Source organism: Gopherus flavomarginatus, chromosome 21 (assembly GCF_025201925.1).
Source record: "Gopherus flavomarginatus isolate rGopFla2 chromosome 21, rGopFla2.mat.asm, whole genome shotgun sequence".
Classification (NCBI taxonomy): domain Eukaryota; kingdom Metazoa; phylum Chordata; order Testudines; family Testudinidae; genus Gopherus; species Gopherus flavomarginatus.
Genome location: NC_066637.1, coordinates 12,252,890 through 12,323,655, shown reverse-complemented (window position 1 = coordinate 12,323,655; position 70,766 = coordinate 12,252,890). Strand labels below are relative to the sequence as shown.

Here is a 70,766-nt window from a genome sequence, read left to right as displayed (position 1 = left end):
AAGTCCTCTCCAAAACCAGTAGCGAAACTCTCAGCTGTGAGCACTCCTCATCCTAATGCAAGGTTTGGAATTTGAACCCTCCGATAATCCCACAGCCCACGTCAGAGGCCCAGCAGATCCACCCCATGCAGACTTTACTGAGTCTACTTTTTATCTCCCGCCTCTTGATTGCTTTTCCGCTGACGAGATGACAGCTCAGCTGCTAGCATTTCAGCAGCTGGCCTCACTGGCCCTTTCCCACTGCCTGTTGTGTGCAGCGCTATGCAATATGCTTTTGTGCCTAGCTGGAAGAACAATAAGTTGTCTGTAACTCAAGACAAAAATAAAGACAAGCATTCTGGACCAGCACTCAAATACTTGTTGCAAACCTTCCAAGTGACCCTACATTGCCCTGCCAACTAAACACATCAGCCTCCCAGATCCACGTCCTTCACCCTTTCCTATCCAAAGGCTTCAGTGCATGCACCATAGCAGGAAAACAAACCTGACCTCCTCCAGAGAGGGAAGAAACAGAGAATTACAAGGCAAGGTGCCCTGAAAGCACTCCTGAGCCTTGTTGTTCTCCATTCAAAAGCTGTTTGGGCCACTGAGATGTGTCATCTAGGTTGTGACAAATTGCCAGGGAAAGAAAGAAAGTGAATCATCCTCTTTGACTGACCTTTGTGTCAATCATCAAAGGGAGAAGGCACTTCCTGACTTACTCAGAGGCCCATAATGAGCCACTCAGGACTGCCTGGGAAGCAATGATTGACTGAACTCATAGCTACTTCATGCAGTTGTCTGTCACCCTACCCACCAACTCCACCTACTCCCCACCACCACTACCCCCCTTCTGCCTGTGCAAAGGGAGTGGCTGTATTTATGGCAGAGAAGTGCCTGCATCTGCACATACACACACCACATATAAAGGTTGCTGCACATAGGTCTGTGTACAAGGGGGTGTTTATGAAAAAAATGGGCAAGTGAAAAAGGGATCGTGCGTAGAAAGGAAAAAGAATCATCACATGTGTTGGAGTTTGTGTAACAACACGATAATCAGGAGGGCTCAGCGCTCATCGGTAGAATGCGAGGCAGAGACACCACGCTGCAGTGTCAGCGTAAGATTTCATCGCTCTGCATTTCTTTGCGAAAGGGGCCGGGTGAGGGATTTGAAAATGAAGAGCCGGGAGAGGTTGGGCCCAATTCTGTTTACAGGCACATTGTTGTCAATCTAGATTAAATGCCACCAGAGTGAAACTCTGGCTTAACAGTGGGGGAATCCAGAGTGGAATTTGCCCTTAAATATATAACATAAGAATGTTTATTTGTCTGTCCTTTTCTGATGTGTCGGATTCTTTTTTATGTGAATGTTTCTTGCCTGATCTGGCCCCTACTTTATCCTTTTTCATCCACTCCTCCTGACTAGAACCTAGAGAATCTCTATCAATAGACTCTCTGCTAAGGGAAGTCTCCATCCGATCCACATGCTCCTCTGAAGCAGTCAGCTTTCCCCCACCTCTTAGTTTAAAAACTGCTCTGCAACCTTTTTAATGCTAAGTGCCAGCAGTCTGGTTCCACTCTAGTTTATGTGGAGCCCATCCCTCCTGTACAGGCTTCCCTTATCCCAAAAGTTCCCCCAGTTCCTAATAAATCTAAACCCATCCTCTCTACACCATTGTCTCATCCACGCATTGAGACTCTGAAGCTCTGTCTGCCTATCTGGCCCTGTGCATGGAACTGGGAGCTTTCTGAGAATGCCACCATAGATGTCCTGGATTTCAGTCTCTTCCCTAGCAGCCTAAATTTGGCCTCCAGGACATCTCTCCTACCCTTCCCTATGTCATTGGTACCTACATGTACCACGAGCACCGGCTCCTCCCCAGTACTGCACATAAGTCTATCTAGATGCCTTGAGAGATCCACAACCTTCGCACCAGGCAGGCAAGTCACCATATGGTTCTCCCGGTCATCACATACCCAGCTATGTTAGTAATGGGAGATTTGATCATTAGAAACTCCTGCCTTTTCCTAGTGACTGGAGTTCCCTCTCCTGGAGAGGTAACCTCAGTGTGAGAGGATACCCCAACACCATCTAGGAGGAGGGCCCCAACTCTGGGAAGTTTTCCCTCTGCTCCCATTGACTGTTCTCCTTCTCTGAGCCTTTCATCCTCCTTAACAGTGTAGGGGCTATCTGACCAGAGGTGGGACAATTCTACAGTGTCCTGGAAAGCCTCATAACATACCTCTCTGCCTCCCTTAGCTCCTCCAGTTCTGCCACCCTGGCCTCCAAAGCCTGAACGTGGTCTCTGAGAGTCAGGAGCTCCTTGCACCGAATGCACACATACACCACCCGACCACAGGGCGGGTAATCATACATGCTGCATTCAGCGCAATAAACTGGATAGCCCCCACTCTGCCTGCACTCTCCCTTACAGCTAACCAGGTTAATAAAAGGGTTTTGTTTAAATCAAAAAGTTTTGAATATAGTTTAGTTTACAGGTTTAAAAGGAAGGCAAGTGAACCTTGCCCCCTTCCCACTCCCCTTCCAAACTCCCTTGTGAAACTCCCTCTTAGCAGCTCTGTTTGCAAACCTCCCTGTAGCACTGTTTCTCCACCGCAGAGCTACTTTCATCTCATCCACAGTGAGCATACCCCTGGAGTCATGCACTGTCCAGCTGGAGGTTCCCACATTGGCCAAGCTCTCTCCCACTGTGTCAGTGGGGTTCTGACCATCGACTACAGTGAGGGCAGCATAGGGCCACCATCGAGGGCTTTTGGAAATCCGCCCCGAGGCCTGATTCAAAGCTCATCAGCAGGAACCGTCCCTTTCACACCCATTGGCTTCAGCTGGGGCCCTCTGCACACAGCCCATCTCACACCTCCCTCCATAACAGCTTCTACAAACCAGGATCTGCTTTGATTTACACCAGTGCAACTCATGCTCCCCAAGGGCACCACTCCAGATTTATACCCACATCAGCAAGATCAGAGGCAGGCCCTGTAAACAAGGGTTTGCAGTGAGAGATCAGGAGCCACCAGGGACCCTTAAACATGTCACCGCCATCTTCCTAATAATCCATTCCCAATCTGCTCCAGCACACAGCATGCTGGGCTAATCCCCTCTTGGGAGAGCAGAGCAGTTTCCTGCAAACAGCCCCGCTGCTGGTTACGAGGAGGATCTGATCAAGGCTGGATGAAAACTAATTAAAGGGTTGACTCCTATCCATCATGCCGGGTCCTAGACAAAAAAAGCATTTCAAGCTGGTTCTGGGGAAGCAATTGAGAGAGGACAGACATCTCCTCTCGCTCTCATCCCCTGTATGGTGGACACGTTGGGCTGGATCATGGTCTAAAAGTTATTCGAGGCCACAGGAGCAGCAGCCCTGAGCATTTGTTGGTTTTTAGCCCCTTGCTGGTACTGGGGTCAGAACAAACTCTAGGAATTTACTGTGTGCTGTAAAACTAGACAGAGAGCTGCCAGCGGGGGGCCTGTGTGCGGTGTGTTTAAAGATCCAAGTATAAATCTCAAGGCGATATTGCTTAGGCTCATGTGACAGGAATCCTCTAGCCCAGACACAGGTAAGAGTCAGCTGGGATTGCTGCCACCATCCACTCATCACAGATTCTAAAGAACTGGCAGGCCCTGGCAAAGGACAAGCTCACCAGCTTCTCTGCAAGCCAGTGGGTTCAACCCCCGTTACCCATGTGCTTCAGACTGTGGGCTGAATTAATATAACTGCCGTTCAATAAGGGAACCACATTAAAGCTACAGAGAAGAACAGAGTGCACCTGCCTCCATGCTGTTGTGAATTACACTTGAGGTCCTCATGTTGTGCAGCTAGTATGCTTCAAATCAGTGGCTCTCAACTTTCCAGAGAACTGGACCCCCTTCAGGAGGCTGATTTATCTTGTGTACCACCAACTTCCACCCCACTTAAAAAGTGCTTGCTTACACAGTCAGACATCAAAATACAAACGTGTCCCAGCCCACCATTACTGAAAAATTGCTGACTTTCTCAACTTTACCATATAAATTATAAAATAAATCCACTGGAATATAAATAATTGTACTTACATTTCCACGTATGGCATATAGAGCCATGTAAACAAGTCATCGTCTGTATGAAATTGTAGCTAGTGCTTTTTATGTAGCCTGTTTTAAAACTAGGCAAACATCTAGAAGAGTTGATGTAGCCCCTGGAAAACCTCTGTGCACCCTCAGGGGTATACGTACTCCTGGTTGAGAACCACGGCTCTAAATCCTGCAGCACTCCCGGCGCAGCAGGCTAGAGGGTCAGTGGCAGCATGAGACACATTTTAAGGAGACAGAGGTTTTTACTGAATTAAATATGAGACTAAGCAACTCAACCAGCACCACCTATGCCTGCTGGTATTTAATGTTGTTCAGTTCCATTTATCCTACACTGCCCTCTATATTTTTAATCTTCCACCTTTGGCAGAATTCACAGGTTTGTTTTAAGCAAGTTATCAGGGAGGAAGCCGAAGGGTTTAAAGCTCGAGGAGGGGGCAGTTGCGGCTGAGGGCACCCAGGAAGGCGAGGAAGGACGGACAATCATTGGAAGCTAAAATAAATCAACAGTGAAATGGCTAACAATACAGACAGCGAAATCTGCACCACTGGATTTCACTCCTCTTGCAGCCCCCTGCAGATTCAGGCAGGCCTCCATCACACTTCATATGCAGAAGCTTTTCTGAATGACCATGGGGGATAGGAAGCTTAGGCTCTGGAGTGCAGTCCTTCAGCAAGAGGTAGATTTTGCACTTTTAGAATCATGAGTAAAAGGGGCCTGGATTAGGTTTTCCTACACAGAAAGCAACCATGCTATTGGCCTACTTTAAATTGAAGGAATACAGCAGAACCTCAGAGTTATGAACACCGGAGTTACAAAGTGATCACATCCCTCATTCGGAACTGAAAGTGGGCAAGCAGGCAGCAGCAGAGGCAAGGGGGGGAAGCAAATACAATACCATGTTAAACAAGCTACTGACAAAAACAAAGGGAAGCAGCATTTTCCCTCTGCAAAGTAAAGTTTCAAAGCTGTAGTAAATCAATGTTCCACTGCAAACTTTTGAAAGAACCATGACGTTTTGTTCAGAGTTAGGAACTGTTCAGAGTTACTAACAACCTCCCTTCCCCAGGGGCTGGTCACGCTGAGGTTCTGCTTTGTTCTTGGTACAGTAGAAGCTCCATAAGAGAGAGAGGGCAACACGTATGTCGCTCTGCAACAGCTAGGAGAGTAAAATAGCTGCTGTCTGTTAACAGAGGCAAAGGCCTCAGAAACATAAAGGCGCAGGAGAGAGCAGACAGAGGCACCACAGTTTCATAGCTAGAGAAGAAGGATAGGACTGAGCCAGCACTCGCTGCCCTTGCCCTCAGGCAGGGGAATGGAGAGGGGGTCAGAGAGGCCGGGAGCTGCTGCCAAATCATGCTCAGCAGGTGCCAGTACTCACTGATCTTCACTATTAACATGGGGGCAAAACCCTGAAGCCCCCCCTCTCAGCCCTTGCTGGGGCAGAGCACCCACCCCGGCTACCACCCTTCTTCCTCACTCAAATCTGAGTTCCCCATCCAGTCAGACACATCCGCCTCCATTCCAACCTGCCCCTCACCCCTCCACAAAGGAGACTCAGCACCAGGTCACCTCAGGCACCAGCCCAGCTAACCCAAGTGCCTTTCGCCCATCACGTGCCCTAGGGTTAGACCCACAGCCAGGGAGTCACTGCACCTGAGCAGGTTTCACCAAAGTGAGGGGCACTCCAGGAGCTACTCACAGACTCATAGCAGCAGCGTGTGCTTCCCTCCTTGGGCCTCGCAGGGCCTGCATCCCTGCAGCTCGTCCTCTGGCTCAGCATGTGGAGTTAGGGGAGCAGGCCAGCCCTGGGTTTGATACCTCCCACCACCTGCAGCAAGACAGGCCCACCTTGTTAAAGGCACCATGCCCTTATTCAGCAGGGCAGAGTCGCAGTCTTTCCCCTCTTATCATAAATCCTCCCATTCAGTTCATTTGGGCTTTCCTCCATGGCCCCAGGGGGAGAGAGCAGGCAGGTAGGTTTCCCCTACAGAAACCAATGACTTTGGGGCACCGGGTTCCTGTGTATGGAATTGAGACACTTCTTCTCCGGAGTTGGGCGTTTGGCGCCATGGGCTCCTCCTGACGACACAGCCATGTCTGTGGGGCTCCAGCTCTGTTACAAGCACTTTCCTGCTGCAGGACAGTGTGTTGGAAGCGAAAGGCTATAGCGTAAGGTGGGGCTGGGTTCACCCAGGTCTTTGGCACTTTGCATCATTAGAGCAAGTTAGGCCTCCTAGCCGGACAACGACTGACTCACACACACCAGCGCTAAGGCTCGTTATCCCTGTGACACCATCGTCGGCCCCACGGGACAGCTGGTCACTTGGTGAAGGAGTGACCTTCCCTCCAAGACTCCCACCCCAATCCAGTCCTCCTCCGGGTCAGAGTATGCCCGTAGGAGCCGGCTGTCCTGGGCTGCTGGCATTTCCTGCCCTGAAGGGTTGGCTTCTCATAGTCAGGCAGGCAGCAGGAGCAGACAGCTGAGTGAACTACCTGACCCGCCTCTGTGCTAAACTCCCCTGCCCAGCGAATGCCCACCCCCAGAACTACATCCGTGCGGCATGGTGAACTCAGCTGACTGGCACCTGAGGCCACCTAGCCCAGGTGTGTGAGCAGCCCCACTGCAAAGCTCTACCCCAATCTCTAGGTCCTCTCAGGTGCTATGCTCCCCTGTGCCTGCCTGGGAGCATTTCCCAGAGTGCTTTGTGCCGAGACAAACTAGGATTCTTCCGCTGTCAATGGTTAGAGCTGTTCTTTTTCCATCTGGGGACACGCTGTGGGGATGCCCTGGAAGACTATTAGCACTGGAGCGAGTTAGCCTGCGTCCTCACTGCAAAATGGGGTGGGGGGGGGGAAGCATGGTACAGACACAGTTAAAGCAGAGTCTAGGCTTTAACTCGCCACCCCCAAAGCCAGGTAAACTACTCTGGGCTTAAAGCACCTCCAAACCCAGGTATAAGGTTTGTGTGTGTCAACAGTGCAGGGCGTTTTCTCATACTCATAAACCTCCGTAAGAGCTGAGGGTAACTCTACAGTGCATCTGTGCCGTAGTCTCATCCTGCCAGGGAAAGGGGCATTGCTGAGTTCACTGGATACAGAGCCTGGGGGTTTCAGTACCGCTCTGAAAGTCAGGAGATCTGGGCTGCGGGTCAAGCTCTGGCATGTCAGACAAGTCTTTTGAGCTCTTTGTATGCCTCAGTTTCCCCATTTGAAAGGGGAGAAGATTTACTTCCCAGAGGGGGCTGTGAGGCCATACTGGGGTTCAAACAGTGCTCGGAGATTGTTAGACAAAACTAGTGGCTGTTGTTGTACTCTGTTAGATTGTAATGAGCTGTGTCAAACCTTGTAATGGGCTGTTAAAACCTCATCCAAACTGGTAGGGGAATGGGTCCTTCACTTAAGATAGTTGTAAGAGACAGTTAAGGGGCCACACCTAAAATGAAGCCTAGCAGGGTATGTCTACACAGCAATTAGACATCCGCAGCTGGCCTGTGCCAACCAATTCGGACTCACAGGGCTCAGGCTACGGGGTTGCTTCATTGCTGTGTAGAATTCCAAACTCCGGCTTGACCCCGGGGCTCGAGGACCCTGCGAGGTGGGAGGGTCCCAACGCTCAGGCTCCAGCCCAAGCCCACAAGTCCATACAGCAATGAAACAGCCCCGCAGCCCCAGCCCTGCAAGCCCAAGTCGGCTGGCAAGGGCCAGATGCGGGTTTTTCTTTGCAGTGCAGACATACCCACCGAGTCTGCCCAGAAACTAGCACCATTGGGACCACATCATGGATGGATGACCATGTATGAGAGAACTCACAGAAACTGAGAAATGAGAAGATGAGAGGCAAAGGCAGGAGCCTGGGAGCACGCTGTGACCCTGAAGAAAACAAGGGCGAGCGCTTTGGAGTCTGGCGTTGGCTGGAGAGGCTTGAGGGCTGTAAGCGAAGACCCTGCTCCTTTTGATCTTGGTTTCTTCTCCATTCAGAGACATGGGACTTTTGCACACTCCTTGTAACTAAACAAGATCGCATCAAAGAAAATAGCAGATGCCATCAATTTCTCCTTCCTACCAGAATGCCCCCGGGATGCCAAACTTTGACTAGCTGCTCAGGTCAAAAAGGAGTGACAATATTTTACTTCCTTTTGAGGAGATGGACAATTTTGGGATGGACGTGAATGTTAATGAGAGAAGAGGCCAAGGCTGGACCATGTGCTTATGACCAGCACTTCTTCAGCAGGTAACTAGGTAATAAAACACTGGGACAGCAGCAGACATGCTCACCGCTATCATCCTATGAGAAGACTCCCCTCATCAGCCACCCTTAAGGACCTAGGAGGCCTGTCTTTTCTTACTAAGAGCCTCAACTATGGTTAAATGCTCTCCACTCAGCCAGCCAGCACAATCCATAGGGAATTATAGCCAGATATGGAGTGTGGCAACCAATATCAGGCCCTGATTCATAGACTTTAAGGCCAGAAGGGACTATGGTGATCAGCTAATCTGACCTCCTGCACATCACAGGGTACAGAATCTCACCCTCCCACTCCTGTAATGGGCTCAGAACCTCTGGCTGAGATGCTGAAGGCCTCAGATCTAGATCTTGTGTTGATGCTCATGGAGGCACTCACCCCAGTGCAATGGGAGCACCGCCTGGGGGTGAAACACTAGTAAATCAGAAGGCACTCTGGCATGCACGTCGCACTGATGTAAATGGTGACACAACAAGCAGGGCACTGGAGAATCTGGTCCAGAGACTTTTGAAGTTTTCTGAGAGCTTTTAAAAGGTCCCAAGCTACCTCCAAACGGTGGTGCAAGCCCTGAGACAGACCAACAGAGGCACGAGTGTGAATGTCAAAATCTTTTATTTACAACAGTCTCCAAAAGTCAAGGAACACCGAAAGTAGTGTGGGCAGGAGAGGACCTACAAAAGTAATGTGGGTGCCTGACATCGGAGATTGTGCTACGTCACTCGGAGAGCCAGCGCTCTCACATCTGCATACGAGGTGAAAGGTGCCGCGGCCCAGCCCTTTGCCCTTGCTACCCTCAGCTCTCAGCCCACCCCCTCCCACTAGCTCTCTCCCCACTCTTCCATTTCCCAAAGCCATCCCTTCTCTCCAATCTCTGACCACCCACCTCCAAGTTGTGTGAACTCCCTGCCTGGCCCTCACCCTTCCACCTTCCTGCCCCATCACTGCTCCACCAGCCCAGCTCACTCAGCCTCCCTCTCCCCTCTTTGCCCTCCCAGCAGCCTTTCTACAGCGGAGGGGGAGAATAGGACCCTATGCAGGACAGCTCCCTGCTTACACTGGAGAGAGGAGACCAGAGCTTGAAGGACACTTGCCCCCAGGCAGCAGAGGCAGTGTTGAACCTAACCCAGGGCAGATGGGGAGTTAGCTGAGGTATCCCCACCCCACCCAACTGCATTACCAAGGGCCCTAGCTCTGGGGTGTTCAGGCTCCATGCTCCTGCTGATTAAAAACGTGTGAGCTGAGCTGTAGACGCTACCCACTGGGAGGAGGGATTTTAAAAGGAATAACCAGGAGGCTTTGAGTTTGTCCTGCTTGGCTGTAAATCACTGGCCAAGGCTAAGCTGCAGGAGAGGGCAGGAGGATTTAGGTCAGTTGTCGTGATAAATAACAGGCCTTGTATAGCTTTCCAGGAGAGCAAGATTCTCCAGCAAGAAAATGAAGGGTCAGAAAAGTATCTCTGAAGACCAGGAAACCAACCATGCCAATCTGGCTCCAATAGAGCCACGGTTCGGGGGCCCCAGGAGTGACCGTCTTGTCCTCCCCCTCCCTTGGCTGTTGGCCTGTTCCCCTCTCCCCCTACGGAGCAAATGCTGCCGATTTTCCATTCCTTTCTCCTAGTTAACTCTCAAGCTGGCTTTACGGCATCTGCTGTGCCCTATGCCCCACAGGACAGGACCAGCACCACGGGGCTATGCTCACTGACCACCCAGGAGAACCCTCTCAAAGAGAGAGTTTGAGCTCCATGCCCCATTCAGCTCTTACAGGCTGAACCTGAAACCAAAGGAGGCCAACTTTAACATGGGTACTTCTCACCCGGATCGGGGCTGAGCCCATCAGCTCATTACAGAGACCAGCATGTTACTCAAGGGAGGCAGTGCAGGCAATGCACCAGGCTAGGAGCGAGCTCACGATCCGATTCCCAGCTTTGCCACTAGTGTAGAACCTGCCCTCGATTCCCCTCTCCCCCTCCCCCATTCAACATAGATCGTAAGCTCTTTGAGGCAGGGACTGCCTCCTACTGTGTGTCCGTACAGCACCTAGCATGGTGGGGTCCTGACCTGACTCGGGGCCTCTTGGTAGCACAAACAACGGTTACATTCATATTGTCACAGTACAGCCATGCCGCTGTAATACAAACAACAACAAATAGCAACACCCTTTGATCCTCACCTACGGCCAAGTGGTGGGAGGCTCCTGCTTACAGCTGGGGAGGAACCGGGTTTTCCATGTTACAGGAGGCTCCATGCCTTTGGAAGTGTTTTCCAGGCCAAAAAGTAATGAACACACCCAATTTTGAAATTTTCCTGCAAAACAAAATTCTGAAAAAAAAATTCATTTTGGGTCGAAGGACATGTTTCATTTCGGGAATGTCTAAACGTTTTGTTCCAATTATGACTTAAGGTTTTTTTTGTATTACATCATATACAAAATTAAAAAATTGCTTTGAAACGGAAAAATCAAAATGGTCCAGACTGCAATGATTGAAACAGAATATGTGTGCCGTGGCAGAAGGCTCCTTTTGATATTTTTTTAATACAATTTTGTCAAAAACCCCCACAACCACATTTCTAGGAAACATTTCATCTTGGACAGATCAGTATTTTCCAGTGAAAATCGTTCCACCAGGAATCCCAACCCGTTCTCTCACTGATCCCCTGAACCAGCTAATCCCCAGCTCCTCAGCCACTGGACCAGAAGTCACAAGTCCATGCAACACAGGCAATGCTGCATGACAAATAGTTCAGTCTCAGGCTTCTGAGGGCTTAGTATAGGAATCAAGTAGTTTAAAAGCCATGACAGAGTTAATGAGCCTGCAGCATCAGCTTACCCCAGAAAGCCAGGCTTTGCCTGCGCACTGCTGCTGTGTGTGTCCAGCATCAGTTTGCATTTTCCTATGTGGTGCGGTTGTTCAGTAGTGGTTTGGGTTCAAACATTGTGTGTTGGTATAGGTGTTGTGTGTGAACGCTTGCATCGGACTAACCTGTTGGAATCCTTCCGAGCAGGGATTTGGGTCTTTCTGTGTGTTAGTACAGCGCCTAGCACACGCAGCCCGGATCCTGATTAGGTCAGACAATATCAATAGGAACTACACTTGATCTTAGCCCCCCAGCCTTTTGACACCACGGTGCTGTTCAATACAGGTTCCCTCCTTCGCCCTGCTATTCCGAGGGCTCTCAGGGTTTGCCCCCACCACCCTTGCTTGCATTGTGCCGTGACCCACGCCAAGAGCTTGCCTATCGCGTTTAGAGCCGGGCAGGAATTTTTTAGACAAAATGGCGTTGCATCAGAAAATGCCCATTTGGCAAAACCAAGTTTTTGCAGGAACAGGCCAGTTTCACCAGGAAAGATTTCCCAGGTCCAGGAGGGAATTTCTGGTGAGAGATGGAGTGAGTGAGACCCTCCCCGCAGAATAGCCAATCAGCTGGTGGTCAGGGAATTATCCTAGGAGACCCAGGTTCAAGTCCCCGAGCTTTCTCAACTGCTCCTCTTGGAGCTGTTCCACTTTCTAAGAGATTCAGTATTCCTGGGACCCCCGAGAGAGACTGACCCTGGAGCCCACTGGCTTTGGCACTCACCTGGGATGTGGGAAATCTCAAAGTTTTGCAGGATGGGAAAACCATTTCCCGCCCAGCTCTAATCGATTTCAACGGGACTCCTCATTCGTGTGGCGGTCGGGCAGCATGAGAGAAATGAACCCAGACTAGGCTACACTTTCCCAGCCAGGAGATTACAAGGATAGGACCCCAGCGGAGCCTCTTCGCAGATGCAGGCTGCAGAGGAGCCATTTAGGGGAGACAGGTGAGGGTTGGGAGGGGCTGATTTAGACACAGCATCTGCTGAAGGGCTGGGACCATGCCAGCTGGTTCTTGGTTCCCAGTGCTATGAGCAGCTGTTTCAGGGCTCCGAGTCCCACTATGGCAGCATCAGACCCACCTTTGCATTTGCTCCAGCAAATGGGTCATTTTCTAATCTGGAGACTGTTGTTGTTACAGGCGATAAGGCCAATGCAGACCCTGGCTCCCTGGGGCCAAGTGTGCACATTTGCCAGTGAGGGGCCCTCTCCTCAGATGCTTGGAGAGGTGGAGGGTCTGAAGCACCTATAGGGTGGTTTGGTCCTGCTCCATTATACACATTCCGGGTGGTATTTGCTAAAGGAGGCATCAGCCCAGTGACCTGTGCATCCTAGAGGCAGCCAGCAGGCAGGGTCATCAGCAGGGGAGAGCAGCCGACAGCTATTTACAGGCAGCCCTTGGGGGAGACCCGGCCAGGGCGCTGCTAGGAGACATCAGCCTTTGAAACTCAAGTCCCGCCATGTTCTCCTTTCGGGTGCGCTGATGGCCAGGGCGCTGCTGGATAAAAGAGAGAGGTGGCTGGGATGTTGCAGCTGGGCCCCTAAAGGAAAAGCTGCTAAAAGCAGGTTGATATGTGAAGCTAAATGGTCATATCACCCAAGTTTCGGGGGGTGGGGGAGGATTAGAGGATAGGAGCTGTGTGCTCTAGCGGATGGAGCACTGGCCTGGGAGTCAGGAGACCTGTATTATATTCCTGGCTCTGCCACTGGTCTGCTGGGTGACCTTGGGCAAGTCACTTTCATCTCTTTGTGTCTCAGCCCCGTCCCCCCGCCAATGCTGGGTCTTGCCCCATAGATGGATCTCTCTGTGGTAGGTTTTGCCTCTCACTGTGCATTTATGCAGCACCTGGCACAATGGGGCCTCAGTCTCCTCACTTTCTATCTTATTCTGCTCTTTGCTCTCATTTCCCCCTCCTTGTCTAACACCTTCCAAAGCCATAAGCAGATCATCACATCCTGCGCCTGACACTAGCCAAACCCCATTCCCCTACTAGAGCTGGGATGGGGAGAGAGAAACAATGGGAACCTCTCTGCAGCCAGGCCCCAGCACTCAGGAGGAGAGCCCCAAGGAGCTGTCCATAAATTAATTACACACATCGTTTTGGTCATTTTCAAGACCTGCCTGCCCTTTGTGACACTGAAACAAACCCACAAAGTTAAGTGCCTACCCACCCACCCCTAATGCATTGCATAATTTATGGACAGCCCCTAATCCTGCCAGGTCCTGAGTGGCCTCCAACTCCCAAACAACAGTGGGAGTTGGTCCAATCTGGTGAGGTGCTGGGTTGCCCTGGGGGGTTTGCCATGTGTCCTCAAGAGATATAAAAAGTTTCCAGCTGCTCTGTTTTGCCTCCCTGGAGTGGCTGAGCTGGCGATCCCAGCATGCAGTTCCCGGCCCCCCCACCTGGAGGGGGAAGGACTTACACCAGAAATCTTTGTATATGCAGCAAAAAAAATAAAGAATCCCCTGGGCTCGCATTCGCTCTAATGCGCACTTTGCAGGGCTAGACAAATCTCTGTCCTAACCCAGACACTCCAATCCTTCCCAGCACACACAGCGGTAGTGACTCTCCAGGGGCTCTCTGTTTTTCTCTCTCTCTCTCTCACAATTACACACACACACACACAGGCCCCTTTCCTCTTCTCGGTCTGTTGACTTGGAAACAAACAAACAGCGGCTTTAATCAGCCTCAGGAGGCTGAAGCATTTCCTCAGTTCTAGTCCTGCTGTCAGACCCGCCATCGCTTTGGTGATGCTGTTCGGTTCCATCTACACTCACTCTCTGCCGGTGTCACAGGCACACACCCTGTACCCCAGCCTCCAGTGCTCAGTGAAACCAAGGGCCCCGCTGGGGGGCTGGCTAATTCATCTCGACGTTGGGACATCAGAGCAAGCTGGTGCTTGGAAATCAGGGGACGTAGGGCTCTGCAGGCCCATGGAGAAGTGCAGGTCAGAGACACAAAACCTGCCCCCGCTGCAGTCTGAGCTAACAGGGAATGACTAATGGGCCCAGGATTCATCGAATGCCAAAGCAGCTGTGGCAGGAAGGGACAAAAGGAAAACCCTGGGCCTGATTCTGCTCTCACACCAGCGTGACTTCTCTGTCGGCAGTAGAGTTGCTCCTAACTTCCCCTGGCCTCAGGACCACTGACAGGCTGCGTTCAGAGCTGGGCTTCCTCTGAGCATGCAGGTCCCTCCTAAGCGGCACAAGAGACAATCTGGTAGCTGAATTTACAGGGAGTGAAAGGGATGAAGGGCCCAGTCCTGCAAGGAGAGGAGCGCTGAGCCCTCCTCCAGCTCTCATTCAAGCCAACAGAAGCCAAACACCCTGGTAAGGTCTGGTCCTAAATCCGGTTTCCCAGCGAAAATCCTGCACCTCAAAAGGCACCAATAAACGCACAAAGTGAATTTACCATGGACTCCGCCAGGGACCTGAGCTGGGGACACAAACCCGAGCAGAAGGAGCTGCTGAGCTCAGTGATGTGGTCACCAGCCCAGGCAGCGAAAGGGGGATGGAGAGATCGAATCCCACTAGGCGCTTACATGTTTTAAAAGGGGCCGTTCAATCCAGATAGCAAACCCGAATCCACTGGGGATTCAGGATCTGCAAACAAATGATGACCCCAGCCCCACTCCTGCTGCCGCGTCTCCTGGTAAATAATGTTTAATGCTGATCCCACTGGGCCTGTCCCACGCCCCTTCTGCCGGGGAACAGATGTGCCACAGATCAATGCCCACACTTCGTTATTTCCATTTTAAGAGTATGATGGAATCAGTGATGCCTAAAATGTACTCGATAATGGCGCCACTTTGCAATTTCATTCTACTTTAATATAAACCATCTGCTCCAAGCCAGCAGCAGCACCAAAGCACATAAGATGAGCCCCCCACCCGTTTATCAATGGGACAAGGGCTATGTGCATCTTTGCTGCCAGTGGCAGAGGTCTGTGCGGTGGGGTTGAATGCCCAGTGTTCTCTTCCCAGGGGCGGTGGCAGGGGAAGGTGTTACACATACCGAGACACAGGGGATGAGCGGTAGGAACCGTGGGGGCTGGCTGCTGTTACTGCCTTAGCCCGGCTGCTGGGATGGGAGAGAGACAGAGCAGTGGCTGCATTGCTGACTGTAAATATGCCCACACACTCACTGCACAGAGTTGTGGAGGGTCTCTGCCCCAGGAGGGAGACGGGAGCACCGGCTCATCCGTTAGAGCTGGGTTCAGAACAGTGGAGGCGAGCTCCGCAGTGCCCCCAGTGAAGAGGGGAAGATGCTACCTGCCACCGACCCCATGCCAGTGCCCCCTGGAGCAGCTCACTTGACAAAATGAACCTGGGGCACAGAGGTGCCTGCTTGTACCTTAGGGCTTCACCTTAGTGCCAGGGCAGGAGAACATGCCCATAAAGTATCAGGCAAACGCATTCCCAGCACACAACACGCTCAGGAAAAGGGACCCCTAAACCCCGCTGAGCTCTCGGCTCTGGGACTGCACCCGAAAAGGACACATCAGCAGTTGCATCAGCCAAACCAGACAGGCATAACCCCAAAGCAACAAGCAAGTTCAGCCAAGAACTCCCACGACAGCCCACCCTCTAGATCCCCACAAGCTGGGGCACAGACCAGTGGCAGCAGGAGTTTCCTTGGGAATCACTGACCCTTGGACAGCCTCAACAGACTTTCTCCAGCGCCCCAAAAACCCCCTCGACCCTCTGCGGACGTAAATCAGCAGACAGATTACCCCAGCCAAGGATCAGGCCCAGGAGATGAAACTCCCAAGGCCTGCCTCTCCCTTAAGTCCTATTTTGAAGGCCTAAGCGGAATGTCTGTGGTGGCGCGTACATCACAGGGATGTCCTACAGGGGGTGGGTGCCAGGGTCTCCGAACCCTCCATTCATTAACGAACAAGGAGGAGGAGGCCATGAGTTACTGAGGCCCTGGTACACTGTCAGTCTGTCCATCTATCACCACCAAAATAAATACGAGTTTAGAGCAAAACCCAGTAGAAAATAAAGTGCCTCTGGAGTTGAAAAAACATCCGGAAAAAGGGATTTTTTTTTCATTTTTACAAAAAAATATCCTTTTAAAAAAATAGGGAGAAAGAGAGACGGAGGCAGCCCGGCGTGGGGACTACAGGGATGTCCCATTGGGGAGGGGGATCTTCACGCCACTCTGGAGCAGGGCCAGGCAGACGCACAGCCCCAGGATGCCGACCAGGAGAACCCCCACCAGAGCCTTGAGGAAGGAAGTCCTGCTGCGGGTGAAGGTGCTGGGCCCCAGGACGCCCAGCAGGGCAGTGCTCACAGTCAGGGTGTACAGGATGGAGACGCCCGTGTTGAGGGCCACAATCTTCCCGAATTTGGCAAAGGGGGCGATGATGCAGAAGAAGAGCGGGACAGTGGCGATCACCGTGGTGACAGCGCTGGAGACGATGGCCACGCCCACGTGCCGGACAGCTTCGATCGTCCTCCACTGGCGGCAGGAGGTGGCATCCTGGCGAGGCAGATGGCGGCATTAATGGGCAGCAGGTGCTTGCACTCAAAAGGCACAGGAGGGCTGGGGCCTCGTCTGCATGGGGTTTTTAGCTAGGGTGACCAGATGTCCTGATTTTATAGGCACAGTCCCGATTTTTGGGTCTTTTTCTTATATAGGCTCCTATTATCCCCCACCCCCATCCCGATTTTTCACATTTGCTGTCTGGTCACCCTATTTTTAGCCCCCGGCGCAGCTGCAAGCAGTGCAGTGCAAGCCCCTCGTGCAGAGCTGCTCTCAAGGTAAGTGGCACCAGTGCATCCCCCATACAGATCGCACAGGACAGGTGCAAGTCCGCTGCTGACAGCCTGCACCCGGGTTACAATCCCAGCAGAGCCAAGACCTGTAAAGCAGCGTTACCCCAGGGTCAATGTGGAGGGACTCCCCTGAAGCCAGCGGAGTTACGCCAGTTTGAGGGATGTAAGTCTGACCCTTGCATTGTAGATTCCCCCCCGTCTAGCCCCAGTCATTCCCCTGGAGTGGGAAAAGTGAGCATGGGGCCAAAGATGTAGCAGAGCCACTTCCTGGCCCTTCAGTTGTCCTGCCCCGAAGGAGCCTGGCCAAGCGCAGCAAGGCACAGCATTCAAGGTGTGTCTACACGGCAATACAGGACCCACAGCAGCAAGCCTCAGAGCCCTGGCCAACTGCCTCGGGCTCGCAGGGCTAAAACCAGCAGCGTAGAGACCCTCCTCGTTGCCGAGTTCCCAAGCCCGGGCTCCGGCCCGAGCCCGGACAGCCAGGCTGCTATTTCCAGCCCCGCAGCCTGAGCCAGTCATCCTGACCATTGAGCCTTGGTGCTGCAGTGTCTTGGCTGCACAATAGACGTACCCATAGTGGGAGGGGAAGAGACAGAGGCCCCTGGACTCCAGCGACCACCCCAGCGCGGGGACTGTCTTCATAAGGGCAAAGTACTAGGGAGGGGCCAGTTCTAGGGACAAGGCCCCGTCTCAGAACCACCACTCTGCCAGCCGCGGTGCAGCAGAGTCCTGTGTCAAAGCCTGGGGGTGCAGCCTGGGCCCCAGGGAACTCCTCTGGGGCTGATGGGGGGGAAGGAATCTCCCCAAGGAGGATGTAGCCTTCTTGCTGCTTCCCCTCCCCACTCCGCTCCATGCGAGAAAGGCCCTGCCCTGGCCAGCGTCCAACGTGCCCCCACATCAGCGCGAGGAAGAGGCCGGGGTGGAACTCACTTCGGCCTGCTGAAGGGGCAAGTTCTCCCCTGCCAGCAGGTAGCCCTCCACCAGGTGCACACAGTAATCGACGGAGGAGCCGACAAGGATGGAGAGAGAAATCGCCTCCACGGCTCCCATTTCCCAGCCGGACCAATACATGATGGTCACCACCAGGCAGACGACCCCTGCACAGAGAAAGGGGAACAGCAAGTGAAGTTAGGCTTCGGGCTAGATCAAGCCTGCACTCCCTGGACAGGGAGCATCAATCCGAGCAGTTCCACTGAAGTCAATGAAGCAGCTACGGCCCTGTGCACCGCCGCCGACCACAGGGCATCCCAGCCAGCGGATCCCTTCCTCCCCGCATCGGACAGAGAAAGACCCCGAACTAGAACTGGGTATGCTGCTCTCCTCTCATAGCAGATGTTTTCTGGGAGTATGGACGTTCTTACCATCGGGATGGAAAGTCAACATCTCGAAAACACTCTTGAATCAGAAAGCCCCAGACCTTTCTCATTTCTGCCGATTGACAGATTTTATTTTGATTTTGCCCTTTTTTTTTTTCAGTCTAATTAGCTTAAATTTCAAAACAAAAAGTCCTTTCAAACCAGAAAACTGGGAATGTCTAATTTTTTATGATTTTTTTCAAGTGGGGAGAGCCTCCGACATGGACCTGGTTCCACAAACAGTTTCTGTTTCTAAGAATCTGTATTTGTTTGGTGAAAAACGATTTGCTTAAAAATTGCCCCGCAGCTCTGCTGAGAACCTAGGAGTGGAGCTTCCAAATTATGCTCTCAGATTGTGAGTCGCTCAGATACTAGAGTGATTGGGGACTGTACAAGAGAGACAGACCGACTGATTATGTATGGGGATATACAGACTGACCGACCACTGTCAGTGGTTCTCAACCTTTCCAGAGAACTGGACCCCATGCAGGACGCTGATTTGTCTCGCGTACCCCCAAGTTTTACCTCACTTAAAAACCACTTGCTTACAAAATCAGACATCAAAATTCAAAAGTGTTCCAGCACACTATTACTGAACAATTGCTCACGTTCTCACTGTTACCATATGATTATAAAATAAATCAATTGGAATATAAATATTCAGTGTATGGTATAAACAAGACGTTGTCTGTATGGAATTTTAGTTTCTACTGACTTCGCTAGTGCTTTTTATGTAGCCTGTTGTAAAACTAGGTAAATCTCTAGATTAGTTGATGTACCCCCTGGAAGACCTCTGCATACCCCCAGGGCTACGTGTACCCCTGGTTGAGAACCACTGATCAACAGTAACCTTTGGTGATGAAGCACAGCCCAAAAGGGAGAGGGTGCAGCACCCATGTTACAAAACCCCTTTGATTTGCTTGTCTGCGTTCTGCATGTGTTTGGTTTCTAGAAGAAAGTGATGTTTATTTGTGAGTCATGAGTGGGAGACTAAATCATTTTCAAATGATGATTTGCTTTTTAAAAAGGGAAGTTTAGCAACATGCTCAGTCCATAATATGGTCAAATCACCAGCCAGGCAGAGGCAAGCTATTTACAAATGTGTTTAAAACACTAACAAACCCACTAAAATATTCCATGTTTATAATCTCCTACTGAGGATCTTAGGAAAGGAGAGTGATTGTTATTCAGAGCACACGGGCCTTAATCACATTATTATACACCAGAGGCAGGGCTGGAGTTTGGGTAGCTAAAACCCTTATTTAACCCAACAGAGGAGATTGTGTAGAGAAAATGCTCCAGAAACTAGACAGGAAAACAAAAAAATCTACTTTCAAGATAAGGACCCTTTGCAAACGCGGATCCTGAGTCCCTTCCCACCCACTCCCTGGGCAATCAGGAGCAAGGCGAGTGCAGTTACACTGGCAAAAGCGAGATCAGAATCAGGCCCATTGGAGTCACTCTGTTGTAAATCAGCAGTGACTCCAGTGCAGTCAATAGGAGCACAGCAGTGTAAACGAGAGGAGAATCAAGTCCTGTAGGATTCCTGCTGGCAATTGGAAGCAGAAGACCTCTGGGGTGTCTTACCTAAAATGCTGAGCAGCACGGGCAGCAGGAGGAGAAGGTGGGTGGTGAACACGGCGACTGCAGCCACGCAGATAACCAGCGAGAGGAGGAGACCATACAGGGCGCTCTGCACACCTGCAAGAGAGCAAGCGGCCTGGTTCCAGCCCCAGACTGCAGCAGCGGCTACGCTCCCAGCTGAGCTGAGCCGAGCTGAGCAGGGCCTTTCTATGGGGCAGCTCGCCCAGCTGGGAACTAACTCCCGCTGGGGCAAACGTGACGGGGAGGATGAAGGGGCTGGGGCAATGGAGTGGGAGTCAGGGGAGCCAAGTTCTACCCCTGCTCTGCCACTGCCTGGCTGGGTGACCGTGGGCAAATCGCTTCTCCTCTCCAGGCCTCGTTTTCCCCTCCCAGCCTGGTTCTGTCTGGTCTCTTTAGCCTGTGGGCTCCTCGGGGCAGTGAGCATCTGGACAGGTGTTCGTACAGCCCCCAGCACAATGGCTGCCTGATCTTGGCTGGGGCCTGGGGGTGCTCCCACAACACACAAGAATAAGAGAGTTGGGGTGAAGATCCATGACCGAGCCAGGGTGACGGAGGGAGGATATGGTGCTGAAGCTCCCTGCCTATGATCTCCATGAAGATTTGCTTCCAGTGCTCGCAGGTCTGGAACCCGTGCCGGAGAGCGGAGCTGTCAGGGAAGAGCTGGAGCTGCTGCTGCAAGAAAGTCTCCCATTTCAGGTAGTCGGAGTAGGTCTGGAAGGAAGACTTGCCCTTGTAGGTCGTCTGCAAGGAAGCAAATGGGCCGGTTCTTAGAGTCGCTAACACAACCTCAACATCCCCCATTCACGCCTACCTGCCCCAGCTCTCCCCACTCAGCCGGGGACCCACTCAGCTGCCCTACTCTGGAGCCCAGCAAGAGGAGCAGGTGTATTGGTCTGCAGGACGCCCTCTCCATGCACACCCGACAACCAAACCCAGGGCATGGTACCCCGGCTGCCGCAAAGCCAGTGCCAGCCAGCCCGTCTGATGGGCCAAAACCAGTGATCACAACCACCAGGGCAGGCTCTTTAGGGCTGGGGAAGAGGCAGCTGGGTTTGCAGCTCCCAGGAGGAGTCCACAGCACAGGCAGCTGAGAAAAACCTCGGGGATCTATGTGCCAGGTCTGCAGCCTGCTGTCAGCCTTGGCCCCCTTTGTCCAGGCCATTTTGTGGGTGCGAATCGTAGCAGTAAGATGCCTCTGTCATTTGCACCCCCAAGCAGTCAACGCCCACCTGCAGCGGAAGCACAGCTACTGGCAAGTGCAAAATGATCCTTGCAGATAAAGCAGGGCTGGTGCTGCAAAGCCGAGCCTTGGAGAGAGCCAGGTTAATACACGAACATCTGGGAGAATCGGTGAGGAAGCCAATGATGCCATCGGGACAGCCCCTTAAACGCGGCTGCTTGCTTTCCTCCTGCACCCCCGCGTCACGTGCTGGGGGAGCTGGTAGCAGGGGAAGGAACAGGGAAGCGCCCTCACCGATTCAAAAGCCATGGAGATCCACTGCACCTTGCCATCCTTCACCCCCACCGCCCCGTGGGAGAGCTGCCCGGGGAGCAGGTTCGGCTCAGGGAGGTTCTTACACTCAGGGTGCAGCATCTGCAGAAAGGAGGAGATGCTGTAGCCTGGAGAGAGAGAGGGGGAAGAGGGAGGAGGGACACACAGGAGTGAAGGGGTAGAGAAGACAGAGTTGCAGTTCTTGTTCATGAACAGCTGCTTCTCCTGTCACCTGCTCTGCTCTGGCTACAGATCTGGATTCTTGGCACCACCGGGCCTGTCCTACCAGGAGTCGAGAGCCCTCAGCTCCTGCTGGCTTCGAAGGGAGCAGAGGGCATTTGGTACCTCTTAGGAGATGCTAGTCTCCCAGCAGGATGGGGTGGTAGGCCAGTGACCCCCTATGTTCTCTAGGCCAGGCCCTTAGCTGATGTGGGTCGACACAGCTTGCTTGGAGTCAATGCAGTGGCACTGCGTTGTGCCAGCTTAGGATCTGCCTTGCTAGCTTTTCACCTCCCTTCCCCAGCTGTGAGAGGGTGGGGCTTGCCTTCAGGGATCCCCCCCTCCAAGCGCAGTTCCTGAATGCTCGGTGGCATTTACATTGGGGCAGAGAGACTTCGCATTGGGTTGCAAAGCTGCAAGGACAGGAGACAACACTGACACCCCAAATCAACAGGAGAGTTTTGCTGGCAGGGTGAGTGACAGCTGTTTGAAGGCAGGGGTGGCCGGCTCCAAGAACACTGCTGGCCTTGCCCTAGGTTACTGGGGTGCCCTTCCTTACTCACGTCTAAAACTGGCTCAGGGCTACTCCCGATACGGGGTAACTTGCAGCTCCCTCCACACCCAACACAGAAGTTTGCTGCATCATCTCCACCATGGGCTCCCGGCCATCCTTGCACAGGGGGACACCTCCTTGGGATGCGACATGCCGGGGGAGTGATTACAAAGCAGTGCCATGTACCCAGAATGGGTTACTGGTTCACTATCCGGAGTCTCTGCTCTGTGGGAACTGTGGGCTAGATCCTGCTCTCCTTTGCACTGGGGTAAAGTGGAGGAACTCCACTGACATCATGGAGTCACCATGACAGGAAAGGACTGGATGATCTGTTCCATCTCTAAGCTCCGTGATGGAGCTTCTAGGAGTGAGTCCACAAAGATAAAAGACTAACACGGCTACCCCTCTGATACTCCACAAAGATAGAGATGGAGGAAGCTGAAAGATCCCCTCTGCAGCTTGCCTGGCTAGGGCCACGTCTTGATCAAACCCAGCTACGAGCACAGCAAAAGGTTAGCAGCATGAGTAGGAGAGCAACTCCACTGGGCCCAGTGTCTATTATTTAACTACTCCCCAAAGCACAAGACAGAGCAACGGAGCCAAGGGTCACAGCCCCTGGGAGCAGGTGGCAGGAGACTCGGGAATTATGATTTCAGTTAAGATCTGCAGGGAGATGGAGAATAGGACAGGATGGGGCAATTAGTACGGCTCTGACCAAGCCCACCCACAGCGCAGGCTCGGCCTGTACACAGAGACCTGTCCCCAGGATCAGGCCAGGTGGCCTTCGTCCTACATACCTGAGGGCAGGCACTGGGCCCCTCCTGGCTTCACCAGTTCAGCATTGCCGGCAATGGCCTTGCAGATGAGGCACAGGTTGCCAATCTCTTTGAAGAGGTCAAAGCTGTCATCATAGATAACGCTGCCCTTTCACAAGGAGACAATAGCGAGAGCCAGACACGTGAGGCACGCGCCCAGCACCCAGTGAGGGGGCAGGACCCGCGCATATGACTGACCACACGTTCTCCACCCCCCCAGCTGGGCACGTGGTCCAGAGCCCCAGCTTTGGGCATAGAGAACACCTGGCATCCTAATTCCGGGAGCCGGAGTCCTGGCTTGGACACCAGGAGCAGAGGCATGAAGAGGCAACGTGGGTTGCTCAGCAGGTTAGCCTGGGGTGCCCCTGTACCCATAACCCTGCCCAGCTCCCAGCAGCACCCAGACAAGTCTGGTGATCCAACCAGAGCTCCGGAGGTGTTACAGCTACACCCCAAGGGCTTTTCTACATGCGAGATACAAGCCCCATTTATACCCCAACAGAGCGCCCCTTTAACTAGCCCAGTAGCGTTAGAGTGGCACACCCCCTGCTGGTGTGACGGTGCTTACAGCTCTATCATTTATTCCTGCAAGGAAGAGGCACGTTATACTGATATAACTGCATCCACACCAGGGTTTGGACTGATTTAACTCCTCATTAGACTGGTACAAACCCAGGGCAGAGCAGGCCCTAGACAATCAAACGCCCAGGCTAGACGACGGGAGTGTGGGCAAGTGACCACAAGGGCATTCACAGCATGGCTGATCGGACGCTGAATAAGCAGACGGACCCCCTACCCCTCCTGTAGGAGCAGCCCAGATAGCTCCTTGTGGGACCTGGAGCTCTGTCCCCTGGCTGCATTCCAGAGTGGCATTGCACTATGGGAAGTGTCTGCAGTTGCCTGGAAACGGAGGTAAGCGGGTGTTTGTTGGGGAAGCAGCATCCGTGTGTCCAGCTAGCAGATTTGGGAACTAGGCTGCACATGGACAATCTGACTTTCCCTAGAGCAACTGTCTCGTATTTATTTAATCTAATATCTCACCGCAGGCCAGACAATAATTATGCAGCAATGGCTCTTGCTCCATAGTCAAGCTTTCAGCCAAGTTTCCACTCTGAGTCTGATTTGGGTCCCCCTCTACGATCCACAACAAACCCCAGAGGGTCTCAAACGTAAGTGGTTAGATCCTGGGCTCTGGAGAGTTGTAAATTAGGATCCCCTGGTTCAAATTATTTCCATCTGTAGTAAGCTTGCAAACAACGAACGCGCTTTATTAAGTGCCTCATCGCAGCACTGCTGCCTCTGCTATTTTAGCCGGTCAGGGGTGGGGAGAGATTGCTGGAGCGTCAAGGGTGTGCACGAGAATTCGGGGAGGCAGGCATTAGCACAATCTAACTCAGGGAAGTACTCCTGCATCAGCCACCCCAGGGCTTGCCAGGCCCGCATGCAGGAAAGCACGTGTACCATGTCTCCGATGACGTGGTTATCCGGGTGTCGGGTGTGATTCACCCCGCGGATGCCGAACACCACAAACACCATGGCCCCCGTGTCCACCAGTGGCCGCACTGCCGGCTTCCCACAGCCGGCATTCCCACATGGGTTAAAGCCCGAGGTGGCCGAGAGCTTCGCCTTGGGGGACGCTGTCAAATAAAGAGGGGAGGGTTACAAGCCGAGAAAGTGAGGAACTGAGCCAACACTCCACCTGGCCAGCCCTTCCAGTGCAGCCGTGGCCACGTGCCCCCTGCAGCCCTCCCCAGCTTACCCTTCTCGCTGGGCACATAAAGGAAGCCTTTGTTGGGTCCGTCCGGGCTAGAGCTGAGAAGACAGCCAGGGGGTGCTATGCACACTCGGCCATGGTAAGGGGGCTTGTGCGACTGGGCGAAATACAGCTTCCTGCAGGGCAAACAGAGGGCATGACGGAGCACCCAGCACAGCAAGGTGGGCGCGAGATGCCAGCACAAAACAGCCCAGTGCGGCTGGGCCCTTAGGAAGCAGGTTTAGGGGCTTGGCAATGGAAACCGCGCCGGGGGGAGGAGAGGGAAGAAGGGAGCAGAGGAGGGAAGGAAGCTCTGGAGAAGCAGTGAAAAGATGTCATGAGTTTGTGCCCACAGGAGCGGGGTATCTGCACTGCCCACAGCCACACATAGCGAAGAGAGGGATTTCTTTCTATCACATAAGAAAACCACTAAAACCATCCATTCATTACACTAGCAGCATTGATGATCCCACGCTCCTGGACAGAACCTCCCACCCTGGGACACCGATGGCCTTTGCAAAGGTGAGAGATGACAGTAATGGTCCCTTCTGACCTTAAGTTTATGAATCTATGAGAGTATAGCAACAAACTCATGACTTCACAGGGCTCCCTGGGCAGGGTGCCACGGACACATGCCGAACTCAGAACCTACTGTTCCAAACACACAGGCTAGACTCTCCATGAGCCAGAAGGGGCTATGGTGCATAGCTGAGTAATTCCAATTCTACCCAGAAGAGGGCAACAGTGCACAATACGTAGCAGAATTAGACTCATTTTGCAGATGAGGAAAGCGAGGCTCAGAGAAACAAAGCCTCTTGCCCAAGGTCACACAGCGAGTCTGTGGCAGAGCTGAGGAGAGACCTGGGCATCCTGATTTCCCTGCTCCTTGCACTGACCACGAGGCAGCGCCACTCCCTGGCTGCTGAGCATTTATGGTTCCGAATCCGCTTGGGATGGTTACCGCGTTCGCTGCTGCTCCTTGGCCGCGACGTAGAAACTGAAGTCGAACTTCCAGCCTCTCTTGGCATTGCAGGATAAGGTGGTCATCATCCATTTCCGGGGGCTCATCTGCTGAAGCAGCCCTACTGTGGACACACAAGCTGTCAGCTTCTTGGTGAAGTTACCGAAAGGAACTCTATACACCTAAGCAATAGATTAACGAAAACAGACACTTAACCGCACAGTGCCGCAGAGCAGGCAAAGGTCAAAGACACGTTAGCATCACGCACCCCCCACCCCTGCTTTACCCTGAGCCCTCACAGGGCCAGAGAGAAAAGATTCTGCAGGGAGGAGCTAAGCCATTGCCACCCAGACCTGGCCCTCCCATGCTTCTGCCTCCTCCCCGAGTGTGGGGAGCTGGATCCAGCTAGAGCCTGGCTGTCAGAGGAGCTGAGCCCCCCTAGACTGCGGCTGGAGCTGTGGTTGCTCAGCCCTGCTGCAAATCACGTGCCAAGGGGGGACAGCCATCAGGGTCCTTGTGCAGGCCTGGCTCAGCCCCTTAGGCTGCGATTGAGCTGTTCGGCTGCCCTGCCTGCACATGGACAGACGGACAAAGCGAGAATTCAGCCCGTGGGACTCCAGAATGGCTCAGAAACCTCCCACAGGTCAGTTCAGCTGAGGAACCCAGGCCAGTTCTTATCCCTCGCCGCCTCCCGCCTGCTCTCCAGCAGTGGCTCTGGGATGAACGGTGGCACAACAGCAGCCCAGTATCGACACCTGGCATCCCAGCAGCACCGGGTAGGACACAAGCAGTGTTCTTGTCCGTGCCAACTGGGAAGCCAGCTGTGCGAGCTTCCTCACAGCAGTGCCCTGTTGATGCCATTTCTGAGCTCCTGCTGGCTTCCTGCAGAGCAGGAGGCTCTGCAATGCAAGCGTGCCGTAAAAGAGTCTAATGCACACACTTAACTCACCTGGAACGAGGGAACTTCCCCATCTCCCGGGGACACCATCTGCCACGAGGCAGGAACGCTGGCGTTGAGGGAGAACCTGTAGATGGTTGGCCTGCCCTGGCCTTTGGACTTGGAGACATACACAGTCCCCTGGGGATCTAGAAAAACACACCACAGTCAGCTGGGCGGTGGTGAAAGACATTTATCGGTTGGCTAACGCTACAAACCAGGAGAGCGAACGCAGAGGGCGTCCGGTCTATCCTCTCCCCAGCGCTCGCCAAACAAAACTCTCTGCCTCTCCACAGGATGGCGCCATTTCCAACATGCTCTATGAACACAGGGCCAGATCCTGAGCTGGCTCACGCTATGGATCCCCACTGACCCCGTTGGGGCTATGAAGCTCCAGATCTGACCCCCTGGGGTGCAGGCTGAAGAAACTAACAGGTTTAATGACTTCCCAAAGCCCAGCAGCAAGTCAGTAGCAGAGCAGGGACTAGGACTCGGCTGTTCCTGGCTCCCGGTCCCATGCTCAGACCACTAGACCACACTGCCACTCTGTTAAGCTGCTCTTCCCAAGTGCCTGTCTGCTGTGCAGCTCTGACAAGTTGAAGTTCCAGGAGCAACGACTATTTTGGGGCAGGAGGAAGGAGAATGTTCTCAGTGGCTTGTCACTCCCTGAACCATATGACGCCCAGCATCAAATCAGGGCTTGGGTAGGCAGGCATCTGAAGCTACGTCCCTTTTCTGTCTGTTCAGAGCCCACCTTTGTTATGTCCCTTCCCAGACAGGATCTCGGGCCCGGCCGGAAATCGGTGACAGGACAGAATGAGCGACGGCCAGTCCCCTTGTGCACTCACCCTGCTGCACAGCATCAGCCGTGCCCCCTCTGCTCACCCAAGGGGGCCCCGAGCCCCATTTCTTCTTCTCCAAGGAGGTTCGGATATTGCTCTGCAGATTGTGGGGCTTTTCCTGAAACAAACCTGTCCCGTAAGGTTAGTCAGGGAGGAAAAGGAGAATGGCATTGCCAGAGCTCGGTGTGCCAGTAACAGAGGGACCTCCATCACTTCGGCCAGCGCCCAGCGCTCCCCTCTCCTGGGCCGGTCACACCCCGGGACCTCCAGCACCTCGGCCCCATGCCCAGTGCTCCCCCCTCCAGGGCTGGTCACACCCCGGGACCTCCAGCACCTCGGCCCCATGCTCAGCGCTCCCCCCTTCTGGGTCGGTCACACCCTGGGACCTCCAGCACCTTGGCCCCACACCCAGCGCTCCCCCTCCTGGGCTGGTCACACCCCAGGACCTCCAGCACCTTGGCCCCACGCCCAGCACAGGTAGAACAGCGCAATGTTCAGCTGTCCGGGCAAAGTTCCCTTAGAGGGGTGCGGGAGGAGGAGACCAGCTGTCACAGCAGCATAGATGGAAACAAAGAGAGGGTTAAACTTAACCTCAATATCACTCCCCCCGGGGCTCTGCACAGGGCTAACGTCTCCATCTCAGTTCCAGCAGCAGCAGCGCTGCCCTGGAGTCAGTGGGAGGGGAGTTCCCCTGGAGTTGCCCCCAGCCAGATCCTGGCTGGTGTGGCCATTTCTCACTGTGGAGGGGAAGGGCCATGAGCTCCCAGAGACAGACTGTGCTGAGCGCTTGCATTTCTGCTTTCCCTCCTCCAGTCCCCAGGGCTGGCAGGCTGCCACCCCCACCCTGCACAGCCTGCTTAGAGACAAAAGTTCAGAGCACAGGCCTTTGCCTGCAGCCAGCCAATAGACACAGACACCACAGTGACAAATCCCACCAGCAACCCCAGCTGTCCAGAAAGGGGCGGTTCTTGCTCACAAGCATGGGGCTAACACTGATCACCATGGCAGAAAAGGAACATTTGCTCCCTAATCCCTGGGTTTCTCCTTCCCATGCCTCTGAGCTGAGAGCACCGGAGAGCATGGGGAAAAGGGGTCCGACACGACAGGAATCTCTCTCCCTCCCCAAGTCCCTGGGCACGTCTAGCGGGCCAGGGAAGCCAGCAGTGCAGAGGGAAAGGGGAGAGAGGGCAGCAAAGGGGGACTCAGAAGAAAGCAAGAGACGTTGGCATTGATAGGAGCAGAGTCGGCTCTAGGTATTTTGCCATCCCAAGCACGGCCGGCAGGCTGCCTTTGGCGGCTTGCCTGAGGGAGGTCTCTGGTCCCGCGGATTCCGCGGCACACCTACAGGAGGTCCGCCGAAGCCGCGGGACCAGCGGACCCTCCGCAGGCAAGCCGCCAAAGGCAACCTGCCTGCCGCCCTCGCAGCGACCAGCAAAGCGTCCCCCCTGGCTTGCCGCCCCAGGCACGCGCTTGGCGTGCTGGTGCCTGGAGCCGCCCCGAACAGGAGACAGGGTTTCCAAGGGGAGCGCTGATGCCCTGCGGCTATTCACCCCATCCCTGCCCTGCAGAAGCAGTGAAGGGCTGCCCCCATCCGACCCTTAGGAACTCTCACCTGAGCAGGTGACGCAGGAGATGCCCTCGGCACTCAGGTTGTACTTGAGGTCCAGGAGCACCTGGATGTTGGTGTCGGGCCGGAACAGGAGAGGAGCGCGGCTAGCTGGGCGGAGGCGGCTAGCGAAGAATATGGATAGGATCAGGACCATGACAAAGAGCCCTGCAACGAGAGGCGCGGCCAGCATGTGGGACTCTGCACACACAGAGCTCTCATCCACACGGTCTCCCCAGGGGCTGGCCATATAGCAGCACCCGGGGGAGCAGGGTGCCGTGGGATTCCCCAGGCTAGCAGGGAAGCGACGGGTGCTGGATGCCCAGCTGCAGAGAGTGAGCCTAATGCCATTCAGAACATGGCAGCACCAGGTCTTCCCTAAATGTAAGGTGGCTGGCAAAGCCCAGGGGGAGTGCTGTGCTAGCGGGGAAAGGGCAGAGTTATCTGCTGTACACAGAGCTGTGAAGGTGGCAGAGACAGAGTGGGATCTCAGGCCAGTGTCATTCCCCTGGGAGAGCAGGAGGAGGGGAGATCTATGTCCCATGTGCCTGTCAGAGGGACGAGGCCTCTCCTCACCGTTAAGGCTAAGGAATTCTGGGAGTGCTGACAATAAGGCACCCTAAGGAAGGGTGTCCCTCTGGCCATCCTTACCCACAATCACCCATCTGCTCTTCCCCGCAGACCACAGCGCCCAGTGCTGGAGGAGCTCCTGCAGATGGGCGATCAAGTGACCCTTCCTGACCTTCTCGGCCGGAAGCTGCAAGTTCTCCGGCAGCGCCGACACCAAGGGCACATCCCCCATTTCCAGAGCCACTAGGGAAGAAAGAGACCAAAGGCAGGCTCAGAGCTTGGCTCGGCCCCAAGCCCCTCGCAGGGGCACAGAGCAAAGAACCAAGGAGAGTGAGAAAGGCAAGTTCTCCTGGAGCCCAGAGCAGTCAGGGGCCACTTCAAATTTCACTGAGCCCTGCGCCCTTCAGTGCATCAAACCCACTGGCCAGGCTGGAGCAGGAGCCAGAGCCGAGCAAGGCAGTGATAAAGCTCCTCTTACGAATAGACGTATGTGCCCAGCAAGCCGCTACCTGCTGCTCTCATCTCTACTGTGGTAGCCGCTATAGGCGCTGCACAAACTCTTACAAGGGAAGCTGACGGAGGGTGTGGGGGGCACAGAGGTGCAGGGAGGTGAAGTTGCTGCCCAAGGACATGCGCCGGGTCAATGGCAGGAAACGAAGCCCTTTTCCTAAGTCCTTGTCTAGTGCCCTATTCACTTGGGCACGTAGCACACTGCTAAGGAGAGCAAGCAGCAGCCCTCTGAGACACTTGGGTTGGAGAAACCCCCTGCAAAGGCTGGGCTGCTGATCTGAAGTATCCAAACCTCTGGAGACTGCAGAGCAGGGCTAGAGGATTTCTGTTCTGGTTTAGGATGCCCTGATAACACCCTGTCTCTCTTGGGGTTTAGCATTTCCACGGTTACTACCGGTCGGAACCAAGAAAGAGGGGAAAAATGTTACATTCCACTTTCTTTCAAACCTCCTAATATATTTGGCATCAGTGTAGCCCCTGGGTGAAGGTTTGGGTGACTTCTTAAATGGGAATAAATAACTCAGCAGGTCTATAGGATCTCCAAGCCCTTTAACACCATTTCAATTGAGTCTTGCAGCACCCTCATGAGACAGGGAAGCACCATTATCCTCTTTTTTCAGATTGGGAAACTGAGGCACAAAGAGGGTATGCAACTTACCCAAGATCACACATTTAAACCAGAGGCAAAACAGGAAACAGACCCCAGCTGCCCTGAGTCCCAATCCTATGCTTTAGGCTGGTTCTTTCCCCCACTTTGGTCTGAACTCTGCCATCAATACAGCACGCATGAATCCAGGCAGGATCTGACCTGGCATGTCCTGTGTAGTAGGGAACTTATCAACCTCTGTGTCTCCCTGTTACGGAATCACCCCCAATGAAACCCATGGCCACAAACAACCAAGTAGGAAATGAGTCCCCATCCTGCAAAAGTACCGACACCCTCTGTTCCCACTGCCTGTGCTGGGTGTGGGTCACTCAGCGCTTGGCAGCATCCAGCCCTATAGAAAGCAAAGCAATCTGTGACGCAGAATGTTGGGGTTCAGTAGGAACCCCATCACAATCCCTAGCACCTTTACAAGGAAACGGTGATCCCTCCACCCCTCTTTCCCCAATACAACCTGGTCCCCCCTGTACCCTCACACCCCAGGGTGCCACCCCCAGGGCTTTTCTGAGGCAGCAGACACTCCAGTCTCTTTAACATGGCAGGAGAATGGCAGCATCCAATTTTCATCCAGACAGCCACATGCTGCCTCTGTGCCACGAAGCATCAGCCTCTCATCTGCAAGTGGCAAGATGGAGCTTTCTCCAGTGGGGTTGCAGAGGGCACCAGGTGCCTTCTGGCAGCCCCAGCACACCACATGGGGCCTCCGTGCAGAGTCACATCCTTGCCTCATTCACAAGTTGCCCAGGGCCTAAGGGGCCCTACAGGAAATTGTCTTTCTGTATAGTATGGTCCAGAAACGTGGAGGAAGAACTATTTCCATAAATAACCATCCTGTGCAGCTCTGGCATATTGAGGAGGCTCGGCCCTTGCAGCGGGAGCCCAGCAGCATGTTAAGAGCAGCCTGACCTCTGTTTGTTCTGGGACTGGTGAATTCACCAGCACGGGGCAGCGTGAAAGGGGGAAGATTCGCAGGTGGAGGAGGGTTAAACCTGTCCTAAGGAGACAGCTGCATTGTACCTCCCATCTCCCTGGTCACCAGGCCAAGCCTGCTGCTATCCCCGAGGGTCTGTGTCTGATGGGGACTCTCCAGAGCTCGGGGCTGCAGTTTCAACCAGGCAGCGCTAACAGTCAGCTTTAAAAATCCAAGGATGAGAGGCTTTTCCCAGTAAGATACCCTTCTCTCCAGCCAGGGCTAATCAGACCGTCTGGTCATTAAGGCACAGCAGTGCCACCAGGACTCGTGAGTTCTCTTCCCAGTTCTGAGCTCATGCAAGTCACTGCCCTGCACCATGCCTCAGTTTCCCCACCTAGAAAGAAGGAATAATTGTAATGACCTGCCTCCTGAGTGGCTGTGAGGCTCAACTACCTATGTATGTGAAGTGCTCCGAGGCCTCAGGCACCAGGCACTGAAGAATAACAAAGTACCTTTACTCACACGTGCTCACCCAATGTTACATTAAAGACTACAGAGAGGAATTGGATTTTAATTGAATATTGCCTTGCATGAGAGAAGATTGTACTGCCCAGGTGCTCTAGCCAGATGTTTCCTGGGTCCCTTCATAGGGTAGTTAGTTATTCTGGCCAAAACTGGATCCCAATTGGACTCCTGAGGAATAATAACATCATGCCTCAAGTGACATCCAGCCAAGGACCCACAGGCATCAGCAAATTCAGATTCACAGCATCCTGGGAGGTAGCAAAGGATCATTAGCTCCAGTTCACACATGGGGAAACCAAGGCACAGAGCAGCCAGTGGTCACCTGGCAGGCCAGTGGCAGAGCCAGGAGGAGAACCCAGGACTGCCACTCCCTCAGGGGAGGCTCCTTGTCCCTGGATTCTGAACACCTACCTGGCTCCTCCTCCACGCTGAGCAGTGGGATGTCATCATCGAGGTACGAGAGCGGCCCCTGGCCTGGACTGGCAGCATCCTCGGAGGCAAGTAACAGGTCATCAGCAATGGGCAAGGTGCTCGTCCTCCCACACTTCTGACTGCAGCTGGATGGGGAGGAAGGCAGCCAAAGTCAGCAGCTCTGGGCTACGTACCCTGTGAACAGCTGCTGCCTGGTCTCCTTTCTGAGAGGAGAGTGACTGTTCCAGTGACCTGCTAGGCCCTCCACTGCCAACACCACGCCAGCCATTTCCACTGCTAATGCGCCGGGGGGTATCAGGAGCTCGGCTGCTGCTAGCAAATCATCAGAGTTTGGGCTAGATGTGGGGCAGGGGTTCCCCAAGTGCTTCTGCTCTTCATCACCCAGCTAAGGAATTAAACCCGGCCAGTTGCTGTGCCACACCCGAGGGGGGAAGGGGAAGGCGCACAGACTTACAGATACAAATCTGCATCCCCGTGTCCCCAAGGGCTGGGCTGTCCCTCTGCAGGGCCTGCATGCCTCAGTCTGCAGATTAGATCCTGGGACAAGTTCTCTGCAGGTGTAAGTGAGGCAAACTCCATGGAAGTCAATGGGGCTGCACCCACTGATGCCAGCAGGGAACCTGGCTCCTCTGATTATAAATCTGGAGTCATTCTGCAGCAGCCACTCTGGGTCTATCTACTGGATACACCAGCAGAAACATCATCCAAATCCAGCCCTTGATTCCTGGCCTGATCCCGAAGGTAGAGAATAAACCTCCCCTCCCGTAAGGGCTGAATCCTGCTGGCAGCAGAGTTCTCAGGTCAGAGTGTGCCACCTCCACTGCCCAGGAGGCTGGAGGCGTGTGGGGCGAAGGGTGTTGCTAGAGGAGAGGCACACGACTGGCTGGGATGCATGGCACTCACAGTGCTGGACAGGGCCTGGTGCCCACATGCAACGGCACTTTCGATGCATTGGTTGCAACACCTGTAGCTCAGGTCTGGAGAGGAAGCCTGAAGAGGCTGCAGCTGCTTTGAGACAGCCAGTTCTGAACTCGGGCCCACAATGCACTGCCTCGCAACAGGGCTGAGCACTGCGCAATAGGTGTTTCCAAATTCCCAAAATACAGCGGTAGAACTACAGCCGCAAGGTGCCCTATGTCTGGATGCATCATGTGGATGCACTAACCCATGGCTAGGACGACCCAGGCGACCAGCTGCTCCCTGAAATCAATGCCCAGGCTGTGATTTCCTTGCCTGGCACAGGCAGGCTGCTGTGGGGGAGACAGGAAGAGCCCACACCCTGCCGCTGATCGAACAGCCCCGCGAGGGCTCTCACCTGGTCTGACAGGAGCTTTCCAGTGGAGACACGTAGAGGGTCCATATTCCAAGGGCAGCTGGCATGGTGAACAGCACGGCCACCCAGCAGCAGGACACAATCAGTGACATGAAGAGACCAAAGTCGTGCACGGCCGGGATCTGCAGAGAGAACTCTCAGCTAGGACAGAGGAGGTGGATCCCTGAGACCTTCCAGCAAGAGGCCCTACTAAGGTAACATAATGGAGGGAAGTGAACCCAAGAGGAGCCTGGGGGCGGGAACACTGGCCACTTCATGCTGCCCAAAGGCCATGGAGCCAGCTGCCCCTGGTGAAAGCTGACTGCTCAGCTGGCACCAGCCTGGGGCGCAGCCGATGGGTGGCACTTGATCGTTTGGCATTGCAGACGCTGTCCAGGCAGTCGGGGTGTTCATGGGGCAGGGGCCTATTGCATTGCTAACAGGCCAGGGAAGCTCTCCCATGTATCTGGCCCTGTGCACATGCAGGAGAGGGAGGCACAGCTCTCCCCTGTGGCTCAGGGGAAGACCCAATTCAATTCCCTCCTTGTGCTTGGTGAGCACAGCGCTGGCAGGGACAGCAGCACCGGTGTGCACGAAGTGGAAGGAAAACCTGGGGTGGAATATGCTGGGATTCCTCCCGCTACAGTTCAGGCCCCAGAGCTCCCCCATTTGGCAGATGGGACCAGAGTCTGGGAGGGAAAAGTTCCCGATCTGTTTGTGGAGGGACCCTGTGACCCTTAGACATGCCAGTTCTGCTTCCCACTGAGTCTCCCTTCCCAGCTGGAAGAGCCAGACCAGGAGAGCCAGGAGCAGATGACAACGTTAACAACATGCCCCATTTGCCTCCCAGGTCCAGCACATTGCATGTGCCACAAGCCTTGGGAACAGGAGTCCCAGCACATCAGCTGAGCTCCAGCTCCCTGCAAAGCTGTACAGCTCAAAGCCCCAGGATAGCCACAGGCCCAGGGCAACAGAGCTGGCCTGGAGTGAATCAGTCTCAAGCGGGGAGAGCACACAAGGAGCATCTACATGAGCCTGAGAGCTCAAGGGAGTCTCCCTCCAGAGCAGGCCCATGACGATGGCAGGGGAACTGCTGAAAGGCCAGGGGTGATGCCTTCTAGCAGGCAGCTGTGACCTCAGGGGGGGCTGCTGCAAAGCCCTGGCGCACCTGCGAGAAGATGTTGGCGGCGTAGGCCGCGGCCGTGGTCAAGGAGGTGAAGAAGGTGGCCTTTCCTGCCGTCTGGATGGTGTGGATCATGCGCAGCTGCAGGTCCTTCAGGTGGGTGGCTTGGCGGTAGGTGTTTATGAAGACAAAGACGTCATCGACACCTGAGGGGGGCAATAGAGGGGGGCAGAAATGCTGCTCACACTGGGGAGAGATGCCTGGGGCCAGATCCTCAGTGGGCACGTAAGGCATCACAGCTCTGCTGAAGTCAGTGCGGCTAAACAAACTCACAGCAGCTGGGGACCTGGTCCACCAAAGTCTAAGCTCACTGTCAAGCCTGCGCCTCCTGCCACCTGTCGCCCAGGGAGGCCAGGGCAGCCCGTGCTGCAGGCTGGTGTGGGTGAGGAGTGGAGCAAAGGAAAGAGGCTAGGAAAGACTTACCGATCCCCACGATGACAAAGGCAGCCACGCCATTGAGGATGCCCAGGTACTGGACCCCGAACACCACGTGGTACAGGAACAGCGCCACCAGGCAGCTCAGCCCGATGCTGGCCAGGCCAAAGAAAGACAGGAACACTGCGGGAGGAGAGCGACTCTAGGAATCTTGGCACAGGAACTGCCTGGGCTGCAATCTCCGTCCTGCCCATAGGGTGTGGGTACCTGGCCTGCTCCCGCCCCGGGCAGAGCTTTGACCTGGCCAGGGGCATCTTGGTCAGGAGGGAGGGATTCTGGCCTGTGCTGGCTGGGGCAAGGCCTGGTGATGTTTCCAAAGATGGGCGGTGGTTTTGAGGTGTCATGGGCCTGATATCCAGAGGTGCTGAGCACCCACCTCTCCTGCAAGTGTTAGTGGGGGCTGCAGGCATTCAGCACCTCTGGAAATTAGATGCATGGAGTCTCAATTCAGGCACCCAAAGTCAGAGGCTGTTATTGACCAGGTCAGCCTAAGTGTCCCCTCAGCGGTGGGGAGGGTCCAGGACCACACAATGGGACATGGAGTCTTCCACTTCCCACCAGTTCGACTCTCGTCCAGATCAGCAGGGAAAGGATCCCGATCTGGATCTCCATTACACTGGGGTAAACCTACACCAGCTCAGTTGAAGTGAGTGGAGTTATTCCAGATTTACACCAGTTAGTGAGTGGAGAAGCTGCTTCTCAATTGGTCTCATCCCCTCAAAGGAGCCCTTCCACTGCTTCCCCACCTCCACCAGCCCTCCCCTGAAAATCTCTGCCTTGGACAATTCGGGTTGTGTCTCTGCAGCCATAGGAGGCCCTGCTACTCTGCCTAACAGGGGCAGCGCATTCTTGAGCAGGCTGGAGAATGACCTGCCCAGGGACTCTCCTGGGACCTGAGGCAGGGACTCCATCAGACTGCTCACTGCAGACTTTGCCCTGCTTTAGAGAAGGGAAGGAGGGTTTGAATGCAACCTACCCGAGCAAGAGGTGAGGATATAGACCAAGACCGCTATGCAGCTACTGCTGATGAAGGCCAGCAGCATGTCGTTACTGAAAGTCCTCCTCACTTCATAGTCAAATAAATCCGTCCCACCATACAGCACCTGCACTTTGCTGGGGTGGGGAGAGTGAGGGAGAAGGCACAGAGGAAAATATACAGTGAGCAAGGCCGGAGGATCGAACCACATGCATCTCCTCCAAAACCAGAGGGAGGTCATGCGTGCGAAGCACCCGGGAAGCCACTGTGCGACCGGATCAAGTCAGATTGCAAGGAGGGGTGGCCGAGGTTTGCATCAGGAGAGCAGGTCGCATATTTTTAAAATTCCGCTGGTGTATTGCGGTCAGAGGTGTTAATAGAGTTCTCGCTGTCAGCAAACAGCTCCGGAAGCTTCCAAAGCCATTCCCATCTGGAATCTTAAATCACTGCTTATTATATTAAGCGCAGATGTAATAACTAGAGGGTGCAGGCAGAGCTCGGGCCTGTGAACCGCGGCATGATTTACCAGCCTCTGCTGCTGGCAGCTGGGTCTGAGCAGAGATAATCCAAGATAATCAAAACCAGGAATACAATAGCCCTGCACCGCAGAAGCATGCCCGTAATCCAGCCTTTTTAAAGGCTTATATGCACCTACATCCCTATTCCCCTCCCCGCTCCCCATAACTGCAATCCTTCCCCTGCCCTGTAATCAGAGGAATTTCAGAGCTGACCCGCACTGGCTGGATTTCACTTGGCTGATGAAGATCAGAGTCCCCACAGGTCAGGAGTACCAAGATCCAGAGCAGCAGATGGCTGGAGAACGAGAAGTTACACATGACACAGGCAGGTGGCCTGCTGGAAAGCCCTCTTCCAAGCCACTGCCTGGCCATCTGGTTCCCTGGGACCACTCCTCCATACTGGTCAGATGAGGTTCCCGCTCCAGGTGCTGGAGCAGGCACAGAACAAAGCCCAGATCTGACCAGGTGGCTCCCAGCAGCACAGAACACCAGGGAGGCAAGCTCCCGTTTACAGAGGGAAATCCTGCTCTGGGTAACACTCGCTGGCTCTGCTAGGCTTAGTCGTCTTCCTCCAGCCTGACACCAGGAGCAAGTGGAGAGTCAGGTCCTTAAATTGTTAGCTTTAATCAGGGCCGGCTCCAGGCACCAGCTTATCAAGCAGGTGCTTGGGGCGGCAACACTGGATGGGGCGGCACTTTCAGGTATTCGGCGGCAATTCGGTGGAGGGTCTCTCACTCCCGCTTGGAGTAAAGGACCTCCTGCTGAATTGCCGCAGATCGCGATCGCGGCTTTTTTTTGGGGGGGGGGGGAGGGGGACTGCTTGGGGCGGCAAAACCCCTGGAGCCAGCCCTGGCTTTAATTAGACTTATCCACCTCTTTTAACAGGCCAGTACGTCATCAAGGGCCAAATTCAGACCCTTCAGGTGTGAACAGGGGCAACTCTACCGAAGCCCGTGGTGCAGGATGGATGCAAGTGACAGCCCGATGTATCTGTATACACCTCCACCTGACTGAACCAGGACCTGCAAGGACAGCCTCACCTAGCGCCGGGTTCTGCTGTCAGCTGCATCTGTGCCTACCCCCAGGAGCCCCCAGACTCAGGCCTTCCCCCCCCCGCCTCCCCCCTCACACGTTGTCCCATGGTAACTGTACTGGTATAGTTAAAACCGTACAAGTGCCCTAGTGCGGATGCAGTTAGAGCTGAATAAAGAGCTACCCCCGTATGGGAAGGGGACTAAGGTGTACTGATGTGAGGCACCTTTATACTGGTATACCAGGCCATCCATTGCAGCTACTCCTGACTGACACCCTGGCAGATGAGAGTAGAATCCGGCCCTCTAGACTGGAACACCCTTTGTGTGGGGGAGTAATTCTGCCTGGCTCGTCCGCAGGAACGGCTGCCCTGGGCTCACAAGCCGAACCCCACGCCAGCTAGCACTGGCCTGAAGCATTAGGTCCTTGCATGGTCTTGTACACGTTGCTGGGGTCAGGAGGTATTAAAGCAAAGAGGAAGGGTGTGACCCATTCATTGCCACATGCTCCAGCACCTGTGGCAAGGGCGTTCTGCAGGGAGGAGACCACCCAGGCTGGCCTATGGTCCAAGCCACTCTGCCAAATCCTGCACTCCTCATTCCAACGACGAGGAGAGCCTCCTAATTGGACTTACCCCAGCAGGGTTCACGGGAGCGTGGCTGCCTGGCACCTTAGAGCCTCGCCCCCCCAGCACCAGTACAAAGCGTAACAGCTGACGGAAGCCGGATTAACCCCTCATGCACCTAACACACCAGCTGCTCCTCTAATGTAAGTGACAGACAATCTCCTCCTCTGCAGGCTGGATAGTAAGTCACCTGCTCCGTGCAGGGTCCTCCTGCCTCACCTGGTGGACTGCTTGGCCAGCATGGCCACGTAGGTGACCACGAAGCTCTGAAACTTGCTGCGCTGCTCGTCCCACCTGTCCTCCACTGAGTAATAGTTGGGCAGAGGGGCCCCGAAAAGGATCTCGCTGCGGAGGAGGGAGCTCTTCATGTTCTCTGCCGACAGCCCCTCATCCACATACCAGTAGAACTCGGGGTGGGTCATGGCCAACTCCAGGGACCCTGAGGGAGAGACCACCACAGAACCCTTTAGGTCAAGTTCTTCCGGCTGGGCACGGCGTATGGCGCCAGCCTGACGCCGACAGAGCCCCATGCGCTCTCGCCCTCTCTCTCATCAGAGAGCAACCAGGTCAGTGGGATCTCTCCCATCCTCTGCTCTCCTGGCCAGAGAGCCACCTGGACAACCCGGCCTGAGAAGGGAATAGGCCAACAAGAGGGCTCACGGCTGTGACAGCCATCCTGTCTCCACACGGTTGCTTTGCTCCCCATGTCACCTGTGCTCAGAGCTAAGGGGTGACCACACCAGTATCAGCCACAGCTGCTCTGAACTGGTGGCCTGGAGCTCAGAAACCCCAGGCCCTGTTACCCAGAGGCTCCTGAGTGCAGCAATCTGAGAGGCCCACAACAGGAAGATGGAGCCAAACATTCCCCGTGGGAGATTGGGGGCAGGGTCATTAGGGAATCTTGCCTCTGCTGCAGCCCCACGGGATCAGGATAGGGAAGCCAGGAGTGGTATCCTATAGGGTGGGATGCACTAGCCAGAGTGGGACGCTATGCAGCATCATATATCACGCAGGCCAAAGGCCACCATTGATCGTAGGGTTGCTGTGGCGAAAAAAGTGTGCGGCTCCTGCTCCACCCAACTCAGGTGAGGGGCTGGGATTCCCATGCATGCTGGAAAACAGAGTCCTACAGCATGGAGAGCACATTTCTTCCAGGGCACTGCAACGAATCGAGCCGGGTGGCTCTGAGTCACAAATTGCAACCTGGAATTCACGGATGAGTCCAGCAGCAAGGACCAAGGGCCTATTTTGGAGCAGGTAACGGGTAGCAGAGCTGCTGCTCGCAATGGAGCAGATGGAGTAAATCACGTGCCTGCTCCCTGTATGCTGCTCTGGCTGGCTTTCAATCCGCAGCATATGCCTGGGAGACAGATGGAAGCTGCTTCCCACAACCACATCCCTCCCACGGACTAGCAGTGATTCACTTCCAGCTACCTTGAAACCCCCCCTGCAGGAGGGGCTGCAGCCACAGGTAGCAGGCCTGGGCTAGCCAGCCCGAGCACATACCTAGGGGGTCCAGGCGGGCTGGTACTCTGGGCTGCTAGCCCTTGCTCCCCGGGCTCATGCAGCTACACTACAGCGCGAGCACGTCTACGTGAGCTGGGAATCACCCCCGCCCCCAGCTCCACGTGTAGACGGAGTCATAGACAGGAGATTCTCCAAGGCAAAATGATTGTCTGTACAGGGCCTAGCGCAGAGGGCCCCTGGTCTCTGACTGGGATTCCTAGGCGCTATGATAATCGCTAGCAGCGGGTCCAGGGCCCACGGTCTGACTTGGGGATTGGGCAGATCGAGGGGACAAAGGGCCTGATTCCCCACCGCTCAGCACCTCGCACTGCCATTGACACCGGTGCAATTACAGCAGAAGGGCACCCGCTTTGCATTGGCGTTCGTGACAATACAAGGGGCAGGGCGGCAGAGGATCAGGCCGAAAAGACTCAGACCCAGGGTCCTTGCTCAGCGTGCAGGGCTTCTGCCAGGTCCCCATCTCCATGGCATGAAGACTGGTACTAAGTCTTGAAACAGGGACGAGAGGGCAAATTCAGAGTCGGTTTCGCTGATCCAGTGACAAACCCACAAGGCCAGGGTGGGAAAACTCCAGGGGCATAACCCCTGAGCCTGGCTGGAAAGGCAAAGGGAGAGCCCCCTCCCTAAAACCCTGAGCTCCCCATTCCTCAGTCCAGCCAAGCCTTCCCAGGGTGGATGGATATCAGCACTACTGTATCTAATCTGGCCGGGCCCACAACATAGGCGCTGTCCAGCCATACAAGGAGACCCGGATCCGGGACACGCCTCAGTCCAAGTCCACCCACCTTCCCAGGCTCACCTTGGATGTCAGCCAGGTCCTGCCCCATGCCATCGTAGTAGATCTTGCCTCCTCGTTCGGTGGGGAAGAAGTATGTCATGAGGGAGCTGGGAGGGGAGCAGTAGGAGTAGGAGCCCAAAGGAAGATCCTTCAGGACCTCGTGGGGCTTCCAGCAGAACTCCCGGAAGCGGGGGTGGTCCATGATCTTCCGCTCTATCTCATGGATGGTGAGCAGGCGCTCGGAGGTGAAGATGTTGTTCTCGGCGTCCCCTCGGGCCAGGAAAATGAGTTCGATGCGCCAGTGGGCGTGTGTCTGGGTGTTGGCGCTGACGTAGGTGCTGGAGTAGTCCCAGTGCGGAGCGCCCCGGGCGAGGCGGGAGGTTTGGTTCACCGGGCTCCGCCAGGCCTCGAGCCCAGCAGGGCTAGTCCTCTCTCCTCCCGTGGGAAGCACCACACTGCGCTTTGGTCTGGCCCCACTGCCCAGCCGAGAGGCGTTGGGGTGGAGCTGCTGCAGCTGCTCAAAGAGCAGCCTCTGCAGGGTCTCCGAGGTGAAATCGGCCAGGTCCCGGCGGTTCCGGCCCCACGAGCCGAACTGGGACTTGAGGGCCAGGGTGAGCGCATCGAAGCGCTGCGAGGACTCGTGGTTCCTGATCTCAAAGGCGTTGTAGGAGATGTCGATATCCAGGGTAGGGTAGTGTAGGAACATGACGATGGCCAGGGCGGCGGGGATGGCACAGCCCAGGAAGAGGATAACACCGGCGCAGCATGGGTTGGTGAAGACCCAGCCAAGCACGTTCCAAAAGCCAGACACCGACAGCATTGTTGGCAGCGGCCTGGGATTCCACTGGCATTTGCCACACAGCTGGGGACCCTCACTCCTCTTCCAGGGGCCAAAGGCAACCTCCTCCTCCTCCTCGAGCCAAGCGTCTTGCAACAAGGGGTCATCCTCAGCATCCATGTCCAGCGCCTGTAGCGAAGGGGGACAGAAACAGGAGTGAGCAGGGCACCCGCAGGATGGAGAGAGCATAGGAGGGAGCCGTGGCTGGGCCCACCAAGGCACCGCAAAGGAGCTGGGGGTGGCAGAGGAATTGTCCCAGACAGCACAGACAGAGTCACAGCAATGACCTAGGCATGCCAGGCTCGAGGGAGGAATGAAGTCCCAGGCTCCCAGCTCATTCAGGCAGCAGAGAGCCTCTTTATTTTGATGCCCCAGCCTAGACCTTGCTGCTCTGTGGCTACAGCCATGCCAACCCTGCCTCCTTGCTAAGCTCCCATAGCAACCAAATGCTGGGACCCTGCCCAGCTCCATCCACACCAGGCGCTTCAGACACAGGGATCGAAAGCGACCTGCACCGCTCTCCCAACTTCCGGTGCTTTGTCGAGGGGCCCTGCGTGCCTTCAACGGCCATCGGCCAGAGACCGGAGGGAATCCTCTGGGCACGCAGCCCCCGCCTGCATTGCAGCAGCTGGGCCATTTCAGTTACCCGGCCTCCCCTTCGTGCCTAGAAATAGTTTATGCCATCAGATGAACACTGCCAAGGACTCCTCGCACTAAGGCTGAGAACCCAGATATTTATAGCCGTGTTGTGTATCTTCCCTGACAGTGCGCACAAGCACAATTCATCCCGGTCCTTGGTATCAGTCCCCAAACCTTGCCGACGCAGGGTACGGGCAGCCAGGCAGGAATCTCCTGGGCAACGCATGAAAAATGCTTCTAACTTCCAGGAGACAATTGCAACACCAAGGTCCCCAAGGGCAAAAGCAGCAGGCTGGTTTACCAGCAGTTACCTCAACACTTTGGCCTAGAACTGCCCAGCCTCAGGCCCCCCCCCAACCCCTTGCCATGGGAGTCCGTCACCAGGGTTTACCGCATGAATTTGCATCCCTTGCTATGGAACAACTGGAAGTTACAAGCAATCCCACGGCTAGAGCTCTCTGGGGAGGGTGGGGCCTGCTCATGGTGGGGGCAGCGGGGAAGACAAGGACACACCCTGGAGACGAACGGACACCTCAGGGCAAAGCACGAGCAGGGGGGCTTCTTTCCATAAGGAAGCTATTAGCACTGTGGTTCTTGGCCTAGCCCTTCCTGGGTTAAAGAAAAGTGTGTTGGGGACCCCCTCTCTCCAGACAGCCGAGCAGACAGGGAACCCCGGACACAGGTCGCGACGGCCTGGCCATTGCCTTGTGGCACACAGTCCTACCCAATCGGCCAGTAGCCCTGTACACTAGCCCGCACTCATGTCACTGTGGGAGAAGCTACTCTGAGTCACTGCCCCACCTCCACCCAGGGCTTTCGCGAGTCCTCTGTGAGGAGCTCCTGTCTCCCCCAACCTCTCCCCTCTCCCCCTTCCAGCCCAGCCAACGAAGCCACCAGCGACACTGGGAATTGTCACAACACATTAAATCCCAACTCGTCAGCCACAGATGCCTGGATTGTTCCGCCCACCTGCTGCGTCTAAGGAGGGAACAGTTGGTTCGGCAGCCATGCACACGAGTGTGTTGCCTGCCTGCTTCCACCAGCCTGAACGGAGCTGTGCCCAGCTCCCACCCTTGCCCCTCACGCTGCTCTGCTCCCTCAGGGTGAGGAGGCAGGGGACATGGCTGATGTCCAGACAGCCAAAGAGCCTCCCTTTCACCAGACTCTTAGTGCATATCTGACGGTGCAAGGGGACTCGGGCCAAAAGGGGGGCACTGGAGTCTGCCTCACAACCTCTGCTCCATTTCCCCATCGTAAAAAGCAGCAGGTCCAACACTATCCCTGGGGCAAGGCAGCAAAGGGGTGTCTCAGAGCATTCAGGAAGATCCTGGACACGACAGAGGGAGTGGGGCTGGGTTCAGGGTCAGCTAAGGGGTTATTCAATTTCCAGCGTGCATATTCCAGAACCAGGCAGGGCACCCTTGGGTTTTACTGCACATCCATGCAGTACGACACGGGGTTGAGGCCCTGGGGAAAAGCCAAAAGCAGATTAACAACACTGAGCAGAAAGGCCAGTGTTGCTCACATGATCAACTTCAAGCCAGCCCCCCAGCCAGCCAGTATTTGTGTATGGGTGCTGGAGATCGTAGGTCCAAACCCTGCTGACGACCCATGTGGAGACGATGCTATAGACATGCAATTACATTCCTCTGACCTCCCTTCCCACTGCCCAGACACCCCACCTGGGCCCCCATTTCCCTCCGAGGGGATGGGAGTACTGCAGGACCCAGCCAAGGGCAGGTATAGAATTTTTTTAAAATAATCTTTGTGAGAAAGAGAGGTAAAAAGCTATAATCATTCCGCATTTATTGAGCTTCTGAGGGAAGGTGGGAAAAGCCAGTAATCCTAAACAGGAGTGTCTGTGCGTGACAAGAAAGGGAAGAGGGGACACAGAGAGAGAGAGAAACTGACATGGTAACAGTGCAGGAGGAAAAATAATCACACCCTCTTCTTTTTTGACCAAAGCCCAGTAAGCTGCAATCTGAGGCCACGTCTACACTACAATGTTCGGTCGATTCACGTTGCATCAGTGTGCAGCCGCTGACTGTTGTCTATTGCTCGGGTGCATGCCCGCTTGGCTGCTTACATCAGTGCTGTGTGTACTCACAAGTGGCTGTGTCAATGGAAAAAGCCGTGCACCATGGTAGGTTTTCCAGCATGCCCCATGCCACTGGCTGGCGTGAGCCTCGTGGGACATTTTCACAGGGCTTCTGTGAGACACCAGCAATTCGCCCAGGGATTTGCTAGGAACCAGGGGTCAAGTACACACAAAGCCGGTCCTTCCATCCCATGATGCAGGGCATTGGGGGACAGCTACTGGAGGACTTTTAGGATGGACACAAGTAAAGCAGCATCTGCACTTGCACCGCGTCGACAGAAGTCATTTGGAGAGGTGGTGTTATTGCTTCACTGAAACGGGGGGCTTACATCAGCAGGAAAGCAATTTAGGCAGAAACGCATGCACCGCGAGCTGGAGACAAATCGATTTAGGTCGACCTAACTTTGTAGTGCAGATCAGGCCTGAGGCAGGATATCAGATGTCAAGATCTCCACCCTACCCATTGCTTCTAGCCCAACTGGGGCTGGGAAGCTGCTTATAACTGGGAAGCTACGTTGTATCCCTTTCTAGTGACACCTCCTCTTACCAGAGGTTTGGGGCCTTTATTAGCGTAAATCCAGAGTCACTCCACGAATGCCAATGGAGTTCCTGCTCCAGGATGACACATCCCAGTGTAAATGAGATTGGAGTCTGGCCCCTGGGTGGGATCCAAAGGGAGTTGCCTCCAGAAGGTGGATTGGAAGGGAGGGGAAAAGGCAGGAGGATATAAGAGGGGGGTGAGATCTTCAGGGCCTAGCCTCTGCTCCTAGGGAAAAGGAAGGACCTGGAGGAGGGCCTGGTTGACAACAGAACAATTCCTGCTCCTCTCTGCAGGTGGAGGGGCCGGCCAACAGGAGCATTTTCCCCTGGCTCAGCTCTGCACCTCCTCCTCTGCTCTGAACTCCCTTCAAAGGAGACTTCACCACGGGTGCGGGTGCAGAGCCAGACGCAGCCCAGCCTCACCCCTGGGACTCGGCTCTCACACAGCCCCTCATTGGTTCACGCCTGGGTCAAGATGAAAGCTGATCTAACCCCCGGCATGGCACCGAAGGAGATGGGTAGCATGACTCCAAGAGCAGAGAGCTCTGAGAGAACTGCATTTCCTCTGCTCATTACCACTCAGGAGCAAGCTAGCCTTCCCTCTGCTGGCTGCTGTGTTGTCTAGGGACTGCCAGTGCTCAGATAAGGCCGTGTTCCCTTTCCTTTAGCATCAGAGTCAAGCCAGCAGGCCCTGATCTCGCAGCCCTAGTCAAAGCTGGCTCCTGTGGGGACAATGCCCGCATCGGGATTGCAGGATCAGAGGACAAGGCCAGCTCAGGCTGCCGACACCATGCAGAGAAAGGGCTCACTCGGCCCTCCCTCACCAGCCATGGATCACGCGCCATGTGAGCAGTCACTCGCCAGCCAAAGAGAACCGCTTGCTGGCTGCAGTTACGCTGCTGCCGAGGCACACACGTGTCTCCTAAAGAGCCGGCACGAGAGGGACGGCAGCCCTGGAACCTAGGTGGCACTGGGCAGCTTGCCACATGTAGGGGGAAGGATGAAGAGGCACCAGCCAAACATGCCCAGGAGGGCCAGCTCCAGGCACCAGCAGAGCAAGCAGGTGCTTGGGGTGGCCAATGGAGTAGGGTGGCACGTCCGGCTCCTCGGCGGTAATTCCGCGGCGCGTCCCTCAGTCCCTCTCCACGAGGGAAGGACCTGCCACCGAATTGCTGCCGAAGGATGAAGCGGCGGGGTAGAGCTGCTGCCAATCGTGGCTTCCCCCCACCCCCCTGCTGCTTGGGGCAGCACAAACGCTGGAGCCAGCCCTGATGCCCAGACTAGGCACCGACACAGCGCACCCCTCGCGGAACGAAAACAGCAGGATTGGGAGTCTCTGGGGGCGGTTCTCTCTGCCACGGCGGCATCAGCAGGGATCTGCTTGGGAGGGCTGCACTAGAGATGGAACTAATGGGTGGCGCTGGGACCTTGATCAGATTTGGGCTTGGGTTAAGAGGCCAAACCAGGGCTAGGGTTAGGTTAGGCTTCAATGGCAGGGAATCTCCTGGGCTGTCATCCCCCTTCCAACTTTGGAACAACCCTGGACCCCAAAGGGTGGCTGAACTCCCTGAAACGAGGGGATGCGAGGCTCTGATTTGAGGACCCCCCTGCAGGCTCAGCTCCAGCTTGTCCTGTAGGATGCGGGAGGGGAGAGGAACGAGGAGACACATGGAAAAACAAATTGAATCCAAAAGCATGGCAGAAATGCACAGACGCCAAACATCTGTCATGCTCCCCAAGTTGCACACTCCATTCTTGACAACGTAGCTATGGCTTCCCTGCGCAGCTTGCTCGGCCTCGTTAGACTGCAAGCTTTTTCAGGCAGGGACCATTCCCCTCCGGATCCTTGCTTCCAGGCTGTATGTGGGAGTGGAGAGCTCTGGTGTCCTTCCCCAAGTTACATCATCCTGATTCTCCAGTGGCTTTTACACCAGGAATGTCCGAGTGCAGGGAGAAGCTCGGGAAGAATCAGAGTCGGGGGCCTTGTAGCCACACACCCATCCCCTTTTCTGTGGGGGGCAGGGGAATACCTGAAAACTAAACAGTCTCGCCACTGCCGCTTGGCACCAGGACACAAGGGATCACAGCTGCTGCCTGTAAAAAAAGGCACAAGCCCTCGTAAAGCAAACGCTAGTTCACCCTGCGGAGGAGGAAAATGCTTTTGTTCCCCTGGCACAGCCACCCCATCTGAAGGCCTGGATCTGCCTGTGAGCATGCCCTGCCCCACACCAGATGACCTCTGGGTGAAAAATCTGGTTTTCAAGCAGCTGCTAAACTCGCTCTTCCATCCCTCCTTCCCACAGCCCACCCGGCACAGTACTCCTCTGCGGCTGCTGCTCACTGCACTCCCACGCAAATGCACACTGCGTGGGCAATGCTCTGGCTTTCAGATCGCCTCTCTCATCCCTGATGCCCATTCCGGGCGGCAACCGGGAACTGGAAAAGGTAGCATGGAAAGGGACACGTCCAGCAAAGGGACGCAGGCAGAGGGGCTGACACAGAGCGTAGAGTTAGATGCTGTTGCTGAGTGGGGTCTCCTTGCATTTGTGATCTGAGCAACATGATGGCCATTCCAGTCAATCCCCGCCCCTTGCACTGACTTTATCCAGACCCCCAGCTGGAGAGCACGCAGGCTCCATTTCTGCTAGCCCTCTGCTTACAGAGCCAGCCTGCGGGACCGCACCATGGCAGAAGCCCCTCACAAGTGCCAAGCCGGTGCAAGTCACTGGTAAAGGGGTCTAGCGCCCACTTTGACCCAGCAAAGCCAAGCAGTGGAGAGTCGAGCCCTGTCCCTAACCCACTGGTTCCAGCAGTGGCAGCTTCCCCGCACATCCCACCAGCTCCCCGGGAAATCACTGGGTGGAGATCTCCCTTTGCTTCTGCTGAGCAGGGACTGTGCATCACACCCACCCCAATCTTGCCCAGACACATGCTCCTCTGAGGTGCCTTCCTCCTTCAGCCAGCTAAGTGCCACTTGAGGACAGCAAAAGCAGCAAAGAATCCTGCGGCACCTTATAGACTAACAGACGTTTTGGAGCATGAGCTTTCGTGGGTGAATATCCACTTCGTCAGATGCATGACTGCATCTTGAGGACAGTGAGAGAGGGAGAAAGATGCAGGTTCGGCAGCACAGCTGAGCTGGGAGTGAGCGTGCAGAAAACTATCTGCCCCAGGGAGCGTGTGGGGCGGGGACGAGTCCCTAATCAAGCAAATAAAAAGCCTTTGTGGTTCCTCAGCATCCAGCCCTATGGACCAGAGCCAGTCACGATTCAGTTCCATTCATCCTCCTGGGATGCCTGCCAAGGCTGCCAACAGCAGGGAGCTCAGCCTGCCACCTAGGAGGGGCTGGGACAGGCACATGGTCCTGAAAGCATCAAGAGGCTGAGCTGATGTAAAAGGGCCCAGCTCTCCTGAAGACAGTGGAGTCAATAATGCAAATGGGCACCAGCTGAGGATCTGGGCCTGCACCTCACCCACCAGCACAAGCAGCTCAGGGGATGCGTGTTCTGGGTTTGTGCAATGCACTGCACAGGGGGGTCTCGGTTCATGACTGGGGCTCCTAGGCACTGTGGTAATGCTAATGTCAATCTGGGTGGGCAGGAGAAGTCATGGCTACTGCTTGGACTCGCTCTCCAGTTTTGTAGACAAATAGGCACTACAGCATGAGAAGCCAAGACCCCACCATTGCGCTGCGCCCCATTCCCCTCTGTCTCACCCCTGGGGCTCATCACCTGCGCTGAGTGGGCCGCATCAAATGCTACCAGCGGGGTCTCACGCCCCTGCAGCATGGGTGTACGTGATGGCACAAGGGGCAAAGCCAGGCAGAACCAGGCCCACGGGTCCCTTGGGACCCGAATCCACTCAGATTCTAAAATCCGAACCTTACCGTTCTACCTGGGAGCAAGTCAACCTGGCATCGTGTTGCCACTTACCAGGCTGACTAATGGGTTAGTCAGTCATTTAAGGGGCTGCAGACCAGGGAAGCACCAAGCTCTGAGTCATTATTCCTCTAGCTCTGTAAGCATACCCAACTCCCAGCATACAAGAGGAGGCTGGGCCACATTGGTAAAACTCTTGCTGATTCCAGTCACTGGAGTAGGCAGAACCTGACCCTTCAGCTCGTGCCCCCAAAGATCTGCAAGCACTTTCATCAATTCACACCCAGGCCCAGCAAAACCTCCATGACTAAGGATGATTTCGAGTTAGTAAACGCTGGGATACAAAGCAAGTCATCACCTAGTCAGGGAGAGGCAGTGACAGACAAGGAAGCTAATTATACCTGACCTGACTAATTAATGCCAACTTTCAGATTAAAAAATCCTTGCTAGTGTTCCATTTCAATTACTCGGTTGCTCCTTTTACTGGAAAAGGGGAACTGTGCGCACCAGCGAGACAAAAAGAAACAGAGACAGAGAAAAAGGCTAGAAGTGGGAGGGAAAGACAAGTTCTGTAATATGCGAGCTCCCGATCGACAAAATAATTAAACTTCACATTCCCAGCCCCCCCGGGCAAAGCTTCTAGAGCCCAGCTAACCGTTCTGAGGCTGAATTCGTATTCCTGAAACTTCACAGAGTTGCTACAGGAGGCAGTTTTCAGCCTCTTCGTCATCTAAATAAAGTCTCTTCGGGGGGGCTTTGTGCCTTCTCACACAGCTTGCAAAATCATTTGATCAGGTGCCAGCTCAAAGAAGCAGCCATATCGCCGGGTGGAAGAGCCAACAAACCCTGTGTTGATGAGGTCCAGGGTCTTCTCTGGTCTCCACTGCCCCACACCAACACGACCATGGCTTGGTTAATTCATGAAGCCTCACAATGCCCTGTGAAGTAGGGCAGTGTCACCCCCCTTTCACCCATGGGGAAAAGGAGACACACAGAGGGGAAGGCTACATTTTGTGAGCATCTCTAACAGGAGACACCAAGCATTGGCTTTTCAGAAATGCTGAGACCCCCCTGGCATTGTGGGGCTCAGCAGGGGCACCAGCTGGGACATGTCCTATTGTTGTTAACAGGGATACTCACATGCTTAAAGTCAGGCATGTGCTTAAGCACCTTGCCGAATCAGGGCCCAGGCCTCCTGAAGCCCTGTGCTGGAGCCACCCATCCATCCTTCCCCCAGCTGTTGCAAGCCATGCAGATTCTCTCCTCGTACTGTACATAGGCGCTGACTTTTGATTTTGCTGGTGGGTGCCCCACATCAGCTCCGCCCCCTCCCCTGATAGCCCCTCCCCGAGTGCCTCCTGCTCACCACTCATTCCTTTCTGCCCCCTCCTGCCTTAAGGGCAGTGGGGGGAGAGGGGCAGAGAGGAGCAAGTAGTGGGGCATCCCCACTCAACAGCTGATGGGGGCGCAGGGCCATCCGCGGACCAGCTGATTGGCAGCCAGCCCCAGGCCACCGGAGCAGCAGCCCCAGGGTGCTGAGCAGCTCCCACTTTGGTACTGAACTATGCAGCTCAGAGACAAGGCGTTAATCAATTGTTTTTCTTGGCTCTTTGCATTTCCGTTCGCTCCAAATGCTTTGGAAAGATGCACACAGGCCCCCAGGCACTTTACAGATCAGAACGACATCAAGACACCCCAGCAGCACGCTGGTGTCGGAACTGCCGGGCGATGATGTGGACACGGGTTTGCTGGGAGAGAAGTCAGAGGAAATGAATTCCACTGGATTTTGCTTTTTTTCTTAAAGGGGCCATCCTCCGCCATCTGAAGACCACGGAGAGGGAGGGGGGCAAGACTTCACAACGGGCCATATGCAAGAGGGAAAGTTGACTAAACTCCCAATCCTTCTGCAAGGGATCAAGCATACACACACCGCTAATTAAGGCCTTCTCTTTCAAACCAATAACCGTCTCTGTCTCACCTTTGCCCTCACTTTCATTTCCAACCTGCCTGGCGTGCTGCATGGAAAGTTTTCAGCCTGGTTAACATCAGCACAGCTAGAGAGGGAAGAGGCCAGTTAGATCTAAGGTCTTGTCTCCACCAGGTAAAAAGGCTGGCTAGAGCATTTGTAGTTTGCAACACCTGTGATACCCTTGGTAGCCACATACAACTGCCATCCCAGTGGTTTTACAAGTGGTGACTGGACCTACTTGAAATTACACACAAAAATCCTACACTAAAAGGACAATATGGTTGCCAAGTCAAACCCTCAGAAGTTAGGAAATGCTAGAATTAAGGTTGCTTGTGTAACCTTAATTCAGTCCCCTTGTGTGTGCTCTTTGATAGTCTTTAATGTCATGTATCACGTGCTATTTTTTCTACAGGTTCTTTCCCTTAGTGTCCTGGATGGATGGTGCTCAGCGATTCAATATTTTGTTTTTCCACTGTGCGGTCCCAGGTCTTATTTATGGCACACTAGTCAAACACTGCTCTGAGGATAGAATTGTTAGCGTCCTCCCAGACTTTCCTTTGGAGCTCAGAGCTGTAACAGCCGAGTGCTTCGCAAACATGAATGGAGTTGTTTTCACAGCACCCCTCTGACGTGAGGGGTGGTATTATCCTCATTTTACTGATGGGGAACTGAGACCCAGATTAAGGTCAAAAGTATCCGCTAATTTTGGGGTGGCTAAACTGAGACACTTAGGACCTGATTTTTTCCAGAGTACTTAGTGTGACATTTTGGGGTATGTCTGTACCAATGAACCTGAAGCAAGGTGTGGCCTGTGGCAGCCCAGAGCTGCGATTGCAGGGAAAGTCCTGCTCAGCCCCAGGCTGGAAAAAGCCCAGCGCAGATGGAATCTTCAGAGCAAATCTAAGAAATCTGTACTGAGCATGTGAGAAGTGGGATTTTTCCTCCCCACAGATTTTATAACAGCCAAATGTGGGTGGATTTTCACAGGGACAGCAAAAGACACACGCATGACACAAAGCACCCGCCTACCAAGTGTCGAGTCGCTGCTCCAAAGCATGAAGGTGTGAGAGCTCTTCAAAGAGAGTCACCAGCATTTTTTTTTTAAACATGGGGAAAACGATGCATTTTTTTCCTCTCAAGAGCAGCTGAACCATTTGGGCAGAAATTAAAAACAAACCAAAAAAATAATGATCAGCCTGAGGCAGACACTTGGCATGGAAAATTTCAGCCCAAATGATTAAAATCTGGCAAAGTTATAAAAAACCAAAACCAGGGTCTTATCATGGGAAGTGTCAGAGAACCTTAGCAGGCAGTGCTATCAGCCCTACCTGGAATATCCTGCTCCAGCGGATTGTTCACTAGACTATGAGTCAGGAGATTTGGCTTCTGTTCCCCGCTCAGCCACTGATGTGCTGTGTGACCCTTGGGCAAGTCATTTCACCTTGCCTTGCTGGTCTTGTCTATTTCTGCATCTGTACAGCACCTAGCACCAGGGGGTCTTGATCTCCATCGAAGCCTCCGGGCACTACCACAGCACAGAGAATAAAATCGAGAGCAGAGTATAATCCCACCCCCTAGAGAGCATTTCACATCTTAAATGACACTTGATCTTAGGAAATCAGATGGAGGTTGGCTAAGAAAATTAATCGTGTGGCTCTCTGGGCTATTGCAACTAATTATTGGGGGCGCTGAAACAAAGCACCTTGGTTTTAATCATACAAAACCCCTTCTGCCGTGTTTGCTACTGGAGTTATTTATGTATTGTTAATGGTAAAGCCTCACTGTGACTCAGGCTTGTGGCACATGGCGTCAGTCCACACTGTGAGCCCCTCAGCTTGGATAGACAGACTTGTGTTAGTGGGGCTCGCGCTAGGGCATGAAAAGCAGCTGCACGGACCCTGCGGCACCAGCAGCGGCACTGGCTAGCCGCACAAGTTCCCGTCTGGGGCCCTCCTGCTGTTTGGATGCAAAGGAGAGCAGCTAGGTCAATGGAAGACTTCTTCTGTAAACATCGCCACATCTGCACCAAGGCTTAGGTCAGCTTAACTACAGCACACAGGAGCGTAGACTCACAGCACAGGTGTAATTCAAGGCTCGCACTGGAACCGCTTACCCTGGTGCGACATATTTACACGCCCATGTAGCTACACTGGTACAACAACCCCCAGTACGGGCCTGCCCTCAGACTTCAGCCATTGCCTCAGCGGAGCAGTGACCCAGCCTCACACACAAATCAACCGTTTCTTCTTTCCATTTGTTTTCTGTTTGAGATAGCTCTGCCAGTTCCAGGCGCCCCCTCTGCTGCCCAGGTGTGGAAGGCATGAGATGACAGTAACTTGTGGTGGGAGGTGCGTACGAGCCACATACATCAGCCATCCCTCATTCCAGGCACAATTTAACCTCCATTCTGCATGGACTAGAAGGTCTCACTTTTATTGCTATCATTTACTGACACCAGAAATGCCAGACTCCAGCCATCAAGGTTAGAGGGGACGTTATCGGTGCTAGAAAATTGATCCCAATGGCACTTTAACAGCACTCAGCTCTTCTATGGCATTTTCCATTCCTAGAGCTCAAAGTGCTTTGCAAAAGGGTGTAGGGGTTGGCATAGCCATTTTACAGATGAGAAAATGGAGGCACAAAGAGGGGGCAGTGAGTTGTTCAAATCTCATAAGGCAAGTGCGTCTGTGGTATTTATCCACCCCCATAACCGCAGAATCCTGAGGGCCCCCCCCCCGTCTTCTATGTAGTTGTCCTCACTGTACTCCTGAGAAGTAGAAAAATTCTACTACCCTCTTTTTACAGAGGGGAAACCGAGGCACCAAGTGGTTGAGCTGCTTGCCCAAGGTCACACAGGAAGTCTGTGGCAGAACAGGAACTGACTGCAGTTCTCCCAAGTCTGAGACTAGAGGCCTAATCCCTGGGCCATCCTGCCTCTCAACTGCCCCAATCATTCTCTTGTGTCTCTGTGTACCCCACTACTCAGTGCATGTCTGTGGTATCACCTTCTCCTGGCTGGTCCACAGAGGATAAGAGTCTCCTACACCTACCAGGTGATGGAGTTATCCCTTGAACTCAAGTGAAGGAGACTCATGCTTCCAGTGCTGAATTCATTCCTTGGTTCGTTCCCCAGTGACCCCTTTTCATGACAAATCACTACAGCTGCTTTGGGGGTCACTGGGACAAAGCCTGCCCTCAGTGAAATCAACGGGAACGCTCCCTTTGGACCCAGGAGGGTTCACATCATCCTACACTGAGGTCCTGGCAGTCTGCAGGACAGGGTCTAAGTAGGCTCAGTATCCCCTGCTGGGCTGCCCTCCCCCTTAGAAATGTATTCAGCCAGCAGCTTCCCTCACATGGAAACCTGACACTTCCAGAATTAGATCAATTAGCACTAATTTCTCATCTTCCCAGGATCAGGGAGAAATCTGGAAGCAGAGGCGTAAAACCCAGAGACTGGAGTGCCTCCAGCACCACAGCTCTGGCCAAACACGGGAGGGAAGCAGCATCATGACTCACCGAAAACTTCCCCAGGGATGGGGCGGGGTGGGGGGGGAAAGAGGGTGCTTTGGTGCTTAAACAGCACATCTGCAGCTGCCCTGCCAGGACAAGAGCTTAGAGTTCTGACCAACTGTGCCAGCCACGCAGAAACACACCAAGGGCTCCCACGGCTCAATGGGCACAGCCCTACAGACCGTTTGCACACGGTGCAGGAGGGGACAGACGGGTAGAATGAGGAAACATGCTTTAGTGGCACCTTGATCTCTTTTAGAGCCCAAGATCCTTCCAATGCAAACAGGGGCTGCTGCAAAGAAATATTCCCAGGCATTTGCCTGGCTAGCACCTGAGAGAGAGGGGCATGCTGCCGGGTGGGGCAGGTCCTGGGCTGCAGCACTGGCGAGGGTGCTCCATAGGGTGTGGGAGCTGCTGGCCAAGGAGGGCTGGGAAGGCAGATGAAGAAACAGGATTATGCTCCCTCTCCTATACCCCCCCACACACACCCCTGACACCCACTAACTGTTGCTGATAAAAGTTTGTGCTGATTCCCATTAGCATCAAGTCACATGCTTTCCCCTTCATTCCGTTAGGGGTGCTGCGTGGAAGAGAAAATCATCCTGCAGGGAGCCCAGCTTCTGCAAGAACCACATTGATTATGGGCCAGGCTGTGGTGGCAAAATGCCCCTACCCAGATGGGATGGGCCTTGGCCAACCTGAGATCAGCATGGATCTCCCTGCCAGGCCAGTTCTGCAGGGGACAAATAACTTCCCAGCCTCCCTTTCTCCCCTACCAAACACACACACACACACAATTACAGGGAAGCTTCCCAAGTCCAGCCACAGAGTTTTCCCCTAGTCCCTATGCAGTGCAATGACCCAGCCCAAGAGAAATAAACAGAGTATACCACATGGTACCCGAGGGGATCTGCCCATAGGATGCACCCCACACACCCCCTCACAGAGCCCTTCATAGGCTGAGACACTGCTTCCTCTTCTTATTTAAGGCCAGAGGCAAATGCTGCACTTAGCCACGAGGCCATCCTCTGAGGAAGGCAGAGGAGTGAGAGTCAAGACAGACCTGTTGTGTCTTCCTGCCTCTGCCACAGGTTCTCTTGCAAGGCCTTGGACAAGTCATTTAAGTGAATGTGCTGCAACTTCCACCATCTGTCAAGCCTGACATACTTGTTGCTCTTTAAATTCTATCCATTCAGGGCCGACTTCCAGCTGGTGTTGGCCCAAGGCAGCAAAGAGAACTGGCTGGCTGTGCAAGGTGCAGACATGGACAACCTGAGCTCCCCCAATTCCTACTGAAGCCAATGGGTGCTGTGGATGTCAGGCCCCTCAGGAAGTCAGGCCCTTGGCTTGCCTCAGCAGAAACACTGGAGCCACCCCCCAGCTGGGACAGAGGAGTAGAATGGACGGAGGCAGCATTGGTGGGCATGGGCCTGATCCAGAGGACACTGAAGTTGATGGGCTATATGGGGCCAAACTCGTCCCGCTGGAACTGTATTGACTTCACTGGAGTTGTGGCAGAGGTGAATTTGTGCCAAAGATTTTAGGTCAGTAGGGATGTCTTAACCCAGTGAGTTCTGAATCACGGGAGACAAAACAAAGAGGCTTTTCCCATTGGAAAGGTCATCCCAGGCTTACCATCTGTGCTACTCCAAGCCTCGTTCCCAGTAATTGGGATCTAAACAAGGTCCATCGCTTCACTGCACCAGTGACATGGCGAACTGCTCTGTGAAGTGTCCAGAATAACTACACAGCGATTTTCACAGAGGAATTCACTCGGTGTAGTGGCAGCAGATTTACAAGACGGCGGCTTCTTCTCTACAGATTAAGCAGTTCCGTCGGAAATAAAACGTTTACCTGCAGATGTATCGTGCTCCTGAATGGTGCTTTATTGCTGTGTATGATGCTGCAGAATCTTTATTGCGCTCTGTGCCCGGATGTATAGACACTAGTGACCAAAGAGAAAGAGCAACACCCAAGACCACAGCCTCTCTCTAAGCAACATGCATGACCCACTAGAGCCGAGACATGGGGGTTGGTAATTAGGGGTGGGGATGGCTGATCTCAGAACTTTGAATTCATTTGTGTAAAAATGATGGATGTCAACATGCATTGCAGGCTCCAAAGGCACCTCGGTGGAGGGAGAACTCCCAGAAATAGCTATTTAAATGCCTGCATGGATCCTCATACAAGTCTGAAACTAGCTAGAGTACAAGCCACTGCAAAAAATCCTAGTGGGTGCGGAGACACAAGCATCTCTCCCCCCAACAGGCCCAGTACCAGGGTGTTCTGAGCCTGCAGCAATTGGCAGCAAGCACCAGAGAGAGCCGCGTTCTACCTGCTTTAAGCAATGGCACAGGGGCTACAGAAAAATGGATTTGGCTTTCGAAACAAGCTTCGGCCTGGGCTGTCCAGATTCTCAGACCCCAGTTGAAATGGAGTCCACTGTTTTAGTGAGTCCCTTTCATGCTCTTGTGGGCCTGTCTCTGCCTTTTCATTTCAACTCAGCCAGAAGAATTGGCTTGGAGATTAAACTCTGCGCAGGAATCGTTAGTGGGAGAGCAAGTGCAGGGAGAGAAGCGGAGGAAGGAGGAGGAGGAGGAAGCTTCAAGAAAAACTGTTTGGGTTGGTTTTGATGTACAAGCAGGAGAGAGGCTTGCGCTTCACTTCATGCCTTTTAAACCTTCCCACAGGCTAGAGTTCAATGGCAGCTCCCTCTTCCCAGGGAGGCGGCTTGGCTTGTTTAAATAAAGAGAACAAAAAGCCCTTCCTTTGATCGGGGGAGTGGGGGTTGCACATGTGGCTGTTCCCTGAGTAAGGGGGAGAATCAGGATTTGTCAAACTCTCTCTAAACCAGCACTAAGAAGCAGATCACTCGACAGACAAGGATCAGCAAGCCAGCACATAGCAGATCTCTCTCAGAGCAGACAACACTTTGCATTTCTAGATCACATCCTCTTTTACCAGAGACTCTGCAAACCTTTCACTAACACCTAGTAAGTTTTGCAGCCCCCTTGGTAGGGTGTGGGGATTATACCCGACTTTACACATTACTAAACGAACACACGAGGGACTTGCTCCTGCTCTCCCTGAATTCAGTCAAAGCTTCTGGTGACTTTAGCAAGAGCAAGATGAGGCCTAGCGGACTATGGCTCAAATGATCAAGTAGCCCCAGATCCCACCTGCCTTGGTTCTCAGGTACCCAATTCAGAACCTCGGGCATGATTTTCAAAAGCAATGGCACCCATTGCTTCAGTGACGGGAGGCCCAAATTGGGAACTTCAAAAATCAGTAGCCATTTTTGATATATTGACCTGTGTGATCTGCCCAAGGTCACACAAGCTGGTGGCAGACCCTAAACAGGAGCCAGGAATCCTGACACCCCTCCAAAGGCCAGGCACAACAGAGAGTAAAACAGCAATTAAGCAAAACTTTGTTACGCCTAGACCCAGATTTCCTTCTTCGCTGTCATTCTGCAAATCTAAGGCTCTTTTCGGTACAGTTTGAGGGGAGCTGGCATGACTCTAGCCATGTATTTTTGTAGCTAGACTGTGAACGAAACATATCAGACCAAATGATCCTTGGATTGAAAGTGCCATGAAAAGGCAACGTATTATTATTTATTCAATTCACCGCTGGCGTAAGCAGGTGCAACTCCCTTAAAGTCAATGGAGCTGTGCCCACTTGTGCCGATATCCAAGCTGGGCCATAGCATGGATAGAGATTTCCATTCAGAGGGCGGGAGAAAACAGAACGGGAAGAGAAGAGCCCATGCAAAGGACATGACGTGGTCACGTGACAGTCAGCAGCTGATCAGAACATTCTACAGGTATCATAAGGGCTGGTAATCCTGATGAGCATCCTGTCGGGGAGACAGTCACTCAAAAGGAACACCCGGAACAAATAGCATCCCACCTCTCCGCAGCTGCACAGAACCTCCCTGGGCAGCCTGGGATAAGTCCAGCCAGAATTCCCTCGCCCCCAGGTGGCAGGCTGACAGAGACACAAGGGCCTGGTCCTCGACATTAATCCTTCAACACAGCAGCAGCATGGCCAGTTGGTGCTCTCCTGATTCCCAGATATGTCTCCTCTTCCTCCACTGCAAACACCCTGCTGACACAGCAAGGAGTGCTCCCTCACATGCATGACCTGTGGTGTGATGTGGATCATGACCACCCTCTCCCTTTAACAGCACTGAGCACTTTACAGACTATTTCTCTGATTAACCCCATCAGCAAAAAGTAGCATTAGCTCCCTTTGCAGGCTGCGAAGGAGACTCAGGCAGGGTTGGTAGGTGGCTTGCCCAAGGTCAGTCAGCAGAGCTGGGATCTGAACTCTAGACCCAGGGCTAATTAAGAGCACAGAGGACTCTCGTACCAGCTACACAAGTGCCAGGCAAAGGCATGCTGGGAAGGAAGAGAGTGGGAAACTGCCAGCAAACACCACTGACACCCATTACTCAGGACTCTGCTACACCATGATAAAAGGGCTGGATCCTGAGTTCACATATCCCATGTAAATCCAGAGCAACTCCACTGATGTCACCGGACCTACACTGGAGCGAGTGAGATCAGCATCTAGCCCCAGCTGCAGTAACATCTAAGCCCTCGAGTCCAGAGTGTGCAAATAAATGATTCTCACCTCTGACTTCCCTGCATAAAGAAACAGTTACTCGGAGCGATCAGCAGCTTAAAATAAAACCACACAGAGGACTGTCAGAGCCTCTCTTTTCATCCCCTGCATGCACAGCCACCTCCCCACCTCCACAGAGTCTATGGAACATGAACTGCCTTCAGTTCATCAGGAATGTTCTCTATTAACAAGGTTTGGCTGAGATCAGAAATTAATGGTGCCAGCTCACGAGTCTGATGCCTTAAGGCAGATGGCGGGGAAAGTATTCCAGCCCAGCTTCCCCCACCTCCTCTCCCAGCAAACAGAGAACTCTAGACAAAAATAAAGGGGGCAGGTGTCCAAGGTTACAGCCATCTGTGGAATTCTGATGTCAGTATCGAACATACGTGAGGGCCCCTGATCTGTGCCATGAGCACTCTGCTCTGAGCCCCGGGGCCTGTAAAACCCTCCCTCTCTCGACTCCCAACAGGCCTTTCGGCTGATTGCAAGGGCATGGGACTGCTCAGAGGTCTTTGCTGGGTGCCTTATTCACCCTCAGCTAAGGAGAGTGAGGCCCTGCTAGTCTCAGGAAGGAAGACAAGGAGGCAATGCTGCTCCCGTCAAAGGCAGTGGGGTGGTACCAATGACCAGGAGGACCAGGTCCTACATTTGGGGAATTACCGCCGAAGCGGGGGCCCCCCATTGCCAAAGACCCCAGGCCCCCGGCATCCTCTAGGCGGCCCTGCCTATGAGGTGCTGAGCACCCAGTGATGTCAAGAGGCATTGGGAGCGCTCAGCACACCAGGGATTGAGGTGGTTACTCTATTCACAGAACATCAGGCTCTCTTGGGGGGTTGACTAAGGTATTTCTAAGACATCAAGCACTATGGGATCTGAGCTCAGCCCCCCTTCCCCACCGTAAAGCGTTGTCAAGGGGAACTGTTCGCTGCTGAAAGCCGAAGGTGGCAAGGGAGGAGTGGGTGAAGCTGCCTCCGAGATTTGAGATGCACAGAGCAGTGCCACCTACCGTTACAGTTAAGAACTCAGAGCTCCAAGATCAGGAAGGTATAAACTCCAGTCAAAGGCTGTTAAATCCTAACTCTGCTCCTTGTCCCAGCTGCTGTCTGAGTAGAACCATTTACTCGAAAGACCTATGGAAAATAAAGCTAATCCACACGCCTTAATAGACAGAAGTGCAGGCTGGTGAACGCAATATAAATCACTCATATTCAGTAATAACCGTAGCCTGCTGATTGTCATATTCCCATCCCATGTAATTCTACTCAGCCGGCCACACTCTTACTCACCCAAGGATCAAATTAATATCACAATGGAAAAGCTGGACATTTCTACATAACTGGGCCAGAAATGAAGCGAGATTCGACTCTTTCATCTCTGATGAACAGTAACTCACAAAGCCACAGCTGTCTATGCTGCATGGAAGCCAGAGTCTCTTCCCAAATAGTCTCTTCCCGAGTAGGAGGAGATGTGGTACCTGTTTGTTCTGCCAGTTCCAAGAATAGCACCATCACACACCAGCTGCAAAGCCATAATCCCAGAATCACACCTACACACCATGCTCCTTTTCCCCAAACCCACTGACAGCCCCATCAAGTGATGAGCCTCTTGCATCTGATCTATGGGGCCATCATGAACCCGAAAGGCGCAGTACCAGTATTATCCAGCACCACCTCTACACCTTCCCATCCCTCCCCCAAAAATAAACCTGTAATGCTATCACCAGGTGTTTTTCCTCCCCACTCCTGAGCTAAAAAGCAACTACTTACTCATTCCTTCCCTGCCCCACCCACCAAGCTCTGAAATGCTGTTCTCACAAGTGAAATGGACATGCTGGGCCTCTGTCACAAGCCTTGTAGGCAGACATCCAGGCAGTTTTGCTGCCCATTCGGGTTTCAGTCTCCAGTCCTTTCCATTCCACCCTTATTACCTTGAAACAGTGGGACCAACCCTGACCCCATCAAAGCCTGCAGGGGAAAAGCTCCCACAGTTCAGCCTGAAATGTGTGTGTCACCAGTATTGCTGCCACAGAGACAATGAGCCATAGGGCAAAAAGGGCCATTATTCACAGGAGAAGCAAGACCCTGGATGTACTCAGAGGAGCAGGTATCCAGCTACCTTCATTAGTAGATCCCACTCCAGCCACAGCAGGTTTCCAATTAATGAAACTGTTGCATTGCTTTTGAACAAAGCCACCCCCTGCCACCACCATCTCAATTAGCTATCTGCAAAGAGCTGGCATCTGGCCAGAGACTGGGACCAGGAAGGGACTGGACTATGGATTCCAAGCCTGCTGGACAAGCCACAGAGCTCAAGGCCTGTGTCTCGTGCACCTCCAGGACAGAAGTCTGAATGGGTCAGAGTATAGCGTTCAGAGATGGAAGAGCCTATCGGACACCAGCCCCAGACCACCCAATCACACTCCCGCTGAAATTAATGGCAAAAACAGTTTTAATGAGAGCTGGAAGAGGCCCCCAGACTGGATGCATCAGGTGTCTTAGCCAAAAGGCCAAGAGGAGCCATCCTTGCAATGTGAATCGACTTCCACCACATATAATGCCGCCACCTTCCAGATGGATGGCACATCTGTTCAAGGCAGTGCAACTAAACAGTCAAACCACCTGAGAATCACAGTTCTCAAGAGCTAATGCCCCCATTCAGGGACCAGATTCTGCTGTCTTCACTCAGGCCTACTGGAATCACTGGAAGTGTTGCCTGAGCAAGGATGGCAGACTCAGGCCCCAAATTGTTTGTTTGGATCCATGCACAGATGAATGGCTACATTATTACTGTATTTTCTTTTTCTGAAGCAATTCCAAATACAAGAGGATTAAGAACCCTGGAAGCCTCTATTCTGCTCACATTTCCTCAACCAACCCCATAGGAGCTCCTGAAGCCTGCAAGCATAAAACAAGCCCAGGGACCAGATACAGCTTGGATTATACAATATACTGAGCGACAATCCAGTGGCGATTTGTTAAACAAGTAAAGGAATATCAGGAAGCAAACCAGATCCACAGGTGAGCCCCTTTCTAAAGGGTTGGCTGTTCTATTCAAAATGGGACACAGAAAACGTATCCAGCCCAGCACAGATCTAGGTCTTCTCCTGGGTCAAACAAGATTGTCAAGTAGGAACTAAGAATTCTAGGTTTCTACATCTGGGGGCTCTGGTTTAATGAATGGAAAACTGTCGTTTAAAACTAGTCTGTTCTTTTGGATCCTTTTCCAAACCCCATTGGGCTCCCTAAGAGACATTCCACTAGCTTTGCTCATGATTGGTGTTATTGCAGCGCTGACACACCCCAACCAAAATTAGGCTGCCAGAGAGCCAGACCCACACACACACTCACACACAGTAAGAGACAGTCCCTGGGCCAACAAGTTTACAATCCAATTGGCTTCAGAAGAGTCCCTTACCTGGTATTACTTTAAAGGGGCGGAATGTGCATATTTTAGGCCCCACTGCAACAAAGCTTCTAAGCACATGCTTGAATCCATTCTTATTTACTAATGCACAGGCTTAACTTCAAGCCCCGAGCATGTGCCTAAAGTTAAGCACGCACTTAAGTGGAATGGAGTGCAGAGGATCAGGGGCTTCACTTCCAGTGACAAAAAAGGGCATAATCCAGCACGGAAAAAATACGCATCCAAAAACCAATCATGTTTTCTTGAGACAACCTAATATTTCAGCCACTCAGATGCATTCTTTTTTTAGCCTTTATCCAGTGGCTGGAGCAAGAATCTGATCTGTTTTTCCGCTCAATGCGAGTTTTTAACTCCTCTAAAGGGATGCTTCGAAGGACTAGACTGCTTCTATTTTTGTCGCTGGTTTAGCATTTTTATTTATTTCTTCCCCCCCAAAAAGAAAAAGCCCCACAGATCCTACGCAGTCAAAATTACATACCTGTGGCTTGTTTTGACAGTTTTGTTGTTTTGTTTTTTTTAAAAAAGATCTGTATCCCCCCCCCCCACACCATGTGTGTTACTAATTGGTCTTTATATATTATTCTGCATGACTCAGTGTGATGCAGAGATCTCACAAAAAAAACTTCCCTCCTGGTGCTGCAGAGGTGTATTAATGACAGCACCAGGTACCATATCATCACCAACGCTCTTACAGTAACCACCGGCTCCCGGGTCAGAAAGGGATCTAGCCACATCTAGATCTTTAATACATTGCCTTCAATAGGATGGCTCCATGCTCATCGTTAAGCACATGCTTATGTATATTCAGAATCAGCACTGCAGAACCCAGCCCAGCTCCCCCAGAAGTCACTGGGAGCCAGATTGGGCTTTTAGTGCCTACGGTCATCTTCATGTTCTTCGGTTACTAATTTAGGGCCAGATTCCACCCCCCTGACTTGTATTGGGATTGATTCACAGCCCTTTGAAAGCAATGGCACTTCAGTGAGTGCTGAGTCACACCCACGGCGTAGTTCCTTACTCCTGGAGTAGCCCCCGCCCTGAATTCAGGAGTACGGTGCTCCCAACGTGAATAAGGGAGGCAGAATCTGGCCCTCGGAAAAGATGTTCATGAGAACTGTGACCAGACAGGGGGTCGTGTGACACAATCCCCCTACCCGCACACATAGACAGGCATATAGGTGACTATGTGAAAAAATGAGGGCAGTGCCTGCTCCTCTTGATAGAAACAAAGGAGACAAGTAGTAAATGGGACTTCTCCCCACTGAGGCGCCCGATCCCAAGACCCACAATTCCCACTGTCTCCGTCTGCCAAACCAGCAACAGCTGGGGATGCCACACAGATCCCTCTCATTCAAACTTTGCTGGCCTTAGCTCTGAAAACAACTTACATGAATACTAGATAAGCCTATAGAAGAGGAGAGTTAATTACCAGGTACCTTTCACCACCAATCCTGTATCTATAGTTACAGGCTTTTAAACAAACAATGGATAATAAAATAAGCCTATAAAACAAATCAAAGGAGAGAAATCATACGCTCTACACAGACAAACATAACAGGGTTTGATTATTTTTTTTAACGAATTAAACTGTTGAGTTCTAATTTTTGTCCTTGCTTGATAAGATTAGAGGATTAAACCAACTTTATGCTAAATGCTCCCTGTTAAGAGAGCCACGCCAGGGTTTATTGTGCGTTGGCACACACAGATCGCAGCAATATCACTCAGACTCACAGTCTGCCCAACTGTAACTTCAGAAATAAAAATCACGACTTATCCAGATATTCCAGACATATAGATAGATGGAGATATACCTATCTCATAGAACTGGAAGGGACCCCGAAAGGTCATCAAGTCTAGCCCCCTGCCTTCACTAGCAGGACCAAGATTTTGCCCCAGATCCCTAAGTGGCCCCCTAAAGGACAGAACTCACCACTCTGGGTTTAGCAGGCCAATGCTCAAACCACTGAGCCAGGGTAAAAACTCCAATCCCACTCTGCTTTCAGGGGAGGTTATTCATTAAGCACTTGTACACAACAGGCAAGTTTTTATACAAGCAGTGGGGTTTTTATCTTGGATAATTGACATCATAAGAGGATTTTGGAGTGGCGAGGGGGAGGTAAACTGCCTGACACACCCCCACACCATCTGCCCCAATCCACAGCAACAAATTAACAGCCCTACGTAATCACTCACAATACCACACACACTACCCCTACACACTCATACCATACAAAGCATTAAAATGCTCACCCTCCTGATCTGCAGCCAATGAACGATCAACACTCAACTGTTCAAAGTTCTCCCCTAAGTGATCACCTCTTCTCACCCGCCTCACAGGGGTGTTTGTGGGGCTTAATGTTCATAAAGCATGAGAACTTTGGATGGAATCAACCATGGATGATAAAGGGCAAAGCATTATTTTTAAGAACAGGTAATAAAACCTGTGACCATCTCTAGACAAACCAAGTAGAGGCTTTGTCCACATTAAATCATTTAATTCTGCAGTACTCCTAATACTAAATATAGATGGTCAGGTTCTCCTGCCCTTACTCACCGTGAGGTGCCTTACACACTCAGATCAAAGGGACTATTTGCAGGGCAAGGTATCTCTCATGTAGGTAAGAATGGCAAAATCCAGCCCAGAAAGCTAAATCTAGCCATCGTGTAACGAGTGACTTCAGTTTTGTTACCCCAGGGATGAATTTGGCCCCACATACTGCAGAAACGGAATCATATTCTTCATAGCAGTGGCTGACTGGAACAATACGGATACTATTTTCCAGTCCCCAGTCAGGAGGGCACATATTGTGCCATTACACATTGTTTTGGGCCATTGGTCCTTTAGCTTTCCCCAGCATGTATCTAGGGCAGGGGTAGGCAACCTATGGCACGCATGCCAAAGGCGGCAAGCGAGCTGATTTTCAGTGGCACTCACACTGCCTGGGTCCTGGCCACCAGTCTGGGGGATGCTGCATTTTAATTTAATTTTAAATGAAGCTTCTTAAACATTTTTAAAACCTTATTTACTTTACATGCCACAATAGTTTAGTTATATATTATAGACTTATAGAAAGAGACCTTCTAAAAACGTTAATATGTATGACTGGCACACGAAACCTTAAATTAGAGTGAATAAATGAAGACTCGGCACAGCACTTCCGAAAGGTTGCCGACCCCTGATCTAGGGGAAACAGTCAAAAATGGTGATGGCTAGTTTCCCCTTGCATGATTTTTCTATAAGATATGAATTGCCTGTCCCCAAGGAAGTGTTCCCCTCATACGAACGGCAGTCTTTGCAAGGAGAGTGATGGGGGTGGGGAGCAGATCTTTCACCATATTGAAGAGACTCGTTCCATCTGTTGTCTCTCTCACCAACCCACGTCTGTATTATTCCAGGCTCTGAGCCCATCAACCTATAAGTCTCTGCAAGGTGCTAGAGAGACTGGCTTGATGTTTCTAACCTCTGAAGATGTTCCAAGTATGATAAAAGAAATCCAGCTATTGAAACGTTTTCCCACAATGCAGTTACTGTGTTGCTAGGTTTCCATCCAGATACAGCCTAAAAGAGCAATCAGAGAGAGAGAGGCGCTGCTGCTGTGGATAGCTTTATCAGTGCTTGACAGGGGTGGTAGGGAGGAGTGGGATGGAGTGGTCCTGAATAAAGTTTGGTCTCATATGAAATAACACAACCAAGTTCCAAAATCTAATCCCACTTTTGGCTAGACTTTTTTTTTTCCTTTCATTGAGTTTGGTAGGTTGGTACATTACATGTGTGCGTATTTATTCCATCATCTGGAGTGTATTCTGATTCAAGAACAACAGCAGCAAATTGATAGACTGATCCCCCTAACACACACCTACTCACCCTCTTTCACTGATCCTGCATCCTCCAGAGGCAAAACCGAGCATGCACCAGGCTGGTTTTAAAAGGCTCTGATTTGCCGGTATATTACATTAAACCCTAACAGACTTGGTTCAGCTGTCAAAATGCTATCCTAGTAATTGCATAAGCAGAAGCAACATAATTGGCATGCTACTGCCAGGAGAGTACAAGGGTTTCTTTGTGTGGGAAACAAATGGAACAGGACAGAACCAGGGCTCAATGCAGGACATGTGTAGCATCCTGCACCTGTCCTAATGGAGGGCTGATTTTCTCTCATTCCCATATGCCCCCATTCACCCAAGGCCTCTTTCCTAGCCACCCTGGAGGCCGATTCTCAAAAGAGCCCAGCTCAGAGCAGTTCCCTTTGTTTTCAGTGGATGCCCAGCACTTTGGAAAGTCTGATCCCTATAGCCCAGCCCTTCACATGTTAATAATAAACCAGAATAAACAGTAAAACCCTTGGGGGCAGGAGCTCTCTCTGTTCTGGGTTTGTGCAGCACCTAGCACATGGGGTTCTGGTCCATGACTGAGGCTCCCAGGAGCTACAGTAATATAAACAGACAACAAAACAATACACAATAATCCTCAGAAACAGGTCTAGTTTGGGGGGCACACATTGCTCTCCTGATGAAGTCACTGCAATGGAAGACCAGGATTAGCAGAACTCAAAGTAACAGACACTGGGTTTGCTAACCTAGGGCTTGGGCATCTACTCTCATTTGTAACCTCAGGATAGAACTGTCCAAGGCTGGGCCCCAGCCTGGGGCTTCAGCATCTGCACTGCATTATGCAGGCAGGAGTCCAACCATCCACATCCCAGACATCCCACCATGTGGCTGCTGTAGCCCTTTGTTCATGGTGCTGGGTGGGAAAACTTCCCTGCCCACCAAACCGAACTGTCCAGAGGACAAAGGAAGCCAGCCCATGGCTGCTCTGGGAGTCTGCCCAAAACACAAGTCCACTAAGGGCTTGAACCCTGGGTGTCAGCTTGTCTCAGGCTCCGACCCTCCACTCTCATGGGGTCTTGGGTCCAAGCCCAGGTTAGCAGGATGTGTGTGTTGAGGGAAGGTGGTAGGGGGAGAGAAGGCTTTAGCTGGAGTTCAAACCCTGGACTCATGCCCTGAGCTCTGTTAGGGTAAGAGGGGAGCAGATTGACTCACAACTGCTGCTGTGGGGTTCTTACGCCATCCTCGGACACATTGCTGCGGGCCACTGCCCGAGACAGGACCCTGTCCTAGCTGCACTTTAGGAGCTGCCAGTCTGGATCAGATCTCCGTATTTACACACACGCTGTGCGCCCCCGGGACCCTCTCCACCCTGCACCAAGCCTCCCGCCCAGCCTGGGACACAGAGCGGCTCGGTCCTGACACTCCGCTTGGAGCGAACAGAAAGATCCCGCCGCAGCCCCAGCGCTATCGGTGCATGACAGAGTCACCGCCCGGGGAAACTCTCCTTTGGGCCAGTTCGGGACCTCTCCAAAGCCCGCCCGGAGAGCGCGCCGCACGCACCCCGGCCCAGGGACTGATCCGCGGCAGCCAGCGCAAGCCCCTGCCGTCCCTCGGCCCTGCCAGACTCAGACCCCGCAGCCCAGCCCCACCGGGACCATTCAGAGCCAGCTACGGGGAGGCAAGTGACCCAGAGGGGCCTAAGGGGGCGGCTGGGGCTCGGAGCCGGGACAGGAGGGGTCCTGTCCGCCATCGGACGCAGCTGGGTCCCGAGCTCCTGGGTCCCCCCCAGCCGGGACACCCACCCCCGCTCCCTCAGCCTTGTCCCCTGCACCTCCGGACCCCTGCGCGGCGTGGGGGCAGCGCTTACCTCGGCCCAGCCGGTGGGAGCAGCCGTGCGGGTGGCCGGAACACAGCGGTGGGCAGGGGCGAGGCGCTCTTCTCGGCGGGCGCCCGGCCACCGGGCTGCTGGATCCCCCCCGCCCCGAGCGCTACGGTGCCCAAGAACCGGGGCTCCCCTTCCTGCCGCAGCACCGGAGCGGGCTTGTTCCCCACCGCCCCCGCCTGGCACAGCCCGGACCGAGGGCACCCGGAGCGCACCGGCTCCTCTGGCCCTGACCCAAGGCACCGGGAACTCACCGGCTCCTGAGCCGCCCGGCGCACGCACCCCGCGCCCCCGGAGCGCACCGGCGCACGCACCCCTGGAGCGCCCCCGGAGCCCCACCAGCCAGGAGCGTCTCCCCAGCACCCAGCCCAGCGAGGCGCCGCCGCCGCCTTTTATTGCCGCCCCGCTTTGTTTTGGTCTCGGCTCCTACCATCGCTTGCCGGCCCGCAGGGGGGGGGGGCGCTGAAATCAGGCCCCCGCGCGCCCCCTCCGCTCGCAGCCCCCCTCTGCCCGCGGGGTGACAGCAGTGCCGGGGCTCAGCCGGCGCCGCGCCGCGCCCGAGGCGTCCTGCGCTGCGGCTTGGCTTTCCTCTCCCCCTGCAGGGACTGCAGCCTTGGTTCAGCCGAGCTATATCTGCTGCCGGCAGAGGCTGGCGCCGGGGCAGTCGCGAGTTGAGGCTTGGCGGGGAGGGTGCTTTGCTGCACCTAGGCTGCGCTTCCCAGTCCTGCTCCTTACCCAGCCTGCCTGGCCCATCCTCCTGCGCAGGGCGGCGGGGCTACACTTCTCGTGTTGGCTGCCTGCGTGCGGCAGCGAGCCGCTCCCCCGCTGAGATGGGGCAGCCTTCCCCTGCTCCAGCACTGGCAGTCACAGCAGCGCACCGCAGGTGCCCTGCAGAGGTGTTTCAGGCCTTCCTCATAAAGCAGCTGGCTGTGGACACCTTAAGAGGCGCTGTGCATTACCAGTCCCTCCCTTCTGCTCTTCGCTCCCCCGGTTAGACTTTGCACCCATCACTTAGTGCTTAATTTGTGCCAGGACTGAGCCCCAGCACCTCTGGGCTCCGTTGTTCATAGCCCCGGCGCCTCTGGGCTCCGCTGTTCAGAGCCCCGGCACCTCTGGGCTTGCGCCATCAGTTATGAATACAAAAAAATTGTTTGAACCCCAGCATCTCTTTCATTCCAAAGTAGGCACTGCTTAGCCTCTGGCTCAGCTACCTCCCCTGTAAGTGAGGGGGACTTTTCCCACTTCTGCCTTTCTTTTGAGACTCTCAAACCCACTTCCACACTAGTGAAGGAAGCTTCACAAACACCCCATAAGAACAGCCATACTGGGTCAGACCAAAGGTCCATCTGGCCCGGTATCCTGTCCTCTGACAGTGGCCAATGCCAGGTGCCCCAGAAGGAATGAACAGAACAGGCAATCATCAAGTGATCCATTCCCTGTCACTCATTCCCAGCCTCTGGCAGCTCAATAATGTTCTGAATCTATCCTGAGCCATCAGATGTTGCTTTGAGGCACAAAAAAGGATTGATGACCAGCATGGTTTCCAGAACTTCACTTCACCCTGTTCAGCTTGAGAGGACTCCTGACAGCTATCACTGGAACACATGAGCCTCCACACCACATCCCCAGGGAAGGCAATAATATTACCCCTGTTTTATAGATGAGGAGACTGAGGCACAGAGAGGCTACATGACTGACTCAAGTTCACACCAAAATTCCTAGTTCTGACGCAGGCTGGAACCCAGATCTGCTGGGCTTTAGCCACGAGACTCTTCTGCTGAATATTGTGAGGATTTGCTAGTTAATGTGCAGAAAGGGTTGAAAGGGTTAAGTGTTTGCGTTTCTATTACTGGCCACTGTTGGCAGGCAGGCCACTGACAGCGTAGCAGGACCACCCACTTGGTCCTATAGGGCAGTTCTTACTTACAGGGCCTCTAATTCTGTTGCAACAGTCTCCTCTCCCAGAGGGTGCGGATGGCAGGAGAAGCAAGTGGGAGCACCCTCTGTTGGGGTAGGAGTCCCACTTGCACTCTGCAACTCTGGTATAGTGAGTGCCCTTTCCCTGTACCTCACTGCTGCCCATCAGACTCCCTCTATCTCAGAGGATGGCAGAGAGGACAGAACTTGAAGGACAGAGATTTCTAGAGCAGTGAGCAGTTAGATTGTGGGCACGGAAATCTAGTTATTGTTGGTGCAAGTGAATCTCTCCGGCATCATGCTGACCTAGCCTTATCCGACTTGGGATTTAATGAAACCACCTTACAACAAACCTGCGACAGAATTCTGCAGTCACACCCTAGCACTGCGGTATCACAGTAGCATTGGGAACCATTACTCTAGAATTTTTGGAATTGTTTTTTTAAGCCACAACCCAAGTACCCCTGCCTCTAGAAAATGCTCCATATAGTAGTTATCTAGTACACTGTTTTCTCTACAACT

At 53.5% G+C, this 70,766-nt stretch overlaps 1 protein-coding gene across 2 annotated transcripts; it reads right to left on the bottom strand.

The window, feature by feature from the left end:
• Positions 1-10,126: 10,126 nt before the first annotated feature.
• Positions 10,127-68,793, bottom strand: DISP3 (dispatched RND transporter family member 3). 2 transcript variants are annotated; one of them, XM_050931878.1, is made up of 21 exons: positions 68,758-68,793; positions 41,109-42,054; positions 39,002-39,221; positions 36,608-36,744; positions 35,620-35,754; positions 35,182-35,342; positions 34,017-34,156; positions 32,681-32,826; positions 29,739-29,900; positions 29,094-29,255; positions 27,488-27,610; positions 26,652-26,788; positions 25,703-25,884; positions 24,748-24,878; positions 24,450-24,625; positions 22,971-23,097; positions 21,384-21,529; positions 20,491-20,650; positions 19,892-20,005; positions 17,880-18,046; positions 10,127-16,653 (listed from the first exon to the last, which is right to left on the bottom strand). In XM_050931878.1, the coding sequence occupies exons 1-21, from the start codon at positions 68,758-68,760 to the stop codon at positions 16,291-16,293; spliced, it is 4,038 nt and encodes a 1,345-aa protein (XP_050787835.1). In that variant the 5' UTR covers positions 68,761-68,793; the 3' UTR covers positions 10,127-16,290. The 2 variants fall into 2 exon arrangements, with proteins under 2 accessions (XP_050787835.1, XP_050787836.1); XM_050931879.1 differs by lacking the exon at positions 68,758-68,793 and adding an exon at positions 68,313-68,408.
• Between the last annotated feature and the right edge of the window lie 1,973 nt (positions 68,794-70,766).

Bases quoted from the DNA above. Each gene is read 5' to 3' on its own strand.
- DISP3 (XM_050931878.1), bottom strand. The intron at 34,157-35,181 runs GTGCGCCAGGGC...TTCTCTCTGCAG, and splicing joins CCGCCAACATCTTCTCGCAG to ATCCCGGCCGTGCACGACTT. The intron at 29,901-32,680 runs GTAGGTGTTCAG...TTTCTTCCCTAG, and splicing joins CAGCGTGGAGGAGGAGCCAG to TGGCTCTGGAAATGGGGGAT.